This window comes from Neovison vison, chromosome 1, assembly GCF_020171115.1.
Source record: "Neovison vison isolate M4711 chromosome 1, ASM_NN_V1, whole genome shotgun sequence".
Taxonomy (NCBI): domain Eukaryota; kingdom Metazoa; phylum Chordata; class Mammalia; order Carnivora; family Mustelidae; genus Neogale; species Neogale vison.
In genome coordinates, this window is record NC_058091.1 from 120,657,506 (window position 1) to 120,729,594 (window position 72,089).

At 37.1% G+C, this 72,089-nt stretch overlaps 1 pseudogene; it reads left to right on the plus strand.

Annotated features, from left to right (window-relative positions):
* Positions 1-31,191: 31,191 nt before the first annotated feature.
* LOC122899881 lies at positions 31,192-32,566 on the plus strand (annotated as a pseudogene).
* The last annotated feature ends 39,523 nt before the right edge of the window (positions 32,567-72,089 follow it).

Genomic DNA, 72,089 nt, shown 5'->3' on the forward strand with positions numbered 1-72,089 from the left:
TCCTTCTCTGTTTCTCATATCTAAATTTGTCTCCTAGTTGTTTGAAAATTCTTTTGCTCTCTCTGGTTATTACTTCTGGTTTTAAAAATTACCCTGAAAAGAATTCTTGCAAAGAAAAGAATAATCTCCTTTCAAGAAAACTACACTTGGGCATTTATTTATGTTTGCAGGATAGTTAAGACCCCACAATCCATTACTCAGTTTCCTTTTCAACTTTCATCTCTATTGTGCTTTAGTCTTCTAATTATATGAAAGGCTCTTTTTGCTCATTCAGGCTTTTAACATCTCCAATTGCAAAACCGTCTATGAGAAAAGTATTAAAGAGGGCTTCAAGAGGATGTAACAGTTCAAGCACACTCATTTCATCTACTTCTCAGAGCATAGGAAGTGACAAACAAAGCCCTAAAATGGCATGAAACCTAAAGGACCAACTAAGCAATCTGTTTAGAACAAAAAGGGAAAAGATTAAGTACAGGAAATACAAAGAATTGTACATTAGCACAATATAAGCACATCGCAGTATATGCCTTAGCTGTGGAGGTATGCTGGGTTGTGACAATGTTTCACTGAATATATTAATTTCAGTGAAAATTGGGACAAACTATACTAGGAGGTTTGGAGGAAGGAATGCTCATGGTGGGAGAAGGAGAAGACAGATAAAAAAGTTGGTAAGAAAAGAATACAAATACATTAATTCGAATTCAAAAAGATACATGTACCCTTGTGTTTATTGCAGCATTATTTATAATAGCCTAATTATGGAACAAGCCTAAGTGTCCATCAACAGATGAATGGATAAAGAAGATAATGGTGTATATACATATATATACATACCATTGTACAATTTGTACAATATATATATATATATATATATATATATATATATAAAACTCAGCCATAAAAAAGAATTAAATCTTGCCATTTGTCACAACATGGATGGACCTAGATGGACTTAATGCTAAGTGAAGAAAGTCAGTCAGAGAAAGACAAATACCATATGTTTTCACTGATATGTGAAATTTAAGAAACAAAATAAATGAACAATGAACAATGAACAGTGAAAAAAAGAGAGGGTTGCCTGGGTGATTCAGTCAGTTAAGTGACTGCCTTTGACTCCTGTCATGATCCCAGGGACCTAGGATGGAATCCCACATTGGGCTTCTAGCTCAGTGGGGAGTCTGCTTCTCCCTATGCCTGCCTCCCACTGCTTGTGCGCTTTCTCTCTCTCTCTCTCTAACAAATAAATAAAATCTTAAAAAGAGAGAGAGAGAGAGAAACCAAGAAACAAACTCTTAACCATAGAGGACAAACTGATGTTACCAGACGGGCGGTGGGTAGAGGGATGGGTGAAGTAAGTCAAGTGGATTGAAACTACACTCGTTGTGATGAGCACTGAATAATGTACAGAGTCATTGAATCACTATATTGTACACCTGAAACTAATACAGCACATTATATTAACTATATGGGAATTAAAATTAAAAAAAATCAAGCCTGGTAAGAAGTCAAAATTTAAGATAGAATTTTATAAGTCAAGAAAGAGCTCTATAAATATGTTACTTAGAAAAGAAGATGTAGGGACATCTGGGTGGCTCAGTTGGTTAAGTATCTAATTTAGGTTCAGGTCATGATCTCAGGGTCCTGGGATTGAGTGTGCACACACTGGGCTCTGCACTGAGCAGGAAGTCAGTTTATCCCTCTGCCCTTCTCCCTGCTTCTGTCCTCTCTCTGTCTCTCAAATAAATAAATAAAATCCTAAATAAAAAATAAAAGCAGATGCAAAAGCACAAGAAAGTAACAACAATAGAATGTCAAAAGTGGTTCCTGCCAAGGAAGAAAACTGGGAAAGGGGGGGCAGATTATTGCAATTTTTTATATGTTTATAAAATGAAATAAGGTTTCAAAATATATATATGTTACTTCCATAAAACTAAATTAAAAATTTTAGAATCATGTGAATTTTTTAAGTGTTCAAAGACAGGATAATTATTATTTTGTGGGGAGATTTATTTATTTAGGAGGTGCATTTTAAATTCAATTTAGTTAATGTATAGTGTAATATTAATTTGGAGGGGACATAATTTAGTGATTCATCAGTTGCATATAACACCCAGTACTGTGGGGCATTGGTGGTTCAGTGGTAGAATTCTCGCCTGCCACCCAGTACTCATTACATCAAGTGCCATCCTTAATGCCCATCACCCAATTACCACATGCCGCCACCCACTGCCCCTCCAGCAACATTTAGTTTGTTTCCTACAGTCAAGACTCTCTATGGTTTGCCTCACTCTCGTTTTTTTATTATTTTACTTCTCTTTCCCTTCCCCTTTTGTTCATCTTTTATTCTGAAATTCCATGTATGAGTGAAATCATATGGTATTCATCTTTCTCTGACTTATTTTCCTTAGCATAATACCCTATAGTTTCATTCATATTGTTGCAAAAGATAAGATTTCATTTTTTAAAAAGATATATTTATTTATTTCAGAGAGAGAGCACAGACAAGGGAAGGGTAAGAGGGACAGAGGGACAGACAGAGAGAAGCAGACTTCCTACTGAGCATGGAGCTTGCCATGGGGCTTGATCTCATCACCCTAAGATCATGCCCTAAGCTGAAAACAAGAGTCAGGTGCTCAACCAACTAAGCCACCCAGATACCCCAAGATTTTATTATTTTTGATGGCTGAGTCATATCCCATTCCATATATATGTGTGTTGTATTTGTGTAGATATATAGATATATCCACATATATATGTATTGGAAAATAACTAATAATGCAGTTACTGGGTAATATGGTAGTTCTACTTTTAACTATTTGCGGAAACTTCACACTATTTTCTATAGTGCCTGCACCAGTTTGCATTCCTACCAACAATGTAGGAATTGTTTCTCACATTCTTACCAGCACCTGTTGTTGCGTGTATTGTTGATTTTAGCCAAATTGACAGGTAAGAAGTGGTATCTCATTGTAGTTTTGATTTGTATTTCCCTTATGATGAGTGATGTTGACCATTTTTTCATATGACTGTTAAACACTTGGATGTCGTCTTTGGAGAAATGTCTGTTTATGTTTTCTGCCCACTTCTTGACTGGACTTTTTGTTTTGGGGTGTTGAGTTTGATAAGTTCTTTATGGATTTGGGATACTACCCATTTGTCTGATATATTGTTTGAAAATATCTTCCCCCATTCTGTAGCTTTCCTTTTAGTTTCATTTATTATTCCCTTTGCTGTACAAAAGCTTTTGAAGCTGATGAAGTCCTAATCATTCATTTTTGCTTTTGTTTCCCTTGTCTCTGGGTATGTGTCTGGCAAGAAGTTGCTGCAGCCAAGGTCAAAGAGTTTGTTGTCTGTGTTCTAGGATTTTTTTTTCTTTTTTTTTCCCAATTTATTTATTTTCAGAAAAACAGTATTCATTATTTTTTTCACCACACCCAGTGCTCCATGCAAGCCGTGCCCTCTATAACACCCACCACCCGGTACCCCCAACCTCCCACCCCTCCGCCACTTCAAACCCCTCAGATTGTTTTTCAGAGTCCATAGTCTCTCATGGTTCACCACCCCTTCCAATTTACCCAAAAGCACATACCCTCCCCAATGTCCATAACCCTACCCCCCTTCTCCCAACCCCCCTCCCCCCAGCAACCCACAGTTTGTTTCGTGAGATTAAGAGTCACTTATGGTTTGTCTCCCTCCCTATCCCATCTTGTTTCATGGATTCTTCTCCTACCCACTTAAGCCCCCATGTTGCATCACTACTTCCTCATATCAGGGAGATCATATGATAGTTGTCTTTTGATTACTATCTCACATTTAGGTCTTTCATCCATTTTGAATTTATTTTTTTATATCTTGTAACAGTGTGGTCCAGTTTCATTCTCCTGCATGCTGCTCTTTGGTTATCCCTACACCATTTGTTAAAGAGACCATCTTTTTCTCATCAGATATTCTCTCCTGTTTTGTTGAAGATTAGTTGACCATAGAGTTGAGGGTTCATTTCTGAGTTATTTATTCTATTCCATTGATCTAAGTGTCTGTTTTTGTGTCAATACCATACCTTGTTGATGATGATAGCTTTGTATTACAGCTTGAAGTCCAGAGTTATGACACCACCAGTTTCAGTTTTCTTTTTTAACATTCCTTTGACTATTTTGAGTCTTTTCTGGTTCCATTCAAATTTTAGGATTGTTTGTTATAGCTCTGTGAAAAATGCTGATGGTATATATTGATACAGATTGCACTGAATGCGTAGACTGCTTTTGGGACATTTTAACAACATTTGTTCTTCTAATCCATGAGCATGAAACCTTTTCCCATTTCTTCGTATTTTTTTCAATTTCTTCTATATAGTTTTCATTTTTTTCTAGTTTTCTAAGCACAGTCTTTTACCTCTTTGTTCAGGTTTATTCCTAGGTATGTTATCGGTTTTGGTATAATTGTAAATGGGATAAATTCATTGATTTCTCTTTCTGCTTCTTCATCGTTGTGTATAGAAGTGCAAAAAACTTCTGTGCATTGATTTTATATTATTCTGTGACTTTGCTGAATTCTTGAATAAGTTCTAACAATTTTTTTGTGGAGTCTTTCACATTTTCTACATAGAGTAACATGTTGTCTGTGAAGAGCGAAAATTTGACTACTACTTTGCTGATTTGAATGCCTTTTATTTCTTTTCTTTTCTTTCTTTCTTTCTTTTTTTTTTTTTTTTTATTGCTGAGGCATAGGATTACTATGTCGAACAACACTGGTGAGAATGAACATCCTTGTCATGTCCCTAAACTTAGGGGAAAAGTTCTCAGGTTTTCCCCATTGAGGATGATTTTCACTTTGGTTCTTTTTATATAGCTTTTATTATATTGAGGTATGTTCCTCTATCCATACACTGCAGAGAGCTTTTATCATGAAAGGATGCTGTATTTTGTCAAATGATTTTTCTGCATCTGTCAAGAGGATCATATGGTTCCTGTCCTTTCTTTAATTAATGTAGTATATCACATTGATTGCTTTGTAATTGTTGAACCACTCTTGTAGCCTAGGAATAAAACCCACTTAGTTGTGGTGATTAATCCATTTAATGTACCGTTGGATCCTATTAGCTAGTATCTTGAGAATTTTTGCATCCATGTTCATTAGGGATATTGATCTATAATTCTCTTTTTTTTAGTGGGGTCTGAATCAAGGTAATGATTCATTCATAGAATGAATATGCAAGTTTTCCTTCCATTTCAATTTTTTTGGGAACAGTTTCAGAAGAAACTGGCCCTGCACTCTTGTTTGTTGGGATATTTTTGATTACGGTTTCAATGTCCTTACTGGTTATGGGTATTTTCAGATTTTCTTTCTTCCTGCTGGAGTTTTGGTAGTTTATATGTTTCTAGAAATCCGTCCATTTCTTCTAGACTGCCTCATTTGTTGGTATATAATTGCTTATAATTACAGTCTTATGTTGTTTGTATTTCTTTGGTGTTTATTGTGATCTCTCTTCTTTCATCCATGATTTTATATATTTGTGTCCCTTCTGTTTTCCTTTTGATAGCCTGGCTAGGGGTTTATCAGTCTTGTTAAGTTTTTCAAAGAAGCAGCTGCTCATTTTGTTGATTTGTCCTACTGTTTTTTTTTCTTTTTTTCATTTCTATGTAATTGGTTTCTGCTCTAATCTTTATTATTTCTCTTACCCTTCCAGGTTTAGACTTTATTTGATGTTCTCTTTCCAGCTTCTTTAGGTGTAAGTTTAGGTGTTTTTGAGACTTTTCTTGTTTTTTGAGGAAGGCTTGTATTACTATATACTTCTCTCTCAGGATCACCTTTGCTGCATCCCAAACATTCTGAACTGCCATGTTTTTATTTTCATTTTCATTTTCATTTTTTTCCATGAATTTTTAAAACTCTTCTTTGATTTCCTTGCCTTTAGTAGGATGTTCTTTAACCTCTATGTATTTGTGTTCCTTCCAAATTTTCTCCTGTGTTGAGTTCAAGTTTTAAAGCATTGAGATCTGAAAATATGCATGGTATATTCTCAATCATTTTTTTTTTTACCACTTGAGTCCTGATTTATGATCCATATGTGGTCTAATCTGGAGAATGTTCCATGTGTACTCAAAAATAATGTGTATTCTGCTATTTTAGGTTGAAATGTTCTGAATAAATCTGTGAAGGCCATGTTGTCCAGTGTGTTATTCAAAGCCCTGGCTTCCTTGTTGATCTTTTGCTTAGATGATATATCTATAGCTGTGAGTAGGGTGTTAAAGTCTTCTACTATTATTGTATTATTAGCAATGTGTTTCTTTAGTTTTCTTATTAATTGGTTTATAGAATTGGCTATTCCCAAGTTAGGGACATAAGTGTTTACAATTGTTAAATCTTCTTGTTGGATAGCTCCCTTTATTATGCTATAGTACCCTTCTTCATTTCTTATTACAGTCTTTGATTTAAAACCTTGTTCATCTTATATAAGGATTTCTATGCCAGCTTTCTTGTGATGCCTGTTAACATGATAAATCCTTCTCCATCCCCTCACTTTTGATCTGGAGGTGTCTTAGGGTCTATAATGAATCTGTTATAAGCAGCATATCAATGGGTCTTGGTTTTTATCCATTCTGATACGCCATCTTTTTGATTGGAGCATTTAGTCCATTTAGCTTGAGAATAGTTAGAGAAAGATAACAATTTTGTGTCATTGCATTATTTGTAAAGTTGCTGTTTCTATAAATTGTCTCTGTTTCTTTCTGGTCTTTGTTACTTCTGGGCTCTCCCTTTGCTCAAAGGATCCCCTTTAATATTTCTTGCAGGGCTGTTTTAGTGTTTACTAATTTCTTTAGTTTTTGTTTGTCTTGGAAACCCTTCCCTCTCTTTCTATTTTGAATGGCAGCTTTACTGGATAAAGTATTCTTAGCTCCATATTTTTCTCATTTAACACATTGAAGATATCATGCCAGTCCTTTCTGGCCTGCCAGGTCTCTCTGGACAGGTCTGCTGCCAGCCTTATGTGTCTACCCTTGTAGATTAAGGATCTGTCTCCCAAGCTGCTTTCAGAATTCTCTTTTTGTAATTTGCAATTTTCTCTGTGATATGTTCAGATGTTGGCCTGTTTTTGTTGATTTTTTAGGGGACTTCTCGTGCTTCCTAGACCTGAATGCTTGTTTCCTTCTACAGATTAGGGAAGTTCTCAGCTATAATTTGTTCAAATAAAACTTCTGCCTTGTTTTTCCCTTATTCATCTGGGGCTATTGTGATAGGATATTATTTTGCTTATGAAATCACGAGTCTACCTTTGATCTAATAGTTTTCCTACACTCTTTTTTTCAGCTTCATTGTTTTCCATAGTTTTATCTTCTGTATCACTCATTAGGTTGCCTGCTTAATTTATTTTCATTTTTATGGCCTCCACTTGGGACTGTATCTTGGTTATAGTATTTTTAATTTCAGCTAGTCTAGATGTTAGTTCTCTTATCTCTATAGCAAGGGATTCTCTAGTGTCTTCTATACTTTTTTCAACCCCAACTAGCATCCTTATAACCATTGTTTTAAATTCTAGTTCAGACATCTTACTTATAGCCATATTGATTAAATACCTGACTGTGGGTATTATCTCCTATTCTTCCTTTTGAGGTGAATTTCTCCATCTTATCAGTTTTGTCCAGATGAGAAAATTTGTCCAGAAAAGAAAAAACAAAAGTAAAAACAAACAAACAAACAAACAGCAACATCAGTAACAAAACTAGATCCCTGGTGTTTTTGATCTGCTTGTTTAAAAAAACTAGGTCCCAAAATAAGAATGAAAGAAAAACTACATATGTGAATTTATGTATATACCTTCGCACACACACGCATGTATAGTATAGGCATGTATATACTATATATGTGTGCATTCTATATATATCATATATGTTTGCATGTAGTATATGTATAGATATGTATATAACAAACATATCTATATATGTATATGTAGTGTAGTATAGTATACCTATGTAGCATAGTTATGCATACATGTATACTATATGTATGCATATGTGTATGTATGTGTGTATATGTATGTGCCTGTATATATATGTAAATGTGTGTATGTGTGTGTACTACATATGTATACATATCTGTGTACTATATATTTGTATATGTGTATACAGTATTATACATGCAATTATACATGTAATTATAATTATACATGTAATTTGTATGTGTGTATACAGTATTATACATGTAATAAGTAGTATGTTTACTATACATGTAGCAAATAGTATTTATAGTAAAAAGTATGTATACTACATATGTATGTATATAGATATACAATAAAATACAATGTGTTGTATATATAGTAAAATACAATGAAAAGAAAAAATAATATATGAAAATAATAGAATAAAAAAGAATTGAAAAAATAAGAAAATAAGTTAAAAAAAAAGAATAAAGAATGAAAGTACAAAAAAAGTTAGATCCTATTTTCCTCTAGAGCAGAAATTTTCAACCCTCCATGATTAGTTAACTTGGTATGTGCAAGTTGTTCAAACTGGTCTTCTGAGTAGGGGTCTGTTGTGATTCTCAGGTATACTTGGCCTAGTGGAAATGTGTCACCAGGGCACAGGGTGTCAAGTTTCAGTGTAAGCCACTCCAGAATCCACGAGGTGGCAATGTTTTGTTTCCTGAAAGATTTAAGTGGGGATGGGTGACATTGATATGGGGATGCCCCATCTCTAGCACTGAAGCTGAAAATTCGCACATCTCACTCTTCAGTGAGCCCTCACAGAAGAGCAATCAATCATTCTTGTCTCCTGGGTTTCCATCAGAACTCTGTTCACCCTGTTTGTAACTGAGCATTTTTGTCTGTCACGTGAGTTTTAAAAATCCAAATTTTAGAGACTCCCAGGTGTGGGCTCGTGCTCTTCCTCCTGGGGAGGGTCTCGCCATGCTTCTGCTTTTTGCGGGACCCATCCTGGCAAAGTGTTCCCATGACCATGCAGCAGTTTGCCGTTTATGGCAAAACAAAGTTGAAATCTGGTACCTAGGCTCATTGTTTTCAGCTGACTTCCATGCTCCTATGCTTGCAAACAGGGAAGCACTTAGGCACCTCTCATTCTTCTTGTGACCCAGGGGAACCTCAGACTACAATGTCACACCTGTGATTTTGCCCTGCTCACCACCTGAGTACCTTTAAGCCACAGTCCCCCAGTGTAGCAGATTTCCAAAAGTTCCAATTTTAAGACCCACTGCTTACACTACTCTGTGGTATTCTCCTTAAGCAGGTTCCCTCCCTGCTGCTATATCCTCCCACTGCCTTATGCAAAGCTGCATCACACTGGATTCAAGTCCCTGCACTTTCTACCTTCCAAAGGCAGTTGCTTTTCTATTTGTAGACTTGTAGTATTTGTTTTCTCAGATCTTCCATTGATTTCTTGGGTATTCAGAATGACTTGATAATTATCTAGCTGTATTCAAAGGACACAACAAACTTAGGGTCCTCCTATTCCTCTGGCATCTTCAGGAAAGCGGCTGTGAATTTTAATCTTTTGCATTTTAGAGGATTTACAGAGAAGTCTAGTCTCCTTTTAGACCAAAAATGCCTACATCTTTATGCACTGTATTTCAGTAAAAACAACAGAACCCAGATAAGTTTCTTTCCAAGTATACTTTCATCTTCTACAGTGTCTGGGGACTTTACTTTCTAACCTTCTAGGTGCTTAATATTCACTCCTATCTCCTCATTTCTCACAATTCTGCTATATTGTCAGTGTATTTTAGTATAATTATTTCTTACTTATAAAATATGGTGGAATAACATTGTTCTCTAAAAAGGTTTCTAAAATACATCAACATAAATCAACACTTTCCATTCAGAAAGCATGCGTGTAATAATAGAAAAAATCATAAAAAGGAAAGTTTTTAGGGATATGAGAAACTACTCAACAATAGAGAAAAGTGAAAGAAAAGAGAAGGCTTTTCTCTCCATGAAAAGAGCTCTATCCATGTACTGTTCCTGCACTCTTTACAAACTAAGGTCCCTGGAATCCCTTAATGGGTTGGCTCAGAGTCACATGGGGTGCCAGTCTCTTACCATATCATAATCATTCATGGAGAAGTAACTGACTTTCTGTAAATGTCCCTTTCTATGTTTATACTAAAGGAATATTAGAAGTGGTTATTGATCACCAAAATACAACACTAATCTTTCAGGGCTAATTATGTGTATTTCTTTTTTTCTCTTTCAGAAACCTGTCCAACCTATAGCAGTAAGTTGTTCAAGTCTTTCTCAACTTTGGTGTGTTTCAGTCTTTTGAAACACATGAGAACCATTGCACATCCAAATCATTTCTATTCTGGCTCTGAATGATCCAAGACACATGGTTCTCTATTTCCTTTAGTTTCATATTTTATAAAGTCCTCTGCATTTATTGAGAATATTTGAGAGACAAAATCCCAGTGACTGAACAAATGAATAGAAGGAGAAATATCTCCAAAGGTTGTTTGTAGTAGGTTATTAATTGAACTGAAAAACTTTACAAAATAATGAGGATGGGAAAAAAAGAAGAAGAAGAAAAACTTGAAAATAAGAAGAACAAGAGCGAAATAAGAAAACAAGAGCAGAAAATTTGTAAGGGAGACAGATTTTAACAGTCTTCAAAAGCTGAAGGAAAAAAAAGAAAAGGATGATAATCCCTATCCCAATATAGGCTGTAACTCCACAGACTCTGTTATGAAGGATTTGATGGTCCTATGAAAAGTATATTGTCAACACGGTCTACTTTCACCATGTTTTAGATGGAAGAGATTTAAAAATGTGTTTTATTTTTAAGTATCTGTAACTTTCAATAACTTCCAATAACTTCCCTTTTTATTGATTTATGTAGAAAAATGCTCTGAACATTGTATAAAAGAGCAACATTTTTGCACAAAAGATTTAGTACACAAGTCTCCTCCCCCTGCTGATATGTAATTGATGTATTTAGAAAGTAAAACGAGCTCTGACATGAAAGGGTAAGTGCCCTGACAAGGTTGAAAATAGTTGCTAAACAACAAAAATTAGCATTTCACACATTTCTTTATTTAGAGACAGAAGATAGACAGAAAAAATAGTAGGTAGAAAGCAGAGATACACTGATTTTTTTTTTTTTTTTAGTTTATTGTAAAGTGTTTTGTTCAGTTTTGTTTTAAACTCCAGGCTAAAAAAGTAAGGTGAAAAACTAGAAAAAGCTACCCCCATCCCAGTACCCCACAGGATCTACCAAACTGAATGCTCATAGAAACCTAAGAATTAGAACTATTCTTACATTAAAGTAAGAGGTGCTGTCTTCAGCATATGCTCTTACCACTGAGTATCTCTGATGAGGAGTCACTCCCTGAAGTTGAATATGTTTCCAAGGCAAAGACTAGATAAGAAGTGGGTAACTGATCTGGAAAACAGAACCTCATTAATTTTTTTAACTTACTTTTGAGCATATCTTCAGCATCTTTTAGTAACTTTTTTTTATTCTGAAATATGGTTTTCTAAAAGCCTTCAAGGTAATTACTTTAATTTTCTATTTCCACTTCTGTAGAAATTTAAATTTAGATTTAGGTACTTTCACCTCTTTTGGTTACCCATAACCAGAATATCGTTTAACTGTTTATAAATATTTAGCAAATGAAAAGCCCATTCATAACAAAAATGAAGAGTAAAACAGGAAGTACTAAAACAAAATTCGGTACCATGGTTAATTCAAGCAAGAACTGGACACATATAATGGGCGAAAATGCAATCAGGGAAGGCACATAGTTAGGGGAACCTGGATGCTGGGTAGACGGACATTATTCTTTAAACTATATACAAATATAACTAAACTCTTATATATGCATGATATATTTCATAGTGAAATATTTCCTTAATTCCAGAAACATAGGAAGATTAAATCAGCAATCTCATTAGAATGATTTTAGTGGCTTTTCATCAAAAACATAAATGGATAGCTATGTTTGTGGGGCAATGACAGTGGAGAGAAAAATAGAAAAGGACAACAATATGAGAACAAGATAAGAAGAGATGATAAAAGAAGTAAGATTAAATAAAAGTTAAGTAGTGATGTTTGAATAAAAGCAGGTAAACAACGATGGTGTCCCTAGAAAGAGAGGGAAAGAAAGAAGAAAGGGAAAGGATATGAATTAAGCACCTAATAAGAAAAAGGAACTTTGTTACAGTTCCCTAAAATTCAATATAATTCTGTCATATGCCTCATTTTACAGTTAAGAAAACATGCATATTGAGGTTAAATAACATATTCAAATCCACACAGCTGTTAAGAAAAGCCAGGATTGAAATCTGATCAAATTAATTCAAAATTCACACTCTTCTGCTTTTTTAGCATTTCCCCTTTAACCATATCCTGCAGTCCTATCCCTTTCACAAGTATATGCAACTACTCTGTGACCAACATTTGTCCTTAACTATTCTTCTGTCACTGAATAACCTGTAACATTTATTTGTGTGTGTTTAATTTCAACTATATCTCATTCATTCATCTCCTTTTTTTCATTTAATACCTCTAAAGATCTATCCATGTTGCTATATATCCATACATCCCACATGTTGCTTCTAGCTCTGTAAAGTATTACAGAGAATGCCTCTCTCACAATTCCATTCACCTGGTAGTAGACAAATTATGATCATAGTCCAATACACTAATGTTACCAAAAACACTATAATTGGACATCCTGATAAGTGATCCTTTGTGGACTTGAGTTAGAATTCCTTGAGATCTAAATTCAGCAAACTGGTCTCTAGCTCATATAGCATATGCCAGATAATTTCCAAAATTACTGTACAATTTATATTCCCACCTACCATCCATGACTGTCAACCCACATTCCTACCAATACCTACCACACCACTTGCAATTCATGTGGAAGAAAGGGATATCAATGTCACTTTAAGTTGTACACTTCTGGTCCCAGGGGTGACACTTCATCACATACTTGTTAATCACCCCATTTTCCTTTTTGTGAGCTTTAATTCATGTTACTTACACTTTTCTATTGAATTTTGTGTCTTTTTCTTATTGGTTTTCAGGTGCCACGCATACCTCTGAATTATTTTCCAGATTTTAGATATTGCAAATATCTTCTTCCAGTCTGTCATTATCTCTGAAATCTGTTTATTATGTGTTTCATTGAGCAAAAATCCTAAAATACGATACAATCAAATATATCAGTTTTTCATGAAAATATTCTTCTCATGAAGATATTCTTCTGCAATTTCTTCTATTACTTTTACATTTTGCTTTTTTTCTTTAATGCATCTACTAGTGACCTTCCCATTGTACCATGTTGTATCCCCTCACTATCCCCTGCTAAAGAAACACCCTCCCATTATAATCAGGCTTTCTTCCATAAAAGAAGAGCTTAACAATTCCCAAAGTGAAAACAAACAAAAAACAAAGAAACCAACAAAAAACAATTCTCCAAATGTATCAACTCTTTAAGAAAGGTTGAGAAGAAAGAATGAGTAGCACTTCTTTCTCTGTCTTCTTAAAACATCTCATCCACAATTCTATTGGGGTACTGACTACACTAATGTAATTATTTATTAAAATGGCAGATTCCTTTTGTAGGAATTTCCTCTGAAAGAAAGAAAGAAAAGGAAAGAAAGGAAGAAAGAAAGAAAGGTTGACTTACATGAAGACTGTAGAGAACAATAAACCTAGATTCCAGTTCCAGGTTTATCATTAAAGAAAATAAGGGAAATGGGACTATAACATTACAGGGGGGAAAAAAAAAGTCTGAAGACTCAGACCAATACTGAGATAATGGTGCCAAATTTACAAAATATATATATATATATATATATATATATATATATATATATATATAGTCTTTCAAAGCAAGACTAGATCCTGGATTGTTGGGGACAGCTCCTGGCTCACTAATTATTAGCTGTGTGACATTGGGTAATTTCTATGGGCAGAAACTTCATCATAGTGTTGCTGAAGATTAAATAATTTCAATCACATAAAGCTCTTATAGAAGTGGTTGGCACATGGTAATTTAATCAACTAAATGACCTGATATTATTTAGTGCTTGAAGATAATTTAAGCCTAAACAAAGTTCTTATCAAGCATGTTAGTAAACCACACTATACTCACTTGCTTATATTTTATTTTAGGCCAACATTCAGCAATCAGAGGTAAGTTTTGCATCATTTTCAGAAGATCAAAGTTAATTTAGAGTTACTGGTGATTAACTTTTAATTGAAAACAACTGGTTTGTAGAAAGAATAAATGAAGAATGTATTGTTATATCAAGAGAACTGGTTTGTCTATTAAAAAAAAAAAAAAGTAAATGTCCATACTAGGGCAGAAAAAAAACCCAACATGTTAAGTGAAATGCAGTGGATTCAGGGAGGGAATCAGGCATTGAATCAAAAGACATGGAAGGAAGAAGGAACTAAAGAGATGTATAAACTTTATACACAGTACACTAAATGTCAGTTAAAGGAGAAAATATTGAGGAGGAAGTGATTGTAAGAATAATCCATAGACCTATGTTTCTGCTGGAACTTCCAAAATAAAAGCTCATTAGCTGGCTCAGAAGCTAGATGTTAAAATAACACAAAGAAGTATTTTGGGTAAACCTATGATAGTAGGTCAAACCATTTTCCTTTATTTATTTTTGTTCTCCAGGAGCTGTTCAGAAAATTCCCAGTAAGTAACTTCTGCAAGTACTATCTGGAAAAATATGAGCATAAAGAACTTTTGATAAATAAGTCTGGCTGTAGCCATAAACAATTTTGCAATCTCAATGTTATTATTTCATTTCCTGCATATCCCTCATATTAGTGAGCCTTTTTTAGAGACACTTGACAATTTGCAGAAAAGCTTAAAGAAATTTGTTATATGACTATCACAAAATAAGTTAAAATCCTTTTCAAAACAAAATATAGAAGGGAACTATAAAGAAGACAAGAGTTGAGTTTTGAAAGAAAATTAGAGTGATAGATACTACTGTAATATGCCACCTTCCTAAAAGATTTGAATATTTCATTGCCCTGGATAAGAAAGATACAGTACACAAAGAATAACCTGTCTCAACAGAGGTTCTTCAAGCAGAACATTAAAATATCTGAGATTAATCAGATATTAAAATGATCTTTCATTAAAAACAAATAATTTCAACTGTACTAAAATTCCCTTGTCTTTTTGTTTTAAGTCACCCTCTAAAAATTGCATAAGTGAGCATTTTGTTCTAACTCTATTGGATATATTTTCATATACCATACAATATTCATGTATTTATTTTTCCCTCTGTTTTAAAGAACCAGCATCATCCATTAGTAAGTTCCTTTTGGAATTCTAAAATCCATAGAATGTAAGCTAGTTTTACTCTTTATTGCTATTACAGTGTCAATGTTTAAAATCTCATGCTAATATTTCTCTATGCTTTCTCTGTGATACAGATAAATAACTGATGAAAGATTAAGAATCAAAAATTAATACATTGTACTCATTAAGTGAAATACTATCATCAAACAAGTCTTTGATACTGAATCCAATGTGATATTCACAAGCATAAACAAAGAGATGGGGAAAGTTAATAAACGTGTACAGGAAGGGAAATTAAGAGGTGTAACTTCTTGACTGGTTCAAAATTGGTATAAGCCTATTGCAATAGACAATAATGTAGGAGCTTAATAGGCTCCAGAAAGACCATTTTCTTTGCTCTTCTACCAAAGTAAGGAGACCCAAACCCCAAACTCTAGGTCTTCCCTTGGAACACAACAGGGACACTAACAATACAAACTATGTAGAAATGTTACAATAAATACTATTGCAAATTTGACTTACCAAATATGCATCATTTTTTAGGTCAACTTTTCTATTGGCAAATGGTAGAAGAACATGTACAGTTAATTCACCCAACCTAAAAGTCAAACTAAACATTTAGAGAATGTTTAAACCTCAAAAATCACTAAATGAATTCCAATTTTAGGTACTATGATATATATTTTTTTAATTTTTAATTTTTATTTTTTTCTTATGTTATCTTAGTCACCATACAGTACCATATATTTCTTAATATGCATTTCATGAGCATAAACAAATCAGAGATGCTATACAAAAACATTTTTTCATTTCTAAATTTAGTTACCTCTAGATTTAGAGATAAGTAACAAGTCTCCACAATAATTAATTACGCATGTGTTTTAGTCCAAAATTCCAATATGGGCATTACTAAGAATATAAAACAAAGGAAAAGAAAATAATTTCTGAAAATATATTTACAACTATGTAATTATGGTTACAATCTCAAATACAGTCCAGATACTTAACCATAGAAAAATTGTTTGTTAATAAGATAATACATAACATTATAATTAGAACTGACAATATTTTTTTCACTGAATCAGGATTTGCTGAACCAATTGGTAAGTCTTTTTCTTTTCTTCAACTATTATATCTTTTAGTTTAAATTATAGTCTGGAATTATGGTTATAGTTTATTTTTTTAACTTAGATATGCAACATGATATTACTTTTAGGTATACCATATAATGATTGAATATTTGTATACATTTTGAAATGATCACCACAATTTGTATAACTAACATTGATCAGCATAAATAATGACTATTTTTTTCTTGTGATAAAAATTTTTAAGACCTAATTTCTTAACACTTTCAAATACACCAGGGAGTATTTTTTTTTAAATTTTCTAGAGAGAAAATGAAAGAAAGAGAGAGAGAGTGGAGAGCAGGGGGAGAGAAAGAGAGAATCTTAATCAGGCTCCACACCTAGCATGGAGTCTAATACAGGGCTCAATCTTACAACTCTGGAGTCATGAGGCACTCAACTGACTAGGGCACTCAGGGACCCCACCATAAGTATTATTAACTGCACTCACCATTCTGTATATTACATCCCCATGACTTCTTTATTTTTATAGTTAGATATTTGTACTTTTTAATGACTTTCACCCATTTTACACTCTACCCACCTCAATTCTGTCAACCACAGTATGTTCTCAGAATCCAATTATTTGGGTTTTTGTTTGTCCAGTTTCCTCATATAAGTGAGATAACACATAATTTGTCTTTCTCTGACTTATTACATTGAGCATAACTCCCTAAAAGTCCATCCATGTAGCTGTACATGCAAGATTTCCATCTTTTTTTATGGCTGAAAACCACTCCACTGTGTGTGTGTGTGTGTGTGTGTGTGTGTGCAGGCATGCATGCACACCCATGCACCACATTTTCTTTTTTTAGAGCTGGAGTTCCCCTTGAAAATTTATTTTTCGTTTTCTTTTTTTTTTAATTTATTTTTTATTTATTTTCAGCATAACAGTATTCATTATTTTTGTTCCACACCCAGTGCTCCATGCAATCCATGCCCTCTATAATACCAAACACCTGGTACCCTGACCTCCCACCCCCTGCCCCTTAAAAACCCTCAGATTGTTTTTCAGAGTCCATAGTCTCTCATGGTTCACCTCCCCTTCCAATTTCCCGCAATTCCCTTCTCCTCTCTAACTCCCCATGTCCTCCATGCTATTTGTTATGCTCCAGAAATGAGTGAAACCATATGATAATTGACTCTCTCTGCTTGTCTTATTTCACTCAGCATAATCTCTTCCAGTCCCGTCCATGTTGCTAAAAAAGTTGGGTACTCATCCTTTCTGATGGAGGCATAATACTCCATAGTGTATATGCACCACATCTTCCTTATCCATTCATCTGTTGAAGGGCATCTTGGTTCTTTCCACAGTTTGGCGACCGTGGCCATTGCTGCTGTAAACATTGGGGTACAGACGGCCCTTCTTTTCACTACATCTGTATCTTTGGGATAAATACCCAGGGTCATAGGGAAGCTCTATTTTTAATTTCTTGAGGAATCTCCACACTGTTCTCCAAAGAGGCTGCACCAACTTGCGTTCCCACCAACAGTGTCAGAGGGTTCCCTTTTCTCCACATCCTCTCCAACACATGTTGTTTCCTGTCTTGCTAATTTTGGCCATTCTAACTGGTGTAAGGTGATATCTCAATGTGGTTTTAATTGGAATCTCCCTGAGGGCTAGTGATGATGAACATTTTTTCATGTGTCTGATAGCCATTTGTATGTCTTCATTGGAAAAGTCTCTGTTCATATCTTCTGCCCATTTTTTGATATGATTGTCTGTTTTGTGTGTGTTGAGTTTGAGGAGTTCTTTATAGATCCTGGATATCAACCTTTTGTCTGTACTGTCATTTGCAAATATCTTCTCCCATTCCGTGGGTTGCCTCTTTGTTTTTTTGACTGTTTCCATTGCTGTGCAGAAGCTTTTGATTTTGATGAAGTCCCAAAAGTTTTTTTTTGTTTGGTTTCCTTTGCCTTTGGAGACATATATTGAAAGAAGTTGCTGTGGCTGATATCGAAGAGATTACTGCCTATGTTCTCCTCTAGGATTTGATGGATTCCTGTCTCACTATGAGGTCTTTTATCCATTTTGAGTTTATCTTTGTGTATGGTGTAAGAGAATGGTCAAGTTTCATTCTTCTACATATAGCTGCCCAGTTTTCCCAACACCATTTATTGAAGACACTTTTTTCCACTGTATATTTTTTCCTGTTTTGTCGAATATTATTTGGACCTAGAGTTGAGGGTCCATTTCTGGGCTCTCTACTCTGTTCCAGTGGTCTATGTGTCTGTTTTTATGCCAGTACCATGCTGTCTTGGTGATCACAGCTTTGTAGTAAAGCTTGAAATCAGGTAGCGTGATGCCCCAGATTTATTTTTGTTTTTCAACATTTCCTTAGCGATTGGGGTCTCTTCTGATTCCATACAAATTTTATGATTATTTGCTCCAGCTCTTTGAAGAATACCGGTGGAATTTTGATCGAAATGGCATTCAAAGTATAGATTGCTCTAGGCAGTAAAGCAATATTTTAACAATATTTATTCTTCTGATCCAAGAGCATGGAATGGTCTTCCATCTTTTTGTGTCTTCTACAATTTCTTTCATAAGTGTTCTGTAGTTCCTTGAGTACAGATCCTTTACCTCTTTGGTTAGGTTTATTCCCAGGTATCTTATGGTCTTGGTGCTATAGTAAATGGAATCGATTCTCTGATTTCCCTTTCTATATTTTCGTTGTTAGTGTATAAGAAAGCCACTGATTTCTGTACATTGACTTTGTATCCTGCCACATTGCTGAATTGCTGTATGAGTTCTAGTAGTTTGAGGGTGGAGTCTTTTGGGTTTTCCATATAAAGAATCATGTCATCTGCGAAGAGAGAGAGTTTGACTTCTTCATTGACAATTTGGATACCTTTAATTTCTCTTTGTTGTCTGATTGCTGTTGCTAGGACTTCTAATACTATGTTGAACAAGAGTGGTGAGAGTGGGCATCCTTGTCGTGTTCCTGATCTCAACGGGAAGGCTGCAAGCTTTTTCCCATTGAGGATGATATTTTCTGTAGGTCTTTCATAGATAGATTTGATGAGTTCAGGAATGTTCCCTCTATCCCTATACTTTGAAGCGTTTTAATCAGGAACGGATGCTGGATTTTGTCAAATGCTTTTTCTGCATCGATTGAGAGAACCATGTGGTTCTTCTCTATTCTCATATTAATTTGTTCTATCACATTGATTGATTTGCGAATATGGAACCATCCTTGTAGCCCAGGGATGAATCCCACCTGGTCATGGTGGATAATCTTTTTAATGTTCTGTTAGATCCTGTTTGCTAGGATCTTGTTGAGAATCTAAGCATCCATAGTCATCAGTGATATTGGTCTGAAATTCTCCTTTTTGGTAGGGTCTTTGCCCGATTTGGGGATCAAGGTAATGCTGGCTTCAAAGAAAGAGTCTGGAAGTTTTCCTTCTGCTTTAGTTTTTTGAAACAGCTTCAGGAGAATACTGTTATTTCCTCTTTGAAAGTTTGGTAGAATTCCCCAGGGAATCCATCAGTTCCTGGGCTCTTGTTTTTTAGGAGATTTTTGATCTCTGCTTCAATCTCGTTACCAGATATTGGTCTATTCAGGTTGTCAATCTTCCTGGTTCAATTTTGGGAGCTTATAGTTTTCCAGGAATGCATCCATTTCATCTAGGTTGCTTAGCTTATTGATATATAACTGTTGATAATAACTTCTGATGATCGTTTCTACTTCCTTGGTGTTAGTTGTGATCTCTCCCTTTTCATTAATAATTTTATTAATTTGAGCTTTCTCTCTTTTCTTTTGGATTAGTGTGGCCAATGGTTTATCAATCTTATTGATTCTTTCAAAAACCCATCTTCTATTTTCAATGATACATTCTACTGTATCTCCAGGTTCTATCTCATTGATCTCTGCTCTAATCTTGATTATTTCCTTTCTTGTGTGTGGAGTTGGCTTAATTTGTTGTTGATTCTCCAGTTCTTTATGTTTTAGAGACAGCTGGTGTATTCTGGATTTTTCTATTTTTTTTTTTTTTTTGAGGGAGGCTTGGATGGCTATGTATTTCCCCCTTAGGACCACCTTTGCTGTACCCCATAGGCTCTGGGCTGAAGTGTCTTCATTCTCATTGGTTTCCATGAATTGTTTCAGTTCTTCTTTGATCTCCTGGTTGATCCAAGCATTCTTAAGCAAGGTGGTCTTTAGCTTCCAGGTGTTTGAGTTCCTTCAGATCTTTTCCTTGTGATTGAGCTCCAGTTTCAAAGCATTGTGATCTGAGAATATGCAGGGAATTATCTCAGTTTTTTGGTATTGGTTGAGTCCTGATTTTTGACCCAGTATGTGGTCTATTCTGGAGAAGATTCCATGTGCAATTGAGAAGAATGAGTATTCTGTTGTTTTAGGGTGGAATGTTGTGTATATATCTGTGAGGTCCATCTGGTCTGATGGGTCATTCCATGCTCTTGTTTCTTTTATTTTCTTTTTTTTAAAGATTTTTATTTTATTTATTTGTCATTGAGAGTGAAGTGAGAACAAGCACAGGCAGACAGAGTGGCAGGCAGAGGCAGAGGGAGAAGCAGGCTCCCTGCCAAGCATGGAGCCCGATGTGGGACTCGATCCCAGGATGCTGGGATCATGACCTGAGCTGAAGGCAGCCGCTTAACCAACTGAGCCACCCAGGCGTCCCTCTTTATTAATTTTCTGTTTTGATGATCTGTCTATTTCTGAGAGAGGCATGTTAAGATCTCCTACTATTAATGTATTTATATCAATATGACTCTTTATCTTGATTAACAGTTTTCTTATGTAATTGGCTGCTCCCATATTGGGGGCATATTTACAATTGTTAGATCATCTTGGTGGATAGTCCCTTTAAGGATTATGTAGTGTCCTTCTCTGTCTCTGACTACAGTCTTCAGTTTAAAATCTAATTTCTCTGATATGAGAATCACTACCCCAGCCTTCTTTTGAGGCCCATTGGCATGCTGGATGCTTCTCCATCCCTTCACTTTCAGTCTGGGTGTATCTTTAGGTTCAAAATGGGTCTCTTGTAGACAACATATGGATGGGTCCTGTCTTTTCTCCAATCTGAAACCCTGTGCCATTTTATGGGCGCATTTGGGCCATTCACATTGACAGTGATTATTGATAGATACGTTTTTATTGACATCGTGTTACCTTTGAAGTCTTTCTTTCTGTATATTGTCTCTTTATTTCTGTTCAATGCTATTCTTAGGATTTTTCCTCTTTTATAGAACCCCCCTTAATATTTCCTGCAGTGTCGGCTTGGTCGTTGCATAGTCTTTTAAGCCTTGCCGGTCTTGGAAACTCTATCTCTCCATCCATTTTGAATGTCAGTCTTGCTGGATAAAGTATTCTTGGCTGCATGTTCTTCTCATTTAGTGCCCTGAATATATCTTGCCAGCCTCTTCTGGCTTGCCAGGTCTCTGTGGACAGTCTGACGCTATTCTGATGGGCCTTCCTCTGTAAATAGGAGCCTCTTTGTCCTAGCAGCTTTCAAGGGATTATACCTACAATTATAATTCCCTAATTTGACTATCAGGTGCCTTGATGTTTTTTTGGAATGTATAATCTTGGGTGGAGACCTTTCATGTTCAGTACATGAACGCTGGTTCCTTTCACGAGATTGGGAAAATTTTCATGAAGAACTTGTTCCACTATATCTTCTAGACTTCTTTCCTTCTCCTCCCCATCAGGGATTCCAATAATTCTGATGTTGGAACGTTTTATGGCATCATTTATTTCCCTGATTCTGTTTTTGTGGTTTCTAAGCTATTTGTTCCAGGCTTCCTCCTGATCCTTTCTCTCTATCTGTTTGTCCTCCAGATCACTAATTCTATCTTCTGTCTCAGTTACTCTAGCGTTGAGAGAATTTAGATTAGATTGGAACTCATTGAGAGCATTGTGAACCTCAGCCCTGATAGCTTTAAGCTCCGCCCTAACATTGTGAATGTCATCTCTGGTTGCTTTCAGCTTGGCTCTAATCCCATTTGGTCATCCATGGCTTTCTCCAACCTAGCTATTGCCTGGATAATTGTTAGCCTGAATTCTCTTTCTGACATATTGTCTATGTTGATAGTCATTAGCTCTGTTGCAGAAGGCCCATCCTCTGTATTTTTCTTCTGTTGGGCACTCCTCCTCCTAGTCATTTTGGTGAGAGATGACTGAACAGATGAAGCTGGATGTATCGACTATGGTGCAGTCAAGGTGCACCCTGGAACACTTCTGAGCAATCAGGATTCCCCACCCATTCGAGAGACAAAAGAAAAGTAAAAGAGAAAAAGAAAAAAAAAAAAAGAGAGAGAGAGAGAGACAGGAAAGAAAGGGAAGATGAAAGAGAAGGTTCAGCCCAAATGGGCCCCAAGGTAAGATTTATGAAGTATACAAACAAAAGCAGACAAACACAAAGACTGATAGAAGTATATGACAAGAGAATAAATATATATATGTATGCAAATATATATATGCAAATAAAGGAAGAGCCTTTATTATATATATATGCAAATAAAGGAAGAGCCTCGTCCAAAAGAACAAGTGTAAGATTTATATGCTATCAAGACAAACACAAACTCACAGAAACAGTGGTGGAAGAAAAAGATGGGAGAATGGTTATAAATTCTCAGTGTGGGCAAGGAAGGTTGTTTTGATCCTTCCTGGATGTATCTTGATATCTTTGTTAAAGGACTCAACTTTCCTATGATAAAGGGGGATTAAAAATTGGTTTACCTATAGTGGTAGTATTGATTGGGGAAAGGGGATTACTTCGAAGTTTAACTCTATATGGATATTAGAAAATAAAAATAGGGGGGACAAGATGGCGGGGTACTAGGAAGAGGCGTCTTTTCAGCTGGTACCCCAAAGTGAGCTGATTACCTACCAAAGAACTCTGATCACCCATGAAATCAGCCTGAGATCAGAATTATACACGTCTGGATCTCTACAGGGGCAGAAGATGCCAGTGAGCAGGTAAAGCGGAATGGAACAGCGGACTGATATCGGAAGATAAACAAAAGGGGGAGGGAGCCACCAGAGGCGACCGGTGCAAAAGTAATACCCCGATACGAGCGAGAGTGCCCTGCGTCTGGGGACCAGCATTAACTTGGAGACTGGTTGAAAGCACTCCAAAAGAGCAAAGGATCTCGGGGGCAAATTGTGGGAATCGGGGCGGCTAGGGACAGGGGCTTAAGTCCCCGGGCCCAGACGGCCTCCTCAGCGTGGAGGCAGAGAGAGTGCGGCGAGAAACCGGCTCCTGGTCCCTAAGCCGCCAGCGCGCCCCAGAGCGCGGGCGTTCCGGCTCCTGTGAGGGGATGGGAGCCGCGCTGGTCTGCAGAACGCGCGCTAGCCCTACCACAATGCTTGAGATGCGTGCGCACGTTGCTCCAGCTCTCCTGGGTATCTAAGGCCCCGGGGCGCTTCTTGACCCGGGCCATTGTTTCAAAGTCTAAGCCGCGCGCGCGCGCGCGAAACTCTTCCCCAGACAGAGGCGCGCAAAAGCCCAGCCTGCGGCTTACGGACCAGCGCCCCGTTCTCAGTGCCCCAGACGCGCGCCCGACCCACAGCCGCCTCTGAAAAGAGGTGCGCGCAAGCCGGGCACTCCCAGCCCCGGCCGGCGGCAAAATCTGTGTGCGATCACTGCTTGGAACCTCTCTGGCGGTCAGGAGCTCCCAGACAGCCGCCACTGCCTTGGCTTTGGGGACGAGCAAAAGATCCTGCGCCCCCAGGGTCTTTAACTTGGAACCTGCACTGCCAGCGTCCAAGGGGGAATTTATTCAGCTTCTGCACCCAGACTGAGGCTTCTCTCTGAGACAGAGATCAGGAAGTGTTCCAGGGTGCACCTTGACTGCACCAGAGTTGATACATCCAGCTACATCTGTTCAGTCTTCTCCCACCAAAATGACTAGGAGGAGGAATGCCCAACAGAAGAAAAATACAGAGGATGGACCTTCTGCAATAGAGCTAACGGCTATCAACATAGACAATATGTCGGAAAGAGAATTCAGGCTAACAATTATCCAGGCAATAGCTAGGTTGGAGAAAGCCATGGATGACCAAACAGAATTGATTAGAGCCGAACTGAAAGCGACCAGACAGGATGTTCACAATGTTAGGGCGGAGCTTAAAGCTACCAGGGAGGAGGTCCACAATGCTCTCAATGAGTTCCAATCCAATCTAAACTCTCTCAAAGCTAGGGTAACGGAGACAGAAGATAGAATTAGTGATCTGGAAGACAAACAGATAGAGAGAAAGGATCAGGAGGAAGCCTGGAACAAACAGCTTAGATCCCACGAAAGCAGAATTAGGGAAATAAGTGATGCCATGAAGCGTTCCAACGTCAGAATTATTGGAATTCCTGAAGGGGAGGAGAAAGAAAGAAGTCTAGAAGATGTCGTGGAACAAGTCCTTCATGAAAACTTTCCGAATCTCGCGAATGAAACCAGCGTTCATGTACTAGAGGCTGAACGGTCTCCACCCAAGATTATACACTCCAAAAAAACATCACGACACCTGATAGTCAAATTGAGAAATTATAATTGTAGGTATAATCTCTTGAAAGCTGCCAGGGCAAAGAGGCTCCTTACTTACAGAGGGAAGCCCATCAGAATAACGTCAGACCTGTCCACAGAGACCTGGCAAGCCAGAAGAGGCTGGCAAGATATATTCAGGGCACTAAATGAGAAGAACATGCAGCCAAGAATACTTTATCCAGCAAGACTGACATTCAAAATGGATGAAGAGATAAAGAGTTTCCAAGACCGGCAAGGCTTAAAAGACTATGCAACCACCAAGCCGATACTGCAGGAAATATTAAGGGGGGTGCTATAAAAGAGGAAAAATCCAAAGAATAGCATTGAACAGAAATATAGAGACAGTCTACAGAAAGAAAGACTTCAAAGGTAACTCGATGTCAATAAAAACGTATCTATCAATAATCACTCTCAATGTGAATGGCCTAAATGCACCCATAAAACGGCACAGGGTTGCAGATTGGCTAAAACGACAGGACCCATCCATATGCTGTCTACAAGAGACCCATTTTGAACCTAAAGGTACACGCAGACTGAAAGTGAAGGGGTGGAGAAGCATCTTTCATGCCAATGGGACTCAAAAGAAGGCTGGGGTAGCGATTCTCATATCAGATAAATTAGACTTCAAACTAAAGACTGTACTCAGGGATACAGAAGGACACTACATAATCCTTAAAGGGACTATCCACCAAGATGATCTAACAATTGTAAATATCTATGCTCCCAATATGGGAGCAGCCAATTACTTAAGAAAACTGTTAATCAAGATAAAGAGTCATATTGATATGAATACACTAATCGTAGGAGATCTTAACACGCCTCTTTCAGAATTAGACAGATCATCGAAGCAGAAAATCAATAAAGAAACAAGAGCATTGAATGACACACTGGACCAGATGGACCTCATAGATATATACAGAACATTCCACCCTAAAACAGCAGAATACTCATTCTTCTCAAGTGCACACGGAACCTTCTCCAGAATAGACCACATACTGGGTCACAAATCAGGACTCAGCCGATACCAAAATACTGAGATTATTCCCTGCATATTATCAGATCACAATGCTTTGAAACTTGAGCTCAATCACAAGGAAAAGTTCCGAAGGAACTCAAACACCTGGAAGCTAAAGACCACCTTGCTTAAGAATGCTTGGATCAACCAGGAGATCAAAGAAGAACTGAAACAATTCATGGAAACCAATGAGAATGAAGACACTTTGGTCCAAAACCTATGGGATACAGCAAAGGCAGTCCTAAGGGGAAAATATATAGCCATCCAAGCCTTGCTCAAAAAAATTGAAAAATCCAGAACACACCAGCTGTCTCTACACCTTAAAGAACTGGAGGATCAACAACAAATCAAACCAACTCCACACATAAGAAGGGAAATCATCAAGATTAGAGCTGAGATCAATGAGGGAGAAACCAGAGATACAGTAGAACGTATCAATGAAACTAGAAGGTGGTTTTTTGAAAGAATCAATAAGATCGATAAGCCACTGGCTACACTAATCCAAAAGAAAAGAGAGAAATCCCAAATTCATAAAATTATGAATGAAAAGGGAGAGATCACAACTAACACCAAGGAAGTAGAAACAATCATCAGAAGTTATTACGAACAGTTATATGCCAATAAGCTTAGCAACCTAGATGAAATGGATGCATTCCTGGAAAAATATAAACTACCAAAATTGAACCAGGAAGAAATCGACAACCTGAATAGACCGATATCTAATAACGAAATTGAAGCAGTGATCAAAAATCTCCCAAAAAACAAGAGCCCAGGACCTGACGGATTCCCTGGGGAATTCTACCAAACCTTCCAAGAAGAAATAACACCTATTCTCCTGAAGCTGTTTCAAAAAATTGAAGCAGAAGGAAAACTTCCAGACTCTTTCTATGAAGCCAGCATTACCCTGATCCCCAAACCAGGCAAGGACCATACCAAAAAGGAGAATTTCAGACCAATATCACTGATGAATATGGATGCTAAGATTCTCAACAAGATCCTAGCCAACAGGATCCAACAACACATTAAAAAGATTATCCACCATGATCAGGTGGGATTCATCCCTGGGCTACAAGGATGGTTCAACATTGGCAAATCAATCAATGTGATACAACAAATTAATATGAGAAGAGAGAAGAACCACATGGTCCTCTCAATTGATGCAGAAAAAGCATTTGACAAAATCCAACATCCATTCCTGATTAAAATGCTTCAAAGTATAGGGATAGAGGGAACATTCCTGAACCTCATCAAATCTATCTATGAAAGACCTACAGAAAATATCATCCTCAATGGGAAAAAGCTTGCAGCCTTCCCGTTGAGATCAGGAACAAGACAAGGATGCCCACTTTCACCACTCTTATTCAACATAGTATTAGAAGTCCTAGCAACAGCAATCAGACAACAGAGAGAAATAAAAGGTATCCAAATTGGTAATGAAGAAGTCAAACTCTCTCTCTTCGCAGATGACATGATTCTTTATATGGAAAACCCAAAAGACTCCACCCCCAAACTACTAGAACTCATACAGCAATTCAGCAGCGTGGCAGGATACAAAGTCAATGTGCAGAAATCAGTGGCTTTCTTATACACTAATAATGAAAATACAGAAAGGGAAATTAGAGAATCGATTCCATTTACTATAGCACCAAGAACCATAAGATACCTGGGAATAAACCTAACTAAAGAGGTAAAGGATCTATACTTGAGGAACTATAGAACACTCATGAAAGAAATTGAAGAAGACACAAAAAGATGGAAGACCATTCCATGCTCTTGGATCGGAAGAATAAACATTGTTAAAATGTCTATACTGCCTAGAGCAATCTATACTTTTAATGCCATTCCGATAAAAATTCCACCGGCATTCTTCAAAGAGCTGGAGCAAATAATCCTAAAATTTGTATGGAATCAGAAGAGACCCCAAATCGCTAAGGAAATGCTGAAAAACAAAAATAAAGCTGGCGGCATCACCTTACCTGATTTCAAGCTTTATTACAAAGCTGTGATCACCAAGACAGTATGGTACTGCATAAAAACAGACACATAGACCAGTGGAACAGAGTAGAGAGCCCTGATATGGACCCTCAACTCTATGGTCAATTAATCTTCGACAAAACAGGAAAAAATATACAGTGGAAAAAAGAGAGTCTCTTCAATAAATGGTGCTGGGAAAACTGGACAGCTATATGTAGAAGAATGAAACTCGACCATTCTCTTACACCGTACACAAAGATCAACTCAAAATGGATAAAAGACCTCAACGTGAGACAGGAATCTATCAGAATCTTAGAGGAGAACATAGGCAGTAATCTCTTCGATATCAGCCACAGCAACTTCTTTCAAGATACGTCTCCAAAGGCAAAGGAAACAAAAGCGAAAATAAACTTCTGGGACTTCATCAAAATCAAAAGCTTCTGCACAGCAAAGGAAACAGTCAAAAAAACAAAGAGGCAACCCACAGAATGGGAGAAGATATTTGCAAATGACAGTACAGACAAAAGGTTGATATCCAGGATCTATAATGAACTCCTCAAACTCAACCCACATGAAACAGACAAACACATCAAAAAATGGGCAGAAGATATGAACAGACACTTCTCCAATCAAGAAACACAAATGGCTATCAGACACATGAAAAAATGCTCATCATCATTAGCCCTCAGGGAGATTCAAATTAAAACCACATTGAGATATCACCTTACACCAGTTAGAATGGCCAAAATTAACAAAACAGGAAACAACATGTGTTGGAGAGGATGTGGAGAAAGGGGAACCCTCTTACACTGTTGGTGGGAATGCAAGTTGGTGCAGCCTCTTTGGAGAACAGTGTGGAGATTCCTCAAGAAATTAAAAATAGAGCTTCCCTACGACCCTGCAATTGCACTCCTGGGTATTTACCCCAAAGATACAGATGTCGTGAAAAGAAGGGCCATCTGTACCCCAATGTTTATAGCAGCAATGGCCACAGTCGCCAAACTATGGAAAGAATCAAGATGCCCTTCAACGGATGAATGGATAAGGAAGATGTGGTCCATATACACTATGGAGTATTATGCCTCCATCAGAAAGGACGAATATCCAACTTTTGTAGCAACATGGACGGGACTGGAAGAGATTATGCTGAGTGAAATCAGTCAAGCAGAGAGAGTCAATTATCATATGGTTTCACTCATTTGTGGAGCATAACCAATAGCATGGAGGACAAGGGGCGTTAGAGAGTAGTAGGGAATTGCGGGAAATTGGAAGGGGAGGTGAACCATGAGAGACTATGGACTCTGAAAAACAGTCTGAGGGGTTTGAAGTGGCGGGGGGGTGGGAAGTTGGGGTACCAGGTGGTGGGTATTATAGAGGGCACAGCTTGCATGGAGCACTGGGTGTGGTAAAAAAATAATGAATACTGTTTTTCTGAAAATAAATAAATTGGGAGAAAAAAAAAGAAAATAAAAATAAAAAGGAATAAAGCAGACTAAACTAAACTAAAATTTAAAAAAAATTCAAAAAATAGAAATACAGGGCGCCTGGGTGGCTCAGTGGGTTAAGCCACTGCCTTCGGCTCAGGTCATGATCTCAGGGTCCTGGGATCGAGTCCCGCATCGGGCTCTCTGCTCAGCAGGGAGCCTGCTTCCCTCTCTCTCTCTCTCTCTCTGCCTGCCTCTCTGTCTACTTGTGATCTCTGTCAAATAAACAAATAAAATCTTCAAAAAAATAGAAATACAAAAGAAAAATAACAGATGTATGTATCAAAAAGTTCAGGTTAGAAGGTTATTATGGAATTTGATGTACTGGACAGCTCACTGTGATGTCATAGGTTAAAAAATTATCTATATACAAAAAAAATAAGCCAAAATAGTGGGAACGAGTTCAAAATAAAAGTTATCCTATGAAGTAGTGGTGGTTGTTCTCTTGTAGTCCTTTTTTTTTTCCTTTCTTGGTTGGTTTTCCAGGGGAGGGGCCTGCCACGTGGGTTTTCAGTCAATGATGTTCCCTGAGTTAAGTCCTCCCGCCCCCCTCAAGGGGGTGGGCTCTGAGGAAACTGGTTTTTATCCAGCTTTTGTCCTCTGGCGGTTTTTATGTTTGTTCACTCTTTTTTTTTTTTTTTTCTCTCCCATTGACTGCTTTTGATGGTTTTTGTAGTTTTAGAGGAAAGCAAACTGCACCCTGACCTCCCTCTCAGAGAGAAGCCTCAATCTGGCTACAGAGCCCAAATAAGTTCCCCCTTGGCTGCTGGCAGAGCAGATTCCAAGTCGTGGTCCCTGGGGATGCAGGATCTTTTGCTTATACCCAAAACCATGGCAGCAGCGGCTGTCTGGGCAGCTCCAGACTGCCAGAGAGGTTCCAAGCAGTGATCGCACACTGAGATTTTCCTGCTGGCCGGGCTGGGAGTGCCTGGTCTTTCTGGGTCTAAGAGCGCCTGGCTTGCACTCACCTATTTCAGGGGAGGCTGTGGGTCACGCATGCATTTCAGGCTCTGAGAACGGGGCAGGTCCGAAAGCACCAGGCTGGGCACAGCTCTTTCAGGGGAGAGTTTGGGGCACCTGTCTTAGGCTCTGAAACAATGGCACAGGTCAAAGAGCACCAGCTGGGCCTTTGTGTACCTCTCTTAAGGGAGGATGAGGGGCATGCGCATCTCAGGCTGTGTAGCAGGGCTTGGGCGTTCTGTCCTCTGGTAAGGCTCCCCGCCCCTCACAGGAGCTGGACACCACGCATTCTTGGGCTCGCTGGCAGCTTAGAGACCAAGACCTGGTTTCTCTGCCATGCAAGGGGAGGCTGTCCTGGGACAGGGGACTTAAGCCCCTGTCCCTAGCCGCCCTGATTCCCACAATTTCCCCCTCGCAATCCTTTGCTCTTTTGGAGTGCTTTCAACCAGTCTCCAAGTTAATGCTGGTCCCCAGATGCAGGGCACTCTCACTCATATTAGGGGTATTACTTTCAAACTGGTTGCCTCTGTTGGCTTCCTCCCCCTTTTGTTTATCTTCTGATATCAGTTCGCCATTCCCACTCCGCGTTACCTGTCCGCTGATGTCTTCTGCTCCTGTAGAGATCCAGACGTGTATAATTCTGATCTCAGGCTGATTTCGTGGGTGATCAGAGTTCTTGGGTAGATAATCAGCTCACTTTAGGGTACAGGTTTAAAAGACGTCTCCCCCTACTTCCCCACCATCTTGTCCCTCCACACGCAAATTTATTTTTCAAAGTACTGGTGAGCGCCAGAGTTTTGAACAAAGCTGCCTGAAGGTGGAGTATGCATCCTCACCATGGTCCCCCAGATGCAGATCTCCTGGGCCTTAATCTCCCTTGAGGAGGTGGACTCCTTCAAGTACAGCGACCTTCAGAATATCAGAACTTAGCCAAGAATCTTGGCATCTGGGCTAACCTGAGGACAGACAAGTTGCTAAAAGCCTTCAAAGCCCACCTTAAACATGAGGCAAAAAAAGAAAAAAAAGAAAATCGGAACGTGGCAGATGAATGTCTTTCTTTCCATGATGGAAGTCAGATCTCTGTATTATCCTGTGATGGGGTGGAACTGCAAGGGCTGTGGCCAGGAACAAGCTGAGAGAGAGTCATCTGGTCATGACACCAAAACCAGGAGAAGGTGCAAGACAGTCCTCAGGAATCCTGACACCTAGGATCATTCAGAGATAAAAGTAAGTGATCACACTGAATTCTGGAATCAAGAGAAGCAGGAACACCAGGATCTCAGAACAGTTGCAGAAGTGCCTTCACCACCAGATGGGAGCCAAGGAGAGGAGAATGCCATTTCCTCAGGACAAAGAAGAAGAAGTGGTAATGAAGATTTGAAAGTACCTTCAGAAGGAAAGAAGTCTCTCTACACAGATGAGTTTTCCAAACCTGGAAAAATCAAAAGAACTATAAGCACAACTCTACACTTCAAGAAGCTTCATGAGGCTCATTTTAAGGAAACGGAGTCCATCGATCAATATATTCAGAGAAAAAAGAAAAAATAAATAAAGAATACAATGCATTTCATGAACTGAAGAAGCAGCTGGTTACCAAGGGCATGGGGTGACTCCAGTTTCTCTCCAGGTAAGACTCCCCTTGGCTTGTATTCCCACCAGCCAGTGCCACTCACGGAGCTTGCCAATGGGGGCTGTGGGCAGGAGCACCCTGTGTGGGAAGAGCTCTGGGGAACTAAAATGAATGTCAGGTTTTCAGCTGCTACCAAAGATAATGAGCATAAGCATTCACTGACCAAGACTCCAGCCAGAAAGCCTCCACATGTGACCATATCTGGAAGTACCCCAAAAGGCCAGGCTGTGCTCGGGATATACAAGATAAAGACCACAACTGGGAATTCTGCTTCTGTCGTTACACCATTCAAGCTGACAACTCAGGCAGCACAGACTCCAGTCTCCAGCAAGAAGAAGTGTTTGATCTCAAAGCAAGTCTGTCTCGTCCCCTCAACTATGAGCCCCACAAAGGCAAACTGAAACCATGGGGTCAATATAAAGAAAATAATTCTCTGAAGGAACATGTAAACAGAGTTAGCTTCCACAAAAAACTTGCAAACAACCTCCTCTCCAAAACTAGGGAGAAACATTGGAAACAACTTGAGCAAAGACAAAGGAGAAGAAGGCAAAAGTTTTAGGAGCTCGGAGAGGCCTCATTAGGGCTGAAGATTAATTTTTTAACATCCTGTAAATAGTATTTTATTCTGATCCCTTTCTCTGTGTTAATATTTTTTTTTCTACTGTCTTCCCCACTTTAGTCAAAAGACTTTTCTGCTTTGTTCACTATCTATGTAATGTTGCTGGTTCTCTTCACATGCTACATCCCTGAAAAGATGTTACTAACCTTAAAGCTCACAGATTCTTTCAAAATTTTTTTGTTTTGTTTCATTTGTTTGTTTTTAAAGACTTTATTTATTTATTTATTTATTTGTCAGAGAGAGAGAGAGCGCATGAGCACAGGCAGACAGAGTAGCAGGCAGAGGGAGAAGCAGGCTCCCTGCTGAGCAAGGAGCCTGATGCAGGACTCAATCCCAGGATGCTGGGATCCTGACCCCAGCTGAAAGCAGTGGCTTAATCGACCGAGCCACCCAGGCATCTCCTTTCAAATGGTTTTTACCTATCTCTGTACAACTCCGTTTTCCAGTGACTCATCCTATAGATTCTTGACCTAGATTTTTAATGTCAAGTTCCCTCTGCTGACAGAACTGGAATCCTCTTCTAGACAGAAGCATTTACCTGATGGGAAGTAGTTCTCCTACAAGCTTTAGTAGAACTTGGACCACTAACAAGCGAAGAAAGCCACCTCTTCCTCCTCTAGAAAATCAAGTAGTCTTAATGAAACAGGAAACCAAATGGGTTAGTGACGGCATATTCTACTTTGAGAAGTGTTTTGTTTCCTATGCATGTTTGTTCAGATCACTTGATGTAATTGCCATCTATCACTCAATATATTCTTAAAAATTCTAAAAAAAAATTAAAAAGTACTGGTGAAAGACAGGTCTTCTAGAACCTCACAGGATGAATTTTTATTTAAATTCCAGTTAGTTGACATATAGTGTGACATTAATTTCAGGTGTACAGTAAACTGATTCAACACTTCCATACAATAGCCAGTGCTCATCACAGCAAGGCCACTCCTTAATCCCCATCACCTATTTCACTCATCTCCCCACCCACCTGTCCTTTGGTAACCAACAATTTGTTCTTTATATTTAAGAATCTGTTTTTTTATTTGCCCCCCCTTTTTCCTTTGCTCATTCGCTTCTTAAATGTCACATATGAGTGAAATCATACCGTATTTGTCTTTCTCTGACTTATTTCACTTAGCATAATACTCTCTAGCTTCATCTACGTTCTTGCAAAAGGAAAGATTCCATTCTTTTCATTGGCTAATATTCCATTTTATATATATATATATATATATATATATATATATATATATAGAGAGAGAGAGAGAGAGAGAGAGAGAGAGTCACAATTTCTTTATCCATTCATCAGTCAGTGATGGCTGTTTCCATAGTTTGGCTATTGTTGATAATGTGGCTATAAACATCAATGTTCATGTATCCTTTCTAATTAATATTTTTGTATTCTTTTGGTAAATATATACTAGTACAATTCCTGGCTCATAGGGTAGTTCTATTTTTAAATTTTTGAGGAGCCCCCATACTGTTTTCCAGAGTAGCTGCACCAATTTGCATTCCCACCGACAGTGCAATACAACAATACATGTTGCATGTATTGTTGATTTTTAGCCATTCTAACAGCTGTGAAGTGATATCTCATCATAGTTTTGATTTGTATTTCCCTGCTGATGAGTGATGTTGAGTATCTTTTCATGTGTCTGTTGGTCATCTGCATGTCTGCTTTGGAATAATGTCTGTTCTTGTATTCTGCTCATTTTAAAATTGGATTATTTATTTTGGGGGTGTTGATCTTTCTAAGTTCTTTACATATTTTGGATGCTAGACCTTTTTAGATATGTCATTAACAAAAATCTTCTCCCATTTTGTAGGTTACCTTTTAGTTTTGTTGGCTGTTTCCTTCACCATGCAGAAGCTTTTATTTTTACATAGTTCCAGTAGTTTACTTTTGCTTTTGTTTCCCTTGCATCAGGAGACATATCTATAAGGACGTTATTATGGACAATATCTTCTCTAGAATCTTTATGGGTTCATTATGTCATTTTTCACTTACTTATATGTTTGTTGTAAGAAGGTGGCCCAGTTTCCTTTTTTTTTTTTTTTTTTGTAAGCTGTTGTCCAGTTTTCCCAACATCATTTGTTGAAGAAATTGTCTTTTTCTCATTGGTTATTCTTTCCATCTTTGTTGAAGATTAATTAACTATATAGTTTTGGGTTCTTTTATGGATTTTCCGTTCTGTTTCATTGATCTATATGTCTATTTTTGTGTCAGTACCATACTGTTTTGATCTCTACAGCTTTGTAATATAACTTGAAATCTGGAATTGCATTGCTTCCAGTTTTGTTTTTCTTTTTCAAGGTTGCTTTGGCTATTCACAGTCTTTTGTGACTCTATATAAATTTTACAATTATTTATTTTAGTTCTCTTAAAAATGCTGTTGGTATTTTTTTTTAAAGATTTTATTTATTTATTTGACAGACAGAGATCACAAGTAGGCAGAGAGGCAAGCTGTGAGGCTGTGATAGGGGGGGAAGCAGGCTCCCTGCTGAGCAGAGAGCCCGATGTGGGGCTCAATCCCAGCACTCTGGGATCATGTCCTGAGCCAAAGGCAGAGGCTTAAACTACTGAGCCACCCAGGCACCCCTGCTGTTGGTATTTTGATAACGATTCCAATAATGGTGTAGAATGTTTTGGGCAGTATAGACATTTTAACAATATTTGTTTTTCCAATCCATGAGCATGCAAAGTCTTTCCCTTTTCTTTTCAGCATCTTCAATTTCTTTCATCAATGTTTTATAGTTTTCAGAGTACAGATCTTTCAATTCTTTGATTAGGTTTATTCCTAGGCAACTTGTGATTTTGGGTGCTGTTGTAAATGGGATTGATTTTCCTTTATTTCTCTTTATGCTGCTTCAATATTGGTGTAGAGAAGTGTAATAGATTTTTTTTAAAGATTTTGTTTATTTATTTGACAAACAGAGATCACAAGTAGGCAGAGAGGCAGGCAGAGAGAGAGGAGGGGAGAGAAGTGTAATAGATTTTTGTATGTTGATTTTATATCCTGGAACTTCAATGAATTTGTTTATAAGTTCTAACAGTTTTTTGGTGGAGTCTTTCAGTTTTTCTATAAGGAGTATTGTGTCATCTGCAAATATTAACAGTTTCCTTGCCAATTTGGATGACTTTTATTTCATACTATGTTAAATGACAGTGGTGAGAGCAGACATCCTTGTGTTGTTCCTGACCTTAAAGGAAAAGCTTTCAGTTTTTTCCCATCGAGAGGGATTTTCACTGTGGGTTTTTCATAGGATGGCCTTTATTATGATGAGGTATGTTCTCTCTAAACCTATTTTGTGGGGGGTTTTTATCATGAATGAATGTTGTACTTTGTTAAATGTTTATTATGCATCTATTGAAAGGATTATAAGGTTCTTATGCTTTTTCACTAACGTGGTTATCAGGTCAACTCATTTGCAAATATTGAACCACTCTTGCAACCCAGGAATAAATCCCACTTGAACATGGTAAATGATTTTTTAATATATTGTTGATTCTGTTTGCTGTACTTTTTTTGAGAATTTTTACATCTATATTCATCAGTATTGGCCTATAGTTCTCTTTTTTAGTGAAGTCCTTATCTGGTTTTGGTTTCAAGGTAATGCTGGCCTTGCTGAATAAATATGGAAGTTTCCTTTTCTATTTTTTGGAACAGTTTGAGAAAAATAGATATTAATGCTTCTTTAAGTGGTAGAATTTGCCTGTAAAACCATTTGGCTCTGGATTGTTATTTATTGAGTGTATTTTTTTTAAGATTTTATTTATTTATTTGACAGACAGAGATAACAAGTAGGCAGAGAGAGCGGGGGAAGAAGGCTCCCTGCTAAGCAGAGATCCCAATGCGGGATTCGATCCTAGGACCCTGGGATCATGACCCAAGCCAAAGGCAGAGACTTAACCCACTGAGCCACCCAGGAGCCCCTATTGAGTGTATTTTGATTAATGATTCCATTTTTTGCTGGTTTATTCAAGTTTTCTATTTCTTCCTGTTTCAGTTTTGATAGTTTAAATGTCTCTAGGAATTTATCCATTTCTTCTAGGTTATCCACATTCCTGGCATATAGTTTTTTCATAATCTCATAATTTTTCATATTTCTGTGGTATTAATTGTTATTTTTCTTCTCTCATTTGTGATTTTATTTATTTGGGTCCTTTCTTTTTTCTTTTTGATAAGTATGGCTAGGGATTTAACACTTTTGTTGATTTGTTTTTCAAAGAACCAACTCCTGGCTTCTTTGATCTGTTCTATGGTGTTTTTGTTGTTGTTGTTTCTATGTCATTTATTTCTGCTCTAATCTTCATGTTTTTCTTTCTTCTGCTGGTTTTAGGCTTTGTTTATTTTTCTTTTCCAGCTCCTTCAGGTATAAGGTTAGGTTGTGTATTTGAGATTTTTATGGCGTCTTGAGTTAAGTCTGTATTTCTATGTATTAATTCCCTCTTAAGACCATTTTGCTGCATCCCAAAGATTTGGATTGTTGTGTTCTCATTTTCATTTGACTCCTTGTATTTTTTTTTTTATTTCTTCTTTGATTTTCTGGTTGACCCACTCATTGTTTAGTAGCATGTCATTTAAACTCCATGTGCTTTTGATCTTTCAAGATATTTTTCTTGAAGTTGAATTCTAGGTTCAAGACATTGTGGTTAGAATATAAGTGTGGTATGATTTCAACACTTTTGTATTTGTTGAGGCCTGTTTTGTGACCTAGGATGTGACCTGTTCTGGAGAATGTTCCATATGCACTTGGAAAGTATGTGTATTCTGCTGTTTCAGGATGGAATGTTTTGAATATATCTGTTATATCCATCGGTTTCACTGTGTCATTCAAAGCCATTATTTCCTGGTTGCTTTTCTGCTTAGGTGATCTATCTATTGATGTAAGGGTGGTTTTAAAGTCACCTACTTTTATTCTATTATTATCAACGTGTTCCTTTATGTTTGTTATTATATAATGCCCCTTTTCATTCTTTTTTTTTTGCAGTCTTTGTTTTAAAATCTAATTTGTCAGTTAGAAGTATTGTTAATCCAACTTTCTTTCGATGTACATTTGAGTGATAAATATTTATCTATCTCACATTCAGTCTGCAAGTGTCATTAGGTTTAAAATGAGTCTCTTGTAGACAATACATAGATGCCTTCTTTGCTTATCTATTCTGACAGCCTAAGTATTTTAATTAGAGTGTTTAGTCCACTTACATTCTAAGTAATTATTGATAGTTATGCATTTGTTGCCATTTTATTACTTATTTTGTAGTTGTATCTGAAGATTTTCTCTGATCTTTTCTTGCCTTTGTCACTTTTCATCTTGTCTTTGCATTCAAAATACCCCCTTTAATATTTCTTTCAGGATGCTTTAATGGTCATAAACTCCCATGGTGTTTATTTTTCTGGGAAACTCTTTGTCTTTTCTATCTGAATAATCGCCATACTGGATAGAGTATTCTAGGCTATAGATTCTTCCCATTCAGTGCTTTGAATATAACATAGCACTCTCTTCTGGCTTGCCAAGTTTCTGCTGAGAAATCTCCAGCTAGCTTTATGGGTTTTCCCTTATAAGTTGAGGAATGTTTTTGTCTTGCTGCTTTTAAGATTTTTTTCTTTATCACTATATTTTGCAAATTTAATTAAAGTGTTGTTGGGTCCATTATCAAAGGAATGAGACTGAGACAAAGTGAAAATTATGCAAAGCCTTATTCTATGCCAAGCATTAGAAGTTAGACTGACTGGCCAGGGGAACAAGACTACGACAAAGTGAAAGTTATGTAAGTTTTATTCTATGCCAAGCATTAGAAGACCAGCCAGGGCTGCCTCTGAAGAGAGTGACCTCCCTTTGTCTTATAGACTTGTTTTTATAGGGCACAACCGCAGACCTCTACATATGTGGCTTTGGCTGATTGGATGTCTTTTACCTGTTTTACTGGTTACCCGGGACCGGTATCAGTAATTGCTGAAGTGTTTATTAAACAACAAAATGGCTACCTAGGCAATATGGCAACAACAAAATGGCCACTTAGGCAACAAAGTGGCTACCTAGGCAACATGGAGTCAATCTGGCTAAGCAGGTCCAGGCAGGCCCTAGGGGTTTAACAGGTTTTAATATGGAATCAGCCCCAACAGTATGTCCTGGAATTGGCCTGCTTTGTTAATTTTGATAGGAGTTCTCTGTGCCTCCTGGATATGGATTTCTGTTTTCTTCCCCAGATTAGGAAAATTTTCTGGTATTACTTTTTGAAATAAACTTTCTGTACCCCTTTCTCTTTTCTTCTTCTGGGATTCCTAAAAAGAAATGTTAATACCTTTGATGGAGCCACTGGTTCTCCAAATCTTATCTCACTTTGCATAATCCTTCTTTCTCTCCTTCATTCAGCTTCATTATTTCCCATTATTTTGTCTTCGAGGCCACTAATACTTTCCCCCATTTCTTCCATCCTCCTGTGAATTGCATTATGCCTGTTTCCAGTCCTGTTTATTGCATTATTCATCTCTGATTGATTGTCTTTTATCATTCTTTTATCTCCATAGTATGGTCTCTAAGCTCTCCTATTCTTTTCTCAAGCCCAGTAAGTATCCTTATGATTGTTGCTTTAAATTCTCCATCATGCATGTTACTTATATATATTTTTCCTTAGGTCTCTGGCCATGGCCTTATCTTGTACTTTTATGTAGGATAAATTCTTCTGCCCTGACATTTTGTCTAAGTCTCTGACTTCTTCCCTGTGTTAGAAAAGCAACTTGAAAGTTCTGCTACTGCAAGTATTAGCCTTATGAAGAAGAGTTCATGTTGTGTCCAGGGCCTGGTGCTTCAGGAAATCTCTGGAGTGTGCTATGTCAGCTCTGCTATTATATTTTGGCTGCTCTAGCCTCCAGGACAGCTATCACAGAGGCACTCATAGCCAGTTGTGGATAGCATTGGTTTCCTGCGCTCAATGTGGCAGGTTTAAACCAGGTGTACTCTGGTGTGCTTATGAAATGAAACCTGACATCAACTCCATGAAAACCTGTTGAACTCTGTGGTAGGAAGACATGGTGTAAGCAGGGGTTTGTGCTGGTGGTCTGGGAGAGGGGCCTGCCACAATGAATCGTGGCTCTGTTTTTATGCTGAGGGGTAAGAGAGGCAAATGGCACCAGCCAGCTCCTCTGTCCTTGTAAAAGCCTCTGGGTGAATGCTGCCTCTCAAAAAAGTGCTCCTGAGGAAAAAAAAATAAAATAAATAATAAAATTAAATTAAATTAAAAAGTGCTCTGGAATAGTAAATAACCTCTCTTTCTACCCTCTAAGTACTTTTCAGATCACTGTTTCCAAGCTGTCTATGCCCAGGTGGTTTTTCTGCCTTCTCCCCAGGAACAGCACAGGAGTACCCTCTGGCTCTATCCCAACCAAGTTTACTTTCAAAACTCCTTTAAAACTCCAGACTTTAAACCTCATTGATTGCAAGAACTTATGAAATTCAGTCCCTCTTGCTTTCAAAACCAAGAGCTTTGGGAGAAACTTTCTCCTTATGTTCTCCCCTATGTACTCCTCTCTCACCCTTCTCCAGTCCACAGGTCTTTCCCTTCTGCAGCATCCAGGATCTGTTTCTCCCCTAAACCATATCTCAGCACTTCCTATCTTCTTTGATGTGGACTTTTCTCTTCCTTTAGTTGTGGATTTTGTTCTATCAGTCTTCAGGTTGATTTCTCAGGATTAGCCAAGATAGTTTGATAGTTATCTAGTTGTGTTTATGGGACAAGAGGAGTCTATGCTCCTACTAATCTGCCACCACCTTCCTTTCCTGCCTACACTACACCACATATTTTATCCACTCATCCATCTGTGGGCACCTAGGTTGCTTCCATATCTTGGCTATTATAAATAATGCTGCAATTAACATTCCTATAGTTTTAAAAATACAGTTTCTCTAGACTCTGATATTTCTTCATTTCTCACCCAGCTAATTAAAACACAAAGCAAAAAAAAAAAAAAATATATATATCCTGATGAGTTTTTGAACCAGAAAAATCAACTGATAAACAAACAAACAAACAAAAGATGTTTTAAGTAGCACAAAATTCTATAGTTAGTCATGCATTGTTTCTCTTATTTTTTTTAATTATGTCACGCTAGTCACCAGACAGTACATCATTAGTTTTTGATGTAGTGTTCCAAGACTCATTGTTTACATATAATACCCAGTGCTCCATGCAATATGTGTCCTCCTTAATACCTACCACCATGCTTACCCATCCTCCCAACACTTTCCTCTCTAAAACCCTCAGTTTGTTTCTCAGAATCTACAGTCTCTCATGGTTCATCTCCTTCTCTGATTATACTCCTTCATTTTTCCCTTCCTTCTCCTAAAGTTTTCCATGCCATTCCTTATGTTTCACAAGTAAGTGAAACCATATGATAATTCTTAATCAAATAGATAGAGGGTAGCTGAAAAAGATTAGAGATGGTTGGAAATGAAAAAAAAATGTGGATGACTGAAAAGGAAAGAAGCAGAGTTTTTGAGTCCTGCAGGCTCTCAAGACACATGGGAATCTAGGGGGAAAGAATCAATTCTTTTGTAGAAAGAATAAACTCATTTATAATATTTATGTATATAGTCTACATGAATTCTGAGCTATTCAAAGATTTGAATAGGTAAAGAATGCACAAAACAATGAGCTAGTCTTTAATATAGAGTCCCAAGAAAAATTTCTCAGTTGGCAGGGATTTTATTGACCCATAGCTGATGAGTGAATAGACGATGGTCCATTTAGTCTAAAAATCTACAAATTGAAGTTCTCTCTAGTTCAATACTGTATCTTACATGTCTGATTAAGGACAAGCTTGCTAGGAATCATAACAGCAAATTAACTAATGCAGAAATATATGTGCTTTTTGAGTACCATTTTTTGGACTCCCCAAGGTATATTTACAAAGGAAATATATTGTATAGTTAATAGCTAAGATAATAATAATAATAATAGTAATAATTATTTGATTTTATTTTTAGCAAATGTCCCACCACTTCCTCGTAAGTACAGTATCTTATTTATAATTCCACAGCTATAGTCTGTTGTTACATACACAGGTTCTATTGCCATTGTATTTCAGTAGAGGAAAAGCCAAGAAGTTTACTGTGTTATTGACAATTATCTTGAAACTTAACCCAAAGGATTTACAGAAAGAATAGATATAGAAGCACACCATCACTCAGTCCAGCTAGCTGAATTACCAGTAACGAAGAAGAATGTCCTTAACTAGCAATAAAAATAAGTCAAAGCTGTGGAAAAAAAGAAAAGAAAAGAAGAACACAAGGAAGAGGGATAATTTTTTAATATGTCTTAATGAATATTCTAAATCATACACACAATATCCAAAAATTCAGTTAGAAGGCCGAATAATTAAAGAGATTTTAAAAATGGACTATACCCATATTTCTTCTAAGGTATCAAAATTAAAAGAATATAATAAATTAGAAATAATATTATAAATATAATAGGAAGAGAACTCCTAAAAAGTAAAAGAAAAATTAGGTGGGAAAATAGAAACAGCAAAGTGCAAAAAAATCAAACTGACTATATTGTATCTTAATAGAAGAAACAAGTAGAATTACTATTGACCCACTTTATATTAACAAAAGAAGTTCATCAATAAGAAAAAAGTATTTTTTAAAAGTAATAGATCACATGAGCTTAGATTTTATGATAACTGAGAACAAACAACTAAAATCTTTCATATAATATAAACTAAACTTTAGGGCAGCCAACTATAAACATTGCACTTTTCACTTGTAAACCTAGAAGACTGCCATAGCTATGAGAAATTATGAACCCTCTGGAAAAAAGAAACATTTCAGAGCACTGGAGCAAGCTTAGGCCATTTGCCTAAAAGCTTATCAGATTTATTGACAATGGGCATGAAAAAAATGGCTCAGGTATTTTTTGGTTCCAAATCTGGCAGGGACAAAAAAGCATTCTCAAATTCATAGAAACAGAATGTCTCCCAGTGCCACCGCCTTCTGGTCACCATGTGGGGAAGAATGAGAAATGTCTAATTTTAATCTTGTCCAAAGGCCTTGTTTCAAAAGATGCTACTCAAACTAGACCATGACCAGGCTACTTACACCATTTACCCTATGCTGAAAATTATTTCAAGGTCTCATTTCTCATAGTTTCTTCACTTTTCCATTAAATATCTTAAATTTTTTTTGGATATAGTTGACATACAATATTACATTATTTTCAGGTGTAAAATAGCATCAGGTGTAAAATACAGCATTATTTACAGGTGTAAAATACAGTATTACATTACTTTCAGGTGTAAAATAGCATCAGGTATAAAATACAGCATCACTGTACATTATGCTATGCTCACTACAGTGTAGCTACCCTAGGAGGATTGAAGGAAAGAGACCTCTATATTTTAACTTGGAGAAATAGAAAACACAGAGGAAGAGGAAAAAAGATTATACAATTATATAGTTCTTCATTTTTATTTACTGTCCAGACAATGACACAGCGATGTCCAGAAAAGGAGAGTAAGTCCCTAAAATTTGCTAACTCAGAGATTACCTTATAATATCATACCTTGATACTATAGCAGTACAAAAGAAAAGAACCCATCTAAAAAAATTGGGGATATTGCCCAATATAACAAAGTTATCAGTAAATCCACTTTGGAAATCATTTTCACATTACCTAGTGAAGTTGTAGATATACTTATACATGATATGGCAATTCCACTACCAAGTATTCGTCCTATGAAATAATACTTAATGTTGTTGTCACATCCTGTATCTTTTTTGAGGATAGTGGTGAATCTGCAGTGAAGTTAGGTTGCTTCTTGACTTTCCTCACTTAGGATTCATCCTTCTCTGATCTAAATAGCCTCTTTTCCCAAGGTTTTGTTTTGTTTTGTTTTGTTTTGTTTTGTTTTGTTTTATCTTCTCCCTTGTTCTTTTTACTTGTAAGTTTATGCAATAAAAAAAAAATCCTCTACTATTGTTTTAGAACAATTGTAGAAAGATTTCAAGCAGGAACATGTGTTAATCTACCATTTTTTATTTGGAAATTCTATATATTTTTCATTATGTATCAAACTCCTACATGTTGTTGTCTCTTATTGGCTTCTCCTCCCTATTGCACATCTGTCATGTCTTCCACTGCAGTCCAAATCATCCTAATTTTCATGATTAAAGAGTGAAATATTTATAACATGATAATTAATAACCAAGAGGAGATTGGGATAGGGTAATTTTTGAAGTTTTGTTTTTCTTTCCTTCTTATGTCCTAATTACTTGTCAGCCAAATTGTACCATTGACCTTTCAGTGGCATGTGGTGGATAAAATTAATACAACATACATTTGATATCAAATATTCATTCATGCTTGATACAATATAATAAAAACTTCTGCCAACTTTTGGATAACAAATCAAAGTACAGAGGATTAAGTATAAACCTGTTAAACTCTGTATATCTGAGGACAATTTTCAACTGGTTAGATTGGGGATAGATATGTACTAACTTTAGACTTAGAGGTGACTCATTAAGGATAGTACTAACACTTGAATATCATTCTTCACAGGTCCAAGGAAATGATTACACTGATGAGACCTCTAGGGAGTCTCAATACTGTGGATGCTAAGGGTGTGGCCAGATCCAAGCAGTTTGCTTTTTTGTTTGTTTATTTGTTTATTGGAAACTGTACCCCCAATGTGGGGCTCAAACTCACAACCCTGAGATCAAGAGTCACATATTCTACTGACTTAGTCAGCCAGGTGCCCCATCCAGACAGTCTTTTGAAATGCAGCACACTGATAGACTGATTGATTGAAGTTCTACTAATGATGTAGAAATTCCAAACTGAGAGATTCTTAAAGGAGCTATTGTGACAATTTGACAAACCAAATATTTCACATCTGTATTTATTTTGATGATGCTTAAAAGGCCTCTGATCCTTTTAAAATGTATTTATTGTTTGGATAAAGAAAGAATCATATTCTTTATAGAAGATCCTAACATACAAATAAGTAAATGTAGTTCTCTTGAGATGACTTATGTTATCTTGGGTCCCAGGTTTGATTGATAAGGGGTCACTGATCTGTAAAGCATAAATTTTCTTTGTTTCCTTTTTTGATTAATTTCCATTTTATGGTAATTTACTTGGTTCTCAGTTTTGGTGTCACCTAATCTGTTTGGTAAACTCCTAAACTTGTGATTTTCACCAAAAGGCTCATATTCTGTTTAGTAATTTATTCTCAATGAATTCAGTCTCCTCAAAAGTTACTGATTTTTTTTTCAAAAATAAAACACTATTGGAAAAAAAAAAAAAGCAGGGAGAACAGAATAAGTCCTGGGACTGACTAGAATGGCTCTTTGGTAGGTAAGAAGAAGGAAAAGAAAAAGAATGATTGAGGAAAATGTGTTTTTAATTTCAGTCCATAAAGCAAAATTTTAATCTTTGAACACTGGAGAACAGAGAATGGTATATATCAGAAGAGAATGGGTGAAAGGGAAAGAAAAATAACTTTAATTGAACATTTTTAAGTGCTAAATCTATCTTTTAAAATCATAAGAATTCTATGAGACACATACTAACTGGCAGAATTTATAGGTGAAGAAACAGGCTTACTGAAATCAAAGAATATGCTTAAAATCCTACACCTGGAAGAAAATTCAGAATTAGACCCAACACTGAATGATTATATTTAAATATTCATCACTTTAAATTACTTAGGGTGTTTCAAAAGTATTTGTCTTTAGTTTAAGTTGTTCATATGTTTCATTATATATTAGCCTTTCATAAGCTGCCTTCTCACATACTCATCATTCTTTCTCTAACTGGCTTCTTATCTATTTCATGTTCTTTTATAGCCATTCCTTCTGTGTTAGCTCAGGCTGCTATAATGGACTACCATACTGGGTGGCTTAAACAACAAACATTTCTCATGGATTTGCAGGCTAGAAGTCCAAGATTAGGGTGCCAGCTTGGTCAGGTTCTTGGTAAGGTCCCTGTTCTTGATGCAGAGACAGCCACTCTTTTGCTGTCTTCTTCCATTCTTTGGGGTTTCTCTTTAAAGAGCCCTAATCTCATCATGAGAACTCCACCTTTGCACTGCCCCTAAACCTAATTACCTCTGAACCTCCTAAAAACATCACATTGTAGGCTTAATCTTCTACGTATGAATTGGGGGTGGGAAGCACAGACATTCAGCCCATTACACCTTTAATATTCTAATATCAATTCCTTGTGACTTTTGAACTCTGAAATTATTCTTCTCCAAATCTTTGAAGTATGATGTTCTATGATGTTCTTGTTGAAAAATATTCAATTTGTATATGCTCAACTATGACAGTTTTCCACATTATGGTTTGTATCTTTGGGGTTCAAAGAAATCCTTGTCTACATGCCAGGTTGTGAAGATGATCTGTCATTTTCTTCCAGTACCCTGGTATTTTAAGTTTCACATTTAAGTTTTTAATTCAACTGCCCATGCTCTTTCCCACTATCACAGACTAACTCCATAAAGACAAATATTCCTATTACAGTAGACTATTTTCTAAAAAGAGAGAGCACAACTTCCTAAAGTGTGCTAACACCTTAGAAAGACTTAGAGAAAACAAAAAAAACAGCAACAACAACAACAACAAAAAACAATGTTGTTTGTTGCACTTTTTGTCCTTAATATCCTGTAGTACCTCTAGTGAATTCTTCCATCATGAGTGCATTTACTGAGTAACACAACAAATTCCTCCACTAGACTTACTTAGTCTTTAAGGGGGAGACATCTAGTATGATGTCTAAAATATGATAGACACTTATTGAACATTAGTTTTATAATCAGAAAAAAAGAAAATCTTCTCTCAATTCTAAAAGGTATAAGGTTAATAATCTTCTCTGCCTCAGAAAATATTGAAGACAATTAACAGAAAATTTAAAAAAAAGGGGAAGATCATGTATGAAAAAGTCAATGAATTAGTGTTTAAAAAGATTTTTGTTATCTCAGATTATAGTGTCAAAGCAGCCAACTTTAAAGCTGGAACTTTAAAGAACCAGGACAATACACATACGTAAAAGACCATAAAAGTAGAGCCTCTGTGTTTTTGGTGGTTAGCTATAAATCCAGACCCCACCATTTAAGTGATGTCTGATCTTAGGTAGATGCCCAAGAGTAGTGTATCTCTCCCCAGATTTTTTACTGGTTAAATGAAGAGAACAATAGTAGCCAGATCATAGGACTTCTGTGGCAATTAAAATAGTTAAACTCTTGGATCCATGCCTGGACACATGTTATTCAATCAGTTATTATTAGTTATTGTAAGTTTCTGGTATTCAAGAAAAAGTTACATTGAATATTTTTTGTATTCATTCATTTCTCTTTTATTACAGGTAGAGTTGGGAGAACCAGAGGTAAGTTCCTTTTCCATGTCTCTACTCCAGGGTCATTTCACATTTTAGCTGTGGTGTGCTTTTGCTGAATCTACTTGCATCTATGTCCAATGTTGTTAAAATTAATTTTATTAAATCTCCTTTTACCTTTTCCCTCTCATACTCAAAGCTTGCTAATTAGTAAGAAATTTTAATTTTAAAACTGTAAACAAACTGCAAAACAATGTGCGATTCCTTAATAGGCTTTAATAAATGCTAAGGAACCTTTGGTATTCTAAGGAAATTGGAGATTAAAATAACTGAAAGAAGCACAATAGTGCAATCTACAAGTTAAATTATTCTCTCTTATGTCTGTTTATAGTTTAGGAATTGCTGAGAGATTTACCCTTAAGCTGTTTCTATGTTTCAACACAAACAATTTCTGGAGAAATAAGTGCATGAAGATTTTTTAATTTCTCTGGCAATTTTATTTCTCTGGCAAATTTGAAAATATCATGTTAGTATTTCTTATTGTGTATTAACTTCCCATTAGTGAGGATTCTTAGACATTACTGACAGTTTGCTGAAAAAAATTTACAAAATAGCTAAGAGGATACATTCCTCAAAACAAGCAAGAACAACTTTCAGATGAATAAATAAATAAATAAATAAATAAATAAAATAGACTGGAATCTATATAGAAAAGAGCCAACAGAGGGGGGACAAGATGGTGGGGGAGAGGGGACAAGATGGCGGGAGAGTAGGAGGAGATGCCTTTTCAGCCTGTACCCCAAAGAGAGCTGATTACCTACCAAAGAACTCTGATCACCCATGAAATCAGCCTGAGATCAGAATTATACATGTCTGGATCTCTACAGGGGCAGAAGATGCCAGTGGGCAGGTAAAGCGGAGTGGGAAGGCGGACTGATAATGGAAGATAAACAAAAGGGGGAGGGAGCCAGCAGAGGCGACCGGTTGGAAAGTAATACCCCAATACGAGCGAGAGTGCCCTGCGTCTGGGGACCAGCAGTAACTTGGAGACTGGTTGAAAGCACTCCAAAAGAGCAAAGGATCGTGGGGGGAAATTGTGGGAATCGGGGCGGCTAGGGACAGGGACTTAAGTCCCCGGTCCCAGGACAGCCTCCCCGGCGCTGAGGTAGAGAGAGTGCGGCGGAGAAACCAGCTTCTTGTGAACCCTAAGCCGCCAGCGCGCCCAAGAATGCTTGGGTTCTGGCTCCTGTGAGGGGATGGGAGCTGCACGGGTGGGCAGAACGCGCACTAGCCCTACTGCAAAGCTTGAGATATGCGCGCACGTCCCTCATGCTCCCCTGAGTTACAAAGGCCCCGCCAGCGCTCTTTGACCTGCGCCATTGTTTCAAAGCCTAAACCGTGCACCCAAAACTCTTCCCCCAACAGAGGTGCGCAAAAGCTCAGCCTGGGGCTTACGGACCAGCGCCCCGTTCTCAGTGCCCGAGACGCACACCCGACTCATAGCCGCCTCTGAAAAGAGGTGCGTGCAAGCTGGGCACTCCCTGCCCCAGCCAGTGGCAAAATCTCAGTGTGCGATTGCTGCTTGGAACCTCTCCAGCGGTCGGGAGCTCCCAGACAGCCGCCACTGCCTTGGCTTTGGGTACAAGCAAAAGATCCTGCACCCCCAGGGTCTGCAACTTGGAACCTGCTCTGCCAGCGGCCAAGGGGGAAGTTATTCAGGTTCTGCACCCAGACTGAGGCTTCTCTCTGAGAGGGAGATCACGGTGTGGTTTGATTTCCTCTAATACTACAAAAACCATCAAAGGCGGTCAAGGTGAGAGAAAAAAAAAGTGAACAATCATAAAAACCTCCAGAGAACAAAAGCCTGAAAAAAAGCCAATTTCCTCAGAGCCCACCCCCTTGAGGGGGGCGGGAGGACTTAACTCAGGAAACATCATTGACTGACAACCCACGTGGCAGGCCCCTCCCCCAGAAAACAAACCAAGAAAGGAAAAAAAAAAAAAAAGGACTACAAGAGAACAACCACTACTTCATAGGAAAACTTGTATTGTTCACTTGTTCCCACTATTCCGGTTCATATATTTTTTTTTCTTTTTTTACACATAGGTAATTTTTTAACCTATTTACCATCGCAGCGAGTTGTACAGTACATCAAATCCCATAATACCTTTCTAACCTGAACTTTTTGATACATACATCTATGTTTTTCTTTTGCATTTTTATTTTTTGAATTCCTTTTTTGAAATTTTAGTTTAGTTTAGTCTAGTTTATTCCTTTTTATTTTTATCCTCTAATATTCATATACAGTTAAACTTCAAAGTACTCCCCTTTCCCCAATCAATACTACCCCTATAGGTTAGCCAATTTTTAATCCCCTATATCTTAGGAAAGTTGAGTCCTTTAACAAAGATATCAAGATACATCCAGGAAGAATCAAAACAACCTTCCTTGCACACACTGAGAATTTATAAGAACTCTCCCATCTTCTTCCACCAGTGTTTCTGTGTTTTTTGTGTTTGTCCTGATAGCATATAAATTTTACACTTCTGGTTCTTTTTGACGAGGTTCTTTCTATATATATATATATATATATATATATATATATATATTTCTCTTGTCATATACTTAAATCAGTCTTTTTATCTCTTTTTGTTTGTCTACTTCATATCTTGCCTTGGGGTCCATCTGGGCTGACCCTTCTTGTTTTCATCTTCCTTTTCTTTCCTGTGTCTCTCTCTCTCTCTCTTTAATCTTTTTCTTTTTCTTCTTTTTCTTTTTCTTTTTCTTTTCTTTTGTCTCTTGTTTGGGTGGGGAATACTGATTGCTCAGAAGTGTTCCAGGGTGCACCTTGACTGCACCAGAGTTGGTACATCCAGCTACATATGTTCAGTCATCTCCCACCAAAATGACTAGGAGGAGGAATGCCCAACAGAAGAAAAATACAGAGGATGGACCTTCTGCAACAGGGCTAACAGCTATCAACATAGACAATATGTCGGAAAGAGAATTCAGGCTAACAATTATCCAGGCAATAGCTAGGTTGGAGAAAGCCATGGATGACCAAACAGAATTGATTAGGGCCGAACTGAAAGCGACCAGACAGGATGTTCACAATGTTAGGGCGGAGCTTAAAGCTACAAGGGAGGAGGTTCACAATGCTCTCAATGAGTTCCAATCTAATCTAAACTCTCTCAAAGTGAGGGTAACTGAGAGAGAAGATAGAATTAGTGATCTGGAAGACAAACAGGTAGAGAGAAAGGATCAGGAGGAAGCCTGCAACAAACAGCTTAGAAACCAAGAAAACAGAATCAGGGAAATAAATGATGCCATGAAGTGTTCCAACGTCAGAATTATTGGAATCCCTGAACGGGAAGAGAAGGAAAGAAGTCTAGAAGATATAGTGGAACAAGTCCTTGATGAAAATTTTCCCAAACTCGAGAATGGAACCAGCATTCATGTACTAGAGGCTGAAAGGTCTCCACCCAAGATTATACATTCCAAAAAAATATCACGACACCTAGTAGTCAAATTGAGGAATTATAATTGTAGGTATAATCTCTTGAAAGCCACCAGGGCAAAGAGGCTCCTTACTTACAGAGGGAAGCCCGTCAGAATAATGTCAGACCTGTCCACAGAGACCTGGCAAGCCAGAAGAGGCTGGCAAGATATATTCAGGGCACTAAATGAGAAGAACATGCAGCCAAGAATACTTTATCCAGCAAGACTGACATTCAAAATGGATGGAGAGATAAAGAGTTTCCAACCGGCAAGGCTTAAAAGACTATGCAACCACCAAGCTGACACTGCAGGAAATATTAAGGGTGGTACTATAAAAGAGGAAAAATCCCAAGAATAGCATTGAACAGAAATATAGAGACAGTCTACAGAAAGAAAGACTTCAAAGGTAACTCGATGTCAATAAAAACGTATCTATCAATAATCACTCTCAATGTGAATGGCCTAAATGCACCCATAAAATGGCACAGGGTTGCAGATTGGATAAAATGACAGGACCCATCCATATGTTGTCTACAAGAGACCCATTTTGAACCTAAAGATACACGCAGACTGAAAGTGAAGGGATGGAGAAGCATCTTTCATGCCAATGGGCCTCAAAAGAAGGCTGGGGTAGCGATTCTTATATCAGATAAATTAGACTTCAAACTAAAGACTGTAGTCAGAGATACAGCAGGACACTACATAATCCTTAAAGGGACTATCCACCAAGATGACCTAACAATTGTAAATATCTATGTTTCCAATATGGGAGCAGACAATTACTTAAGAAAACTGTTAATCAAGATAAAGAGTCATATTGGTATGAATACACTAATTGTAGGAGATCTTAACATGCCTCTTTCAGAATTAGATAGATCATCGAAGCAGAAAATCAATAAAGAAACAAGAGCATTGAATGACACATTGGATCAGATGGACCTCATAGATATATACAGAACATTCCACCCTAAAACAACAGAATACTCTTTCTTCTCAGGTGCACACGGAACCTTCTCCAGAATTGACCACATACTGCCCAAATCAGGACTCAACCGATTCCAAAAGACTGAGATTATTTCCTGCATATTCTCAGATCACAATGCTTTGAAACTGGAGCTCAGTCACAAGGAAAAGCTCCGAAGGAACTCAAACACCTGGAAGCTAAAGACCACCTTGCTTAAGAATGCTTGGATCAACCAGGAGATCAAAGAAGAACTGAAACAATTCATGGAAACCAATGAGAATGAAGACACTTCGGTCCAAAACCTATGGTATACAGCAAAGGCGGTCCTAAGGGGAAAATACATAGCCATCCAAGACTCCCTCAAAAAAATTGAAAAATCTAGAACACAACAGCTGTCTCTACACCTTAAACAACTGGAGAATCAACAACAAATCAAACCAACTCCACACATAAGAAGGGAAATCATCAAGATTAGAGCTGAGATCAATGAGGTAGAAACCAGAGATACAGTAGAACTTATCAATGAAACTACAAGCTGGTTGTTTGAAAGAATCAATAAGATCGAAAAACCATTGGCCACACTAATCCAAAAGAAAAGAGAGAAAGCCCAAATTCAGAAAATTATGAATGAAAAGGGAGAGATCACAACTAACACCAAGGAAGTAGAAACAATCATCAGAAGTTATTATCAACAGTTATATGCCAATAAGCTTAGCAACCTAGATGAAATGGATGCATTCCTGAAAAATATAAACTACCAACATTCAACCAGGAAGAAATCAACAACCTGATTAGACCGATATCTAATAACGAGATTGAATCAGTGATCAAAAACCTCCCAAAAAACAAGAGCCCAGGACCTGACAGATTCCCTGGGGAATTCTACCAAACCTTCAAAGAAGAAATAATACCTATTCTCCTGAAGCTGTTTCAAAAAATTGAAGCAGAAGGAAAGCTTCCAGACTCATTCTATGAAGCCAGCATTATCCTGATCCCCAAACCAGGCAAAGACTCTACCGAAAAGGAGAATTTCAGACCAATATCACTGATGAATATGGATGCTAAGATTCTCAACAAGATCCTAGCCAACAAGATCCAACAGCACATTAAAAAGATTATCCACCATGGTCAGGTGGGATTCATCCCTGGGCTACAAGGATGGTTCAACATTCGCAAATCAATCAATGTGATACAACAAATTAATATGAGAAGAGAGAAGAACCACATGGTTCTCTCAATCGATGCAGAAAAAGCATTTGACAAAATCCAGCATCCGTTCTTGATTAAAACACTTCAAAGTATAGGGATAGAGGGAACATTCCTGAACCTCATCAAATCTATCTATGAAAGACCCACAGCAAATATCATCCTCAATGGGAAAAAGCTTGCAGCCTTCCCGTTAAGATCAGGAACAAGACAAGGATGCCCACTTTCACCACTCTTGTTTAACATAGTATTAGAATTCCTAGCAACGGCAATCAGAAAACAAAGAGAAATTAAAGGTATCCAAATTAGTAATGAAGAAGTCAAACTCTCTCTCTACCCAGATGACATGATTCTTTATATGGAAAACCCAAAAGACTCCACCTCCAAACTACTAGAACTCATACAGCAATTCAGCAACGTGGCAGGATACAAAGTCAATGTGCAGAAATCAGTGGCTTTCTTATACACTAACAATGAAAATACAGAAAGGGAAATTAGAGAATCAATTCCATTTACTATAGCACCAAAAACCATAAGATACCTGGGAATAAACCTAACCAAAGAGGTAAAGGATCTGTACTCGAGGAACTACAGAACACTCATGAAAGAAATTGAAGAAGACACAAATAGATAGAAGACCATTCCATGCTCTTGGATCAGAAGACTAAACATTGTTAAAATGTCTGTACTGCCTAGAGCAATCTATACTTTTTTTTTTTTAGGTTTTGTTTTATTTTATTTATTTATTTATTTATTTATTTATTACTTCATAGATACAACTTTTATTTTTAATTCGTTCCCACAATTTTGATTCATTTTTTTAATATATATATAACTTTTTCACCTATTTACCATCACAATGAGATGTCCAGTAATCTATACTTTTAATGCCATTCCGATCAAAATTCCACCGGCATTCTTCAAAGGGCTGGAGCAAATAATCCTAAAATTTGTATGGAATCAGAAGAGACCCCAAATCGCTAAGGAAATGTTGAAAAACAAAAATAAAGCTGGCGGCATCACCTTACCTGATTTCAAGCTTTATTACAAAGCTGTGATCACCAAGACAGCATGGTACTGGCATAAAAACAGACACATAGACCAGTGGAACAGAGTAGAGAGCCCAGATATGGACCCTCAACTCTATGGTCAATTAATCTTCGACAAAACAGGAAAAAATATACAGTGGAAAAAAGACAGTCTCTTCAATAAATGGTGCTGGGAAAACTGGGCAGCTATATGTAGAAGAATGAAACTCGACCATTCTCTTACACCGTACACAAAGATCAACTCAAAATGGATAAAAGACCTCAACGTGAGACAGGAATCCATCAGAATCCTAGAGGAGAGCATAGGCAGTAATCTCTTCGATATCAGCCACAGCAACTTCTTTCAAGATACGTCTCCAAAGGCAAAGGAAACAAAAGCGAAAATAAACTTTTGGGACTTCATCAAAATCACAAGCTTCTTCACAGCAAAGGAAACAGTCAACAAAACAAAGAGGCAACCCACGGAATGGGAGAAGATATTTGCAAATGACAGTACAGATAAAAGGTTCATATCCAGGATCTATAATGAACTCCTCAAACTCAACACACATGAAACAGGCAAACATATCAAAAGATGGGCAGAAGATATGAACAGACTCTTCTCCAATCAAGACATACAAATGGCTATCAGACACATGAAAAAATGTTCATCATCATTAGCCCTCAGGGAGATTCAAATTAAAACCACATTGAGATATCAACTTACACCAATTAGAATGGCCAAAATTAACAAAACAGGAAACAGCATTTGTTGGACAGCATGTGGAGAAAGGGGAACCCTCTATAGATTTTTTTTTGGTACTTACCCCAAAGATGTAGTGAATAGAAGGTCCATCTCTACCCCAATGTTCATAGCAGGAATGGCCACAGTCACCATATTATGGAAAGAACCAAGATGCCCTTCAATGGAGGAATGGATAAAGAAGATATGGTCCAAGTATACAGTGGCATATTATGCCTCCAACAGAAAAGAAGAATACCCAACTTTTGTATCAACATGAATGGGACTGGAAGAGATTATGCTGAGTGAAATAAATCAAGCAGAGAGTGTAATTATCATGTCATTTCACTTATTTGTGGATCACAGGGAATAACACCAGAGGACATGGGGAGATGGAGAGGAGAAGAAAGTTGGGGGAAATTGTAGGGGCAGATGAACCATGAGAGACTGTGGACCCTGAGAAACAATCCGAGGTTTTTGGAGGGATGGGAAATGGGGGATTGTGTGAGCCTGGTGGTGGGTATTATGCAGGGCACATATTGCATAGAGCACTGAGTGATGCATAAACAATGAATTCTGGAACACTGAAAAGAAATTAAAAGAAAAAAATACAGTTCCATTTACAATTATACCAAAAATAATAAAATCCCTAAGAATAAACTTAGCCAGGGAAGTGAAAGACATGTAGCATCTGAACCTCAGAAAATTATAAAATATTGTTGAAAGAAATTGAAGATGAAACAAGAAAAGGAAAAACATTCCATGTCTATAGAATAGCAAAACAAATATGTTAAAATGTTTGTACCATCCAAGGCATTTTACCCATTTAATGCAATCTCCACCAAAACCCCAACAACATCTTTCACAGAACTAGAACAAATAACCCCCAAATATATATGGAAACACAAAAGACTCCAGAGCCAAAACAATCTTGAAAAAGAACAATACTGGCAAACTCACAATATCAAATTTGAAGATTTATTATAAAGCTGTAGTAATCGAAACAGTATGGAACTGGCACAAAAATAGACACATCGGTGGAACAAAATACATAGTTCAGAAATAAGGTCAATTAATGTTCAACGAGGTAGGAAAGAAAATTCAATAGAAAAAAGACATTCTCTTCAACAAATGGTATTGGGAAAACTGGACAGCTACCTGTGAAGAATGAAACTGGACCTCTCTCTTACACCATAAATAAAGGCAAAATCAAAACGGACTAATGTGAGACCTGAAACCAAGAAAATCATAGATGAGAACACAGGCAATAACTTCTCTGACTTGGGCCATGACAATTTTTTTCTAGATATATCTCTCAAGGCAAGGGAAACAAAAGCAAAAATAAACTATTGGAACCACATCAAAATAAAAAGCTTCTGCACAGCAAAGAAAAGAATCAACAAAACTAAAAGCCAACCTAATGAGTGGCAGAAAATATTTTCAAATGACGTATCTGATAAAGGATTAGAAGCCAAAAAAATAATATTATTTTACACCTCAACACCACAAAACAAATGATCCAATTTTAAAAATGGGCAGAAGTTATGAACAGAAGTTTGTTTCTCCAAAGGAGACATCCAGATAGACAACAGACACATGAAAAAATGCTCAACATCACTCATCGTCAGGGAAATACAAATAAAAACGACACTGAGATATCACATCATCCATCAGAATGGGAAAACAAAGAAACAAACAACCAAAAACAAACCACAAGAAAACTGCTCATGAAGATGGGGAGAAAACTCATTGCAATGTTTGGGAATGGAAACTGGGGCAGCCACTCCGAAAAACAGTATGGAGATTACTCAAAAACTAAAAATTGAGGGTGCCTGGATGACTGAGTGAGTTAAAGCTTCTGCCTTCCGCTCGGATCATGATTCCAGGGTACTCGGATGGAGCCCCACATTGCATTGCATCTCTGCTCATCAGGGAGCCTGCTTCCCCTGCCTACCCCCCAAATAGACTCTTCTTCCTTTTTCTTTTCAGCTTAACAGTTTTCATTGTTTTTGCACCACACCCAGTGCTCCATGCAATACTGCCCTCCTTAATACTCACCACCTAGCTCCCCCAACCTCCCTCCCCACCCACCCCACCTCCCGCCCCTTCAAAACCCTCATTTGCTTTTCAGAGTCTGTAGTCTCTCATGGTTCACCTCCCCTTCCAATTTCCCTCAACTCCCTTCTCCAAATAGACTCTTTTTTTTTTTAAGATTTTATTTATTTATTTACAGACAGAGATCACAAGCAGGCAGAAAGGCAGGTAGAGCAAGAGAGGGGGGAAGCAGGCTCCCCGAAGAGCAGAAAGCCCGATGTGGGGCTCAATTCTAGGATCCTGAGATCATGACCTGAGCCAAAGGCAGAGGCTTAACCCACTGAGCCACCCAGGTGCCCCTCCAAATAGACTCTTAACTATAGAGAACAAGCTGATGTTTACCAGAAGAGAGGTATTTAGGAGGATGGGTTAAATATGTAGATGGACTTAGGAGTATTTATTTTGATGAGCACTGAATAATGTATAGATTTGTTGAATCACTATATTGTACACCTGAAACTAATAAAACACTCTATGCAAACTATCCTGGAATTAAAATTCAGAAAAGAAAAAAAAGAGGTAAAAGAAAAGAAAATTAGAGGAGCAGCATAACATACAGATTTACCAAGTAATTATATTATACACCTGAAACTAATGTAACATCGCATGTCAACTGTGTTTCGATAACATCCTTTCACTTGGAAAGGATGTTACAGTGTGGATATCACAACAGCTTAGTGGGTACTAAGGTCCTGCTTCCTTTCCATCACCAGAATTGAGCATCTGACATACTTTCTAAGTGAATATTTTGTCAGGAACTCCAACATCAAAGTAATTGATACAGAAGTCCTTTTGCTTATAGCTTTTGATTAAAAGATTCCCTCATGTAAGATTAATAGGGGTAGGTATACTGTACCCATAACTGCCTAACAAAACTTATATTTCTTGTATTTCAGCACGAGCTCCACCACTTCCCAGTAAGTAACTTTGTGATATTTGTAATTATGTTATATTTTGGATTATTACAGTGTAGATGAGACTATTATTAACATTGCTTGTTGTAATTTTCAGTAGGGAACAAATTAATACTTTTGCTAAATTTCTGGAAACTATTTAATTGTAGAAAAAATAACCTACAAAGGATGTTATCAATCCAAACCAAATGAGTTAATATTAAAACCTAATAATATCTTACTCAGGGGAAAAACACATACCAAAGTTTTAAGTTAAATAAATTAAAACATAACAGGGAAAATAGAAAAATAAAAGAGTATACAATGAGTGAAGAAGTTTTTAAATAAAAAGCAACACTAATACTCAATACTTGGAGGTGTGACTGGAGCTTGTCACCACTATGCATGCTTGTGCCTCTGTTTTCTCGTAGCTGCCAGCCTCAGGTGTTCACTCAAAGCTGGTCACGGTATCTTTCCCCCATCCACTTGCACTCCCGTTCTCCAAAGAAACTATTGAAATTTCCTCATGATGCAAATGTAATTAAAATTTCTTCACACCTCTCACTCTCCACAGAGTCTATGCATCATGTTGAAAGACAAAAAAAAAAAAAGTCACACATAATCCTCAGGTTTGTGCCACCAAATAACAAGCATACCTAAGAGAACTTGTATGTTCAGTTCCAAACTACCTCAATAAAGCAAATATTGCAACAAAACAAGTCAAATGAATTTTTTTTGGTTTCTCAGTGCATATAGTCTATTTCATGTACAATAGTATTATGTCTAAAAAAACATAACTTAATTTTAAAAATACTTTATTGCTAAAAATGCTAACCACCATCTGTGCTTTCAGCAAGACACAATCTTTTTGTTGGTGGAGTATCTTGCCTCAATGTTGATGACTGCTGACTGATCATGTGGTTGCTGAAGTTCGGAGCAGTTGTGGCAATTCCTTAAAATAAGACAATAATGAAGTCTGAAGCATCAGTTGACTCTTCCCTTCATGAATTATTTCTCTATAGCATGGGAGGCTGTTCAATAGCATTTTACCCACAGTAGAACTTCTTTCAGAATTGAAGTCAATCTTCTCAAACCCTGACACTGCTTTAAAAGCAACTAAGTTTGTGTAATATTCTAAAGCCTTTGTTGTCATTTCAACAGTTTTTACAGCATCTTCACCAGATCCATCTCAAGAAATCACTTTCTTTGCTCATCCATAAGAAATAAGTCATCTACTAAACTTTTATCATAAGATTGCAGCAATTCAGTCACATCTTCTGGCTCTACTTCCGATTTTTAGTTCTCTTACTATTTCCACCATATCTGCAGGTACCTCTTCCACTGAAGTCTTGAATCTCAAATGTATACAAAACACAGTATATGTGAAGTGTCATAAACTAAAGCACAATAAAATGAGATGTGCTTATAATCCATAGGTGAAAACCTTCCACTAATCTTCCCTTTTTCTACAATGATAGCCATATCTCTACTATTAAGATCAGCTCCTCCCCCCAAGATCTGGATTCCACCAATTCTTATCAATACTAGGAGTTCTTCCCATCAGTCTTCCAATTCTGCTGAATCTTCAATCTGCCCCTCCTTATTATATCCTACTTATCAGTATCATATGTCCACTTTTTAGAGCGTTCCCGTAGGCTTTGAGCGACAGCACGGGGGACTCCATCCTGGGCCCAGCAGGCTCACCTGAAGGTACCAGCTACTGGAAGCCAGTTTGCAGGGGCTTTCTGGCCAATTCTCACAAGCTTTTTGCCCAAATCAACATCTAGATCACATTCTCTTTATATCTTGTGAGTTATTTCTCTAGAATTGTAACTGGGGGTAGTACTATTGATGAGATGTACAGATACTTAATTTCATTCCTAGATTGCTTTCCAGAACTAGTGTAATAATCTATACTCTCACCAGTTGTTGGAGAAATATTCCCTTCACCTGATATCCTACACAGCACTTTGTTTTATCTGTCATCCTAATTTTGGCCATTCTGTTTGGTACAGCAAAGCTCTTTGTTGTTATTTTAATTTGCTTTTTGGTGTCTAGTGGAGAGTTCATGTATATAGCCATTCAGACTTTCCTTTTATAAATTGCTTATTCATCTCTTCTGCCCCCCCTTTTTTTCCACTCAGGTTCCTGCTTTTATTACTTTGCAGGTCTTTCTTGTATAATGTGGATATTAATTTTTTGTGACTTTTATACTTTGAAAATATCTTTTCTCAATTTATTATATGTCTGTAAACATTGTCTATGATGTTCTTAGTTAAAAATAAATACAATTTTATTATAATCAAATACACTTGTTTCTCAAATTCTGTGTTTTGAGGATTCTAATGAGGCTTTTCCTCAACACAAGACCATTGGAGGTGTTTTCCATCATTTTATTTTATGAGATCTAAAGTTTTATCTTCACATTAAGATTTTAATATACCTGTTAATGCTCTTCTACACAGTACTGGCCCCTAAAGTCAAACCCCCCAGCACACCAAGCTATCTTTCATTAAAGGAGATCTTAATAATTTTTAGACAGTTTTGATACCATATAGATTGAGAACTCCTTTAGTCTGAATGTCCACCACATTGATGAAACTAATTGCTAATGTGCCTGTATTCTTTACTAAACTGCTAAGTCTGCAAGTACAGGCACAGTGTTCCTCTGTTCATTTCTTCATCCCCAGTATATATTATACTACCACATAAAACATAGCAGACCCTTAAGCATCTGTTTTATAAAAATAAGATAATCGTATTCTTTTCATTTATCTATAAATCTTGGAAAGAGATAAAGTAATGTGGAGTCAAACCAGGATTTTCAGAACAGAACCTCCACCTTCTTGGTCTGTAGCTAAAGACCGGTTAACAATCCTCTCTAGTTTGAAAGAATATCCCACAGCAGAAAAGAACAGAACAAAAAGAAGTAGTGAGAAATTAAAAATCATGTACATGATCTCAGGGTCATGAAACTGAGTCCCACATTGGGCCCTGTCCTGGGTGTGGAGCCTGCTTAAGATTCTCTTTCCTTTTGCCCTTCCCCCCACTCACTGACTTTCTCCGTCTCTCTCAAAAAATAAATAAAAGAAAAAAAAAAAAAAAACATGTAAAGGAAAAGTGTCAAAGAAGTAAAATTCAAGAAGGAGATTTGGATGTCAAGGATTAAAGTGCCAAAGAAGTCAACATGGACCTGGGGAGAAGGGTGGGAATAAAACAACAATGTTAGAGTAAGGGTTTTGGAGCCAGGCTGCTAGGGTTCAAATGGGTTCATATCCAATTAAAAGCTGGAGGACTTTAGGTGATTTACTTCATCAGTGAAACACAGACAATAGTGATCACCATGGAAGCTTACACTGAAAACAGAAGTCAAAATATCAGATCCCAAGTATAGAGAACTTCATAATAACAATGAGAAGCTCTGGGGCCTGGGTGTAATAAGCCAACTTAAAATGATACAGAAGGTAGTAAATGCCATTTGGAAAGAAGCATCTGGGATGTTACTGAGGCGGGAATTACGTAATATTTCATGAAAGTCAGGCAGTGTCTTTCTCTAAGTCTGTATCAGGGAGAGAATCATTCACTAAAATTTTGTAAACTGAATGTCCTCAAGTTTGTTCTCAGTGTCATCTTCCTCTGATTCTGTGTTGAGTTTAAAGACTAGTAACAAAAGGGAAGTGTTGGTGTCAGGAGGAAAGAAGTCTGGAGAAGGTTATGAGACTAAATTATGAAGGATGTCATACTAAGAGTTTGGTCTTGCAAGAAGTTTTCAAAGAATACAAACAGAACTGCGTTTTAGCAAATGAGTCTGAAAACAATGTGATAACAGGACTCAGAGGGAAACCACTTCTATGGTTAGATGATCACTTCACATTTAAAGCCTCTCTCATGGACAGTTAGGTGGGTTTTGACACGAACCAGGTTTCAAGTTTGAGATGAGAAAGGGGTGAAATTAAAGTGAAATATCCAGATGTGATCAGGAGGGAGACAAACCACAAGAGACTCTTAATCTCACAAAACAAACTGAGGGTTGCTGGGGGGAGAGGGGTTGGGGTAGGGATGGGTTATGGACATTGGGGAGGGTATGTGCTATGATGAATGCTGTGAAGTGTTTAAACCTGGCGATTCACAGACCCGTACCCCTGGGGCTAAAAATACATTATATGTTTATTTTAAACCAGGTGATGGGTATTATAGTGGGCACAGCTTGCATGGAGCACTGGGTGTGGTGAAAAAATAATGAATACTGTTTTTCTGAAAATAAATAAATTGGAAAAAAAAATAAAAAAAAAAATTAAATAAAAATTTTTTAAAAAAGTGGTGTATCCTAGCAAGCATAAGCCAAAAATCCTAAAAGTTCAGCAGAGGGATGTAAAATCTCCCTTAGGAAGACTGTCATAAGAAACTATTCTTGATGTGCCGGGAGGGGGGGGACATCTAATTTTTATGTTTTATGACTATATACTATGCACAGTTGGAGAACCTAAAAGGAACTTGTTTTTAGGTTATAAATTCTAATTTTCTCTGCAAAAAAAGCACTAATTATGAAAATGAATATAGACTTTAAAACATGTAATTATCCTGTGGATATATATAATAACCTGATAATAATAGACAGGACATGTTTCCCATTTAAATGTTTTTCATGAAAAAAATAAAGGTTAAGATGAAGGAGTGAAAAGACAAATAAAAGAAGAAAATTTTAATTGAAGCTTCAATGTAGGAGAGCCTGAATTTCAACTCCCTTTTGAAGAGTACTGAGCAAATTCAGCTTTGCTTTATGGAATAACCTTGCATCTGATTTCAGAATGGAAATATATTTGCTGATGCATAAGCTTTTCTAAATTAAGAGATCAGGATATTAACATTTTCATGTCTTTGAAATACTGCCATTTTTCCTGTTTCTTTCCCACTCAACTGAATAGTAAATTGAAAGTTAAAAAATATGCATGTATGGATTCAATGAAACTATTTTAATTTTAATTTTAAATTTACCTTAAATAGAAGTGAAACATTTCTGTGCACATCCTAAAGCTTAAGCCCGGCACCTCTGGTTAGAAGCTCCTAAAAGCAGAGTCTTTCACTCAGAGCTAGATCCCATGTGTTGAGTACAGTGCTTGGAATACAAAATTGGCAAATATTTCTCAATGAACATTGACAGAATGAAGGAAAGAAGGAATATATTATCAATGTTAATTATCTTCAATATATGTCAGATAAAATGACCTCAAATAGTGGTGTTTTTCTGTGGGAGAATCGGTGTTACTCATTGGCTCTCTTGCTGTTTTCTCCTCATAATACATTTTGGTCTTTTGTACTAAGGGCTGCCATTTCTAGCTTTTGGAAAACTCTTCAAATTGTTTTGAAATATGTAGTTTACTTATAACCTTTAGAAAGCACATATTCCTCATTAATAGAAAAATATATATATTCATGGTGGTGTGTAATAACAACACCAGGAAAAATGTGTTAAGCCTATTGTGAGCAATTTATAGACTTTGCACTCTGAGATAGATGTACCAAATAATAATAATGATGATTATGATAACAATAATAATAAAATAACAAAAGCAAATTGACCCCCAGGCTAAGACAGATAGCAGGAGCAGATTACATGAGGAAATCTGAGGGAATTAAATGTGGTAAGAAAATTCAAATACTGAAAAATTCTACTTCATAAATAGTTCAACTATAAATGAAATAGTTAAATGGCTAAAATATATGAAAAACATGTAGAATAAGTGCTATTTTCTGTTTTTTCTCCAGGCCCATCAAAATTACCAAGTTGCTTTAGAAATAAATGTAGGATTGGTGTGGTGCTCTGTAAATGTCCCATTTTAAAAAAGTCTTTCTGGAAAAATATGGTAGAAAACTGTATATTATACCAAAAAATCCTATTTATCTTGGTTTTGTTTTTTAGGGTCAACTCCAGTACCCACAAGTAAGTTCCTTTGCATCTCTTATTTCTAGTATATGTCAGTCTCCTGTAGAATCCAAGGAATTTTTCACAAAATGCATGTTTCAACTCAGGCTCTGTATATCAATTCAGTCTCACATATCTGTCTCCTTTCCCTTTTTCCTTTTCATCCAGAAGTTCCACAGCTCACTGAGAAATTTTTACACAGTGAAATGTTTAAATCACTAACTGAAACAACAATGAATAACAGAAGCATTTCCTAATATTTAATATATTTTATGTATATGTTTAAAAAGAACAGAAGCAATAAAGTAACCTAAAAAGATAATTGAAAGAAATTAATTGATGAATTTAGGGAATTTTGGTTTAAAGTAAGACAACAGTTACAATCCTTCAGGAGTTTTAATTTCCAACAAGATGGTGAGTGACAAAAGGTGGTCATTGGAGAGGATTGACAGACCTCTGCCCAGCCCTCTTAAGTTCTATCTTTGTCAGGATTAAAACCCCTATACACATGTCATAGATGATTTGATGCCCCTGAGGTCCAGATCACTGATGTTCTTAAGAAAGTATTATCAACATTAATTATATACCATGTACAAAAATAAAACATTAAAATAAAATATTTAACTTTAGAAAAGTCTGTAGTAATGACTAATAATTTCCCTTTCAATAAAAATACCTTGGTCTCAAGCAATGTTAAGAGACTAGTATTATCCCTTATGCAGGGAAAATGAGAGTTTATCATTCCTTCTTCCTGCTGTGAGAATAGTGTCATTTTTTTAAAAACTCACCCTTGTGATTAAAAGAAAATTAACATAAAGGGAAATGATACTGGGGCATCTGGCTGGCTCAGCTGGGGGATCTTGTGACTCTTAATCTTGAAGTTGTGAATTTAAGTCCCATGTTGAGTGTAGAGATAATTCAATAAAATCTCTTTAAAATGGGGGGGGGAGCTCACAAAATAATTTGCTTATCATAAAATCGGTATTTATCTTTAAACAGTATTCAGAGATTTAAATATGAACAGGAAGGTAGAAGAGAATAAAATAAGAAAGAGAGTTGTAGCAGAGCAAAGAAAAGAAAGGAGAGATGTGGTAATGTGTAAATACCAATCTACTGAAAGTTTTCAATCCTGGACTCAGGAAAGAAGTGAAAAACTAGAATGGGCTTCATCTACTCAACTGTTCCTGAAGGCCTATCAAACAGGTTTCAGAAAATCCAAAAACCAAAAGTCATTCTTAAGAATATTCAACCCATAAACATACTTCAATATAACTGTGAGAGCTTTCTATTTCTTAGAAAAATAATTTATGGTCTAAAAAGAAAAAGAATTTATGGTCTAAATAGTAACTCAGTCACTGATCCAGTATCTGTGATCTAAGTTATTTCTTTAGTTTATTTCAGCTATATGTTTATAGACTGCTGGTAAGTCTGAAAAATGTTCTAAAAAAAATACTGAACAAGTGAAAAGGAAATACTTAAAAATAAATGAGCTGAATATATAGAAAGAAAAGCAAAGAGAAAAATGATTTTTTTAAAGTAAAATGATGTTACAGCAAACCATCCCACTGAGAGATATCAATGCTCCCTATCAAATGGCCATCCCACGGGGTGCCTGGGTGGCTCAGTGGGTTAAGCCGCTGCCTTCGGCTCAGGTCATGATCTCAGGGTCCTGGGATCGAGTCCCGCATCGGGCTCTCTGCTCGGCGGGGAGCCTGCTTCCTCCTCTCTCTCTGTGCCTGCCTCTCTGCCTACTTGTGATCTCTATCTGTCAAATAAATAAATAAAATCTTAAAAAATAAATAAAAAAATAAAAAATAAATTTAAAAAAAATGGCCATCCCACAACCCACCACTGTTATAATAAGAGGATATGATTCATACAAAAGGGATGCTAATCTCTGTCATCTCTCATCTAAAAAGCTCACTTTTATTACTCCTTTTCTAAGACTATAGGATAGGAATTAATCTTCATAGGAGGGAATTTTTTTAATATGTTGTTCTTATTTCTTTCTGTCAATATCTTTAATATCCATTCATATGTTTTCTTCCTATTTGTTAATTCCACTACTCAAAGATATTCTGAGGGTTCTGGGAAAATTTCTGATATGATTTTATTTTGCTTTTTTTAAATTTTAAAAGATTTCATTTATTTATTTATTTCACAGACAGAGATTACAAGTAGGCAGAGAGGCAGGCAGAGAGAGGAGGAAGCAGGCTCCCTGCTGAGCAGATAGCCTGATGTGGGGCTCAATCCCAGGACCCTGGGATCATGACCTGAGCTGAAGGCAAAGGCTTTAACCCACTGAGCCACCCAGGCACCCCCACATTTATTTATTTTTTAAATGTAGATTTTATTTATTTATTTATTTTTTACTTTTTTTTGTTATGTTATGTTAGTCACTATACAGTACTTCATTAGTTTCCAATGTAGTGTTCCATGATTCATAATTCACGCACAACACCTGGGGCTCTTTGCAATAGGTTCCCTCCTTAATATCCATCACCATGCTAACCTGTCTCCCCACCCCCTCCCCTCTAATACCCTCAGTCTGTTTCCCAGAGTCCATAGTCTTTCATGGTTCATCTCCCCCTCTGATTCCGCCCTTCCTTTTCCTAATGTCCTCCATGCCATTCCTTATGTTCCACATAAGGGAAACCATATGACAATTGTCTTTCTCTGCTTGACTCTCTGCTTGACTTATTTCACTTAGCATAATCCCTTCCAGATCTATCCATGTTGATGCAAATGGTGGCTATTCATCCTTTCTGATGGCTGAGTAATATTCCATTGTATATATGGACCATATCTTCTTCATCCATTTATCTCTTGAAGGGCATCTCAACTACTCCCACAGTTTGGCTATTGTGGACATTGCTGTTATGAACACTGGGGCGCATGTGCCCCTTCTTTTCATTATATCTGTATCTTTATGGTAAATACCCAGCAGTGCAATACCAATGGCATTTTTCAAAGAACTGGAACAAATAATCCTAAAATTTGTACAGAACCAGAAAAGACCCTGAATCACCAAGGAAATGTTGAAAAGGAAAAACAAACCTGAGAGCATCACATTGTCTGATTTCAAGCTATATTACAGAGCTGTGATCACCAAGGCAGCATGGTACTAGCACAAAAAGAGACACACAGATCAATGGAACAGAATATAGAGCCCATATATGGACCCTCAACTCTATGGTCAACTAATCTTAGACAAACAATAGAATATTCAAATTATTATTTTTGTCTGTACTTTTTCTGTCCCCCAGTGTCCTCTCTGTTCTCTGATAATGGATTATTTCTCAATTCCATTGTCCATAGGTCACCCATCCATTCTTCTGTGCTCATTTTTTTTTTTACTTCTAATTCTGTTGGACCTTGAGTTTCATTGTCTTTTCCCTCAACTTTTTAGGTTTGTTGTTGTTTTTTTTTTTTTATAAATTCTGAAAGGAGGGACATTCCCTAGAGGGCAAAGAAGTGATCTCCTGTGACTTGTTAAAAAGTCATTAACAGAACTAACTAGCATTTACAGCACCAGAGTTTACCACACCAGAGTTTACAACACAGAGTTTACAACAACAGAAGATGGGGGACAAAAGAAGAAAAGACATTTTTAAAATTAAAGAGAATTTGTGAAATTCAAGGCAGCAAATTTAGAATTTTTAACAGGTTCTGATAGGTTTCCAATTCCAGTAATAATGAGAGAAAATGAGGCCCTTTACCCTCCTATTTCCTTTCTAAAGTCTCAGCTGTCAATCCTGAAATAACTCTAAGATCAGTTCCAGCCCCACTGTACTGCAGTACAGAAAAAGTACTGCTTAAGCAGATAATGTACAAGAGACACACTCATCCAATCCCTGATTGAGGGTCAGCAGCTGGCCTTGGTCCTGACTACAGAGTGTGAAGCAGTCCTGTGACCTTGCCCAGCTCTGCTCTCCTGCCCTGGAAGCCAGTCCTGCCAGCACAGGGCTCATCCAGAGACCCAGAGTATACTCACTCAGGAACCCAGTGGGATCTACACCCCCAGGCAATAGGCCTACTTTTGCCTGACTTGACTACAGACCCAGAAATGGCCCTATGACTTAACTATAGCCTTGATTGAGTGTAGTCTAAAGGAGGCTTATCCACCTGGGGATTGAGGAGGAACCATGTCTACCTCACGCCCATAACAGACCTGTCAAACACAAACTCAACTGTAGATCTGGCAATAGCCACATGACAGCTTCATCTCCACTTGCCTGAGATCCCAGAGGCAGTCCCATCACTCTTAAAACTGACAGGTAAAGATCTTTATCTAATGAAATTTGTCTGTATAGACAGGAAAAGGTGTTTTTTTCCTTCAAATGCATAGAAATCAATGCAAGGTTACACAGAGCATGAAGAATCAGGCAAATCTGACATCACCAAAGGAACTAGAAAAGCTCCAGTAACCTCCCAAAGATATGAAGACCTATGGATTGCTTAACAAATAATTTAAAATAAAACAGTCTTAAGGAAGTGAAGCAAGTTACAAGTTAAAAGACTTATATGACTCAGTGAAATCTGGAAAACAACACAAGAACAAAATGAGAAACTCAACAAAGATAGAAATCACAAAAAAGGATCAAACAGGAATTTTAAAACTGAAAAATACAATGAATGAAGTGAAATGTAATAAAAAGCATTGTTAGCACAACTGATCAAGCAGAAAAAAAATCTGTTATCTCAAAGATGGGTTATCTGAAATTATGTGGTAGGAGAACAAAGAAAAGAGAATGAAGAAGAAGACAAAAGAAGGACAAAATTATGAAATGCCATCAAATGAAAGAATTTATGCATATGGGAATCCCAGAAGAAAGGGAAAAGGAGATAGAAAAAATATTTAAAGAAATAATGGCTAATAACTTCCCAAATCATATGGATATACAAATATATGAAGCTTATAAGTCTCCAAGCAGATATAACCCAAAAGGATCTTTTCCAAGTCATAGTAAAATAAAATTAAATGAAAACATATAATAAAAATAAAATTAAAAAAATTTACTTGTTGAATAGCTGACATTTAATATAAACAGAAGGAAATTCTTACAAAATTTTATTATAGAGCCTATTTTAATCTACCTAATATATGCACATATCCAGACTGAAAGATTCTGAAAAATATATTTTAGATAATTATGAAAAGTAAAAATGTCAAGTGAAGGAGATAGTGAAATATCATATGTTGTACCTGTGGTTAATCACTTCAAAAATAAATGAATTTTCAGGAAAAAAAATTTTGAAAGCAACAAAAGAAAAAAAAATCTTGTCACATACATGAAACTCTTCACAAGGCTATACATGGATTTCTCATCAAAAAGCCTTGCAGGACAAGGGAGAGTGATTTGATACATTCAAAGTGCTGAAAGAAAAAAAAATCAACCAAGAATACTTTACCCAGCAAAGCTATACTTTGGAAATAAAGGAGAAAAAAAGAAGAACAAAAGCAGGAATGCATCACCTACACCTGCCTTACAAGAAACGCTGAAAGGACTTATTCATTTGCAATTAAGGATAATAATTAATAATATGAAAATATAAAACACTGTGGTAAAAGTAAGTATGTAGGGGGAACTGTATGGCTCAGTCCATTAAGCCTTCAGTTCAGGTGCTGATCCTGGGGTTCTAGGTTTGAGCCCCACACTGGGCTCCCTGCTCAGTGGAGAGCCTACCTCTCCCTCTCCCTCTGCCCATCCCCCCTACTTGTGCTTTCTTGCTCTCTCTCTCTTTCTCATTCTCAAATAAATGAATAAAATCTTTTAAAAATGTAGTCTAATTCATAATAGTCAAACTCTAATAGTGATGTGTAAGACACTTATAAAAGTATTAAAAATTATAATATCTAAAATTTGTTAGAAGACACTATATGAAAAGACGTAGGGGCACCTGGGTGGCTCAGTGGGTTAAAGCCTCTGCCTTCGGCTCAGGTCATGATCCCAGAGTCCTGGGATCGAGCCCCACATCAGTCTCTCTGCTCAGCAGGGAGCCTGCTTCACTTCCTATCTCTCTGCCTGCCTCTCTGCCTATTTGTGATCTGTCTGTCAAATAAATAATTTTTTAAAAGATGTAAATTATGGTATCAAAAACATACAATGTGGGGAAGAAGAATAAAATTGTAGATTTTTCATATATGATCAAAGTTACATTATTAACCAAAAATAGACTGTTATAACTATAAGATTTTTATGTAAACTTCCCAGTAATCACAAAACAAAAATCTACGGTAGATATATAAATGGTGAAGAGAAGAGAAGCATAGAAATATAGAAAATCATAAAATAAAACAAGAAGATAGGAAGAGAGGGATAAAAGAACAAAGGAACTATAAAACACCCAGAAATGAATAAGATAACAAGTGTAAATCCTTAGCTCTCAATAACTAATTTAGAGGTAAGCAGATTAAATTCTCCAATAATAGAGTGACTGAATAAAAACAAACAAGCAAACAAACACCCAATTATAATGCTGCCTATAGGGGCACCTGGATGGCTCAGTGGGTTAAGCCTCTGCGTTCAGCTCAGGTCGTGATTTCAGGGTTGTGGGATCGAGCCCCACATTCGGCTCTCTGCTCTGCAGGGAGCCTGCTTCCCTCTCTCTCTCTGCCTGCCTCTCTGCCTACTTGTGATCTCTGTCTGTTAAATAAATAAATAAAATTAAAAAAAATAATGCTGCCTACAAGAGACACATTGCAGCTTTAAGCACACAGTTAGTCTGAAAGTGAAGGATGGAAAATACTCTACACAAATGGAAACGAAAAGAGAACAGGGAAGACTATACTTAACCAGACAAAATAGACTTGAAGTAAAATACTGTAATAAGAAATAAAATTTGTTATATGATGGTAAATGGGTCAGTTCATCAAAGGGACATAATAATTTTAAACACATATGCACCCAATATAGAACACCTAAATATATTAAACAAATACAAACAGATCAGAAAGGAGAAATTGGTAACAATACAAAAATAGTAGGGGATTCAATAATCCACTTTCAATAATGGATGGACCCTCCAGACAGAAAATAAATAAGGAGATATTGGACTGGAACTATACTTTAGACCAAATGGACCTAACAGGCATATACACAACACTCCATTCCATAGCTGCAGAACACATATGCTATTTCGGTACCTATAGAATATTATCTAGATTAGGTAATAAATTAGGTCATAAAACAAGACTTACAAATTTAAGAAGACTGAAATTATACCAAGTATCTTTTCTGATCACAATGGTATGAAACTAGAAATCAATAACAGGGTAAAAACTGGAAAATTCAGTCTATGAAAATTAAACATTCTTTTTTTATTTATTTTATATTTTAATAAAAATATAAAGTATTTTTTCTCTTTTTTTAATTTATTTTTTATTTATTTTCAGCATAACAGTATTCATTATTTTTGCACCACACCCAGTGCAATCCATGCCCTCTATAATACCCACCACCTGGTACCCCAACCTCCCACTCCCCACCCCTTCAAAACCCTCAGATTGTTTTTCAGAGTCCAAAGTCTCTCATGGTTCACCTCCCTTTCCAATTTCCCCCAACTCCCTTCTCCTCTCTAATTCCCCATGTCCTCCATGCTATTTGTTATGCTCCACAAATAAGTGAAACCATATGATAATTGACTCTCTCTGCTTGACTTATTTCACTCAGTATAATCTCTTCCAGTCCAGTCCATGTTTCTACAAAAGTTGGGTATTAATTTGAATCTCCCTGAGGGCTAATGATGAACATTTTTTCATGTGTCTGATAGCCATTTGTATGTCTTGATTGGAGAAGTGTCTGTTCATATCTTCTGCCCATTTTTTGATATGTTTGCCTGTTTCATGTGCGTTGAGTTTGAGGAGTTCATTATAGATCCTGGATATCAACCTTTTGTCTGTACTGTCATTTGCAAATATCTTCTCCCATTCCGTGGGTTGCCTCTTTGTTTTTTCGACTGTTTCCTTTGCTGTGAAGAAGCTTTTGATTTTGATGAAGTCCCAAAAGTTTATTTTCGCTTTTGTTTCCTTTGCCTTTGGAGACATATCTTGAAAGAAGTTGCCCTCCTGGGTATTTACCCCAAAGATACAGATGTCATGAAAAGAAGGGCCATCTGTACCCCAATGTTTATAACAGCAATGGCCACAGTCGCCAAACTACGGAAAGAATCAAGATGCCCTTCAACGGACGAATGGATAAGGAAGATGTGGTCCATATACACTATGGAGTATTATGCCTCCATCAGAAAGGATGAATACCCAACTTTTGTAGCAACATGGACAGGACTGGAAGAGATTATGCTGAGTGAAACAGGTCAAGCAGAGAGAGTCAGTTATCATATGGTTTCACTTATTTGTGGAGCATAACAAATAGCATAGAGGACATGGGGAATTAGAGAGGAGAAGGGAGTTGGGGGAAATTGGAAGGGGAGGTGAATCATGAGAGACTATGGACTCTGAGAAACAATCTGAGGGGTTTGAAGTGGTGGGGGTGTGGGAGGTTTGGATATCAGGTGGTGGGTATTATAGAGGGCACGGATTGCATGGAGCACTGGGTGTGGTGAAAAAATAATGAATACTGTTTTTCTGAAAATAAATAAATTGAAAAAATTAAAAAAAAAAAGTTGGGTATTTGTCCTTTCTGATGGAGCCATAATACTCCATAGTGTATATGAGGAGAAAGAGAAATTGCAAATAAACAACCTTACTTTACACTTCAAGGAGGTAGGAAGACAACAACAACAACAACTAAACCTTAAGCTGGTAGAAGGAAGGAAATAACAAAGATTAGAGAAGAAATAAATGTAATAGAAACCAGGA